This window comes from Perognathus longimembris, chromosome 1, assembly GCF_023159225.1.
Source record: "Perognathus longimembris pacificus isolate PPM17 chromosome 1, ASM2315922v1, whole genome shotgun sequence".
Classification (NCBI taxonomy): Eukaryota; Metazoa; Chordata; class Mammalia; order Rodentia; family Heteromyidae; genus Perognathus; species Perognathus longimembris.
The window spans coordinates 77842808-77910301 of record NC_063161.1 but is presented as its reverse complement, the minus strand read 5'-3'; the positions used below and the strand labels follow the sequence as shown (position 1 = coordinate 77910301).

At 59.5% G+C, this 67494-nt stretch overlaps 2 protein-coding genes across 4 annotated transcripts; one reads left to right on the top strand and one right to left on the bottom strand.

Moving 5' to 3' along the window:
• The first annotated feature begins 27671 nt into the window (after nt 1-27671).
• Nucleotides 27672-57888, top strand: Lfng (LFNG O-fucosylpeptide 3-beta-N-acetylglucosaminyltransferase). Of its 2 annotated transcripts, XR_007208502.1 has the most exons (9): nt 27672-28103; nt 32154-32202; nt 32564-32663; nt 32767-32920; nt 33634-33719; nt 33870-34035; nt 35158-35243; nt 35399-35870; nt 57860-57888. XR_007208502.1 is itself a non-coding variant. In XM_048330250.1 (8 exons), the coding sequence occupies exons 1-8, from the start codon at nt 27672-27674 to the stop codon at nt 35463-35465; spliced, it is 1140 nt and encodes a 379-aa protein (XP_048186207.1). In that variant the 3' UTR covers nt 35466-36452. The 2 variants fall into 2 exon arrangements, 1 of the variants encoding a protein (XP_048186207.1); XM_048330250.1 differs by lacking the exon at nt 57860-57888 and having other exon boundaries at nt 35399-36452.
• Nucleotides 42087-65592, bottom strand: Ttyh3 (tweety family member 3). Of its 2 annotated transcripts, XM_048330248.1 has the most exons (15): nt 65310-65592; nt 55173-55342; nt 54804-54915; nt 54479-54699; nt 54128-54223; nt 52595-52667; nt 52312-52387; nt 51812-51867; nt 51076-51168; nt 49258-49350; nt 48933-49069; nt 46111-46284; nt 45696-45771; nt 44953-45053; nt 42087-43594 (listed from the first exon to the last, which is right to left on the bottom strand). In XM_048330248.1, the coding sequence occupies exons 1-14, from the start codon at nt 65430-65432 to the stop codon at nt 44973-44975; spliced, it is 1581 nt and encodes a 526-aa protein (XP_048186205.1). In that variant the 5' UTR covers nt 65433-65592; the 3' UTR covers nt 42087-43594; nt 44953-44972. The 2 variants fall into 2 exon arrangements, with proteins under 2 accessions (XP_048186205.1, XP_048186206.1); XM_048330249.1 differs by lacking the exon at nt 44953-45053 and having other exon boundaries at nt 42089-43594.
• Nucleotides 65593-67494: the final 1902 nt, after the last annotated feature.

Sequence of the window (67494 nt, the reverse complement as noted above, 5' to 3'; positions counted from 1 at the left end):
CCTGAAGGAGGAGCAGGAAGCTGGGGACGTACGGTGGTCAGGATGAAGTCACGTGGTCATTCCCACAATGCAGTGCGGAGCCTGGCACTTCCCCTTCTGTGCCCCATTGGGAGCACCTGGGGTCCCCCGGTCCCTTCACCAAGCCCCTCCCCAGGACCTGCCCTGCTGGCCTTGGCTGGCCCCACCACTGAGGCCTCCCGCTGGCACTGAGCCAGTCACCGCTCGGGATGGACAGCCCTGTGGGTGGCTGGCTGGGGACACAGAGCTCCCTCCAAGGTGGCAGCATCTGCACTCAAGCCTGCTCCCAGCCCGCTGGCCCAGGGCTCTAGCTACCATTTCATGGGTGGACAGGCAGTGGCCATTGTGGGAAGTATGTGTATTTCTCTGGTCGGCCTTGAGGGTCAGTCAGTCAGAAGAACGGGCCCAGAAGCTCAGGGCTGGCTGTGGTGTGTGAGGAGGGGTCGTTCGTAATGGGGTACAGTCCTGAGTACACGCAGTGGCCGGGTGGCTGCCCTGGGTCAGCTCCTTGGCCTTGACCCCATCTAGCTGCGAGTGAACTTGGGATGCCACCATCTTGGAGGAGGCTCGCCACACACACAGGGGTGTCCAGGGCTGAGGGCAGCGCCGTGGCCAGTGGGAAGGCTGGCGGGGCAGGCCGGGGTGGGGCAGGCAGCACGGCCCTCCGCCTGCCATCTGGCCTGCCGGGCCTTGATGATCTTTCCAGATGGAAGACAGACTCAGAGGACACAGCCTGTCCAGAGCTATAAACAGATGCAGCCAGGGCCGGATTTGGGGAAGGAAGAGCGAGGAACTCCATCAGACGACAAGGAGGCTGGCCAAGCCCCAAGGACCAGACCAGAGCCAGGCAGGGCCACATGGGACACAGGTCACCAGCCACGGGTTCACGCTCTCCGCAGGCCTCTGCACCTGAAGCTAACCTCCCTGTGCTATGGGGCTGTGGCACCTCGGGGTGGAGAGCGGGGAGATGGGGGGTGAGGGGTAAGGGCAGCCACACTCGGGCCACCACCTGTTCTGCATTGGCATTTATAAAGCACCAACTGCATGCATTCACAGGTGGATGCTGCAATGAAGGGGTGAGCAAGACAGGCAGTCCCTCTGAGAGAGAGAGAGAGAGAGAGAGAGAGAGAGAGAGAGAGAGAGAGAGAGAGAGAGAGAGAGAATGTTCTAGAGAGTGATCAGGCTCAGAAGGAAGTGAAGGAGAGACCTTGCATGGTCCTGTTAGATGGCCCTGCTGGACAGCTACTGACCACCCACATACAGCCAAGAAGCACCTACAAAGTTCCGGTGGACATGTGAGCAAAACCTACCTTGGATTCTGAAGACTCAGAACAATGCCATGGAAAATATTAGCCTGGATGTGGTAGTGCATGTCTGTAATCCCAGCTACTCATTCAGAAGGTAGACAAAAGGCGAAGCATAGTATGCACACCTGTAATCCCAGATATATGGGAGGCAGAGGCAGGACAGTCAAGGTCCAGGCTAGATTTCACAAAAACACAAATGCAAAAGAAGGAGCAGGCAGAGTGGCTCAAGTGGTAGAGGGTTTGTCTAGCAAGCACAATACCTCAATTAACAGTGTGAGAAAAGATAATTAGCCAGGCGCCAGTGGCTCACACCTGTCATCCTAGCTACTCAGGAGGCTGAGATCTGAGGATCACAGTTCAAAGCCAGCCCGGGCAGGACAGTCCATGAGACTCTTATCTCCAGTGAACCATCAGAAAACCGGCAGTGGTGCTGTGGCTCAAGTGGTAGAGCACTAGCCTTGAGCACAAAGAGACTCAGGGGCAGTGCCCAGGCCCAGAGTTCAAGCCCTATGACCACCACCACCAAAAAAAAGAAAGAAAGAAAGAAAGAAAGAAAGAAAGAAAGAAAGAAAGAAAGAAAGAAAGAAAGAAAGAAAGAAAATTGGATGTTAGTGGTTCATGCCTGTAATCCTAATTACTCAGGAAGCTGAGACCCAAGGATTGTGGTCCAAAGCCAGCCCCAGGAAGAAAAGTCTGAGGCTCTTATCTCTAATTAACCATCCCAAATCTGGAATTGGAGGTATGAGCCAAGTATGCCAGCCTTGAACCAAAAGCTAAACAAGAGAGAGCGCAAGGCCCCAAGTTCAAGCTCAGGTACATAAACACAAATAAATAAAAGCCTGACACGGGTGGCTCATGCCAGGTGAGCTACTGAGTAGTTGGCTACTCAAGAGGCTGAGATGTGAGGATTGTGCTTCAAAGCCAGCCAGCAGAAATGTCTCAGAGACTTATCTCCAAAAAGCGGCAAGTAGAGCTGTGGGCCAGGTAGGCGGGAGGGGGTTCAGGAACAGCACCCAGCCCTGACAGAGTTCGAGCCCCAGGACTGGCACTGAAAATAAATACATATGCGACATAAAAATGTCAATGCCTCAGTAAGCCCTGCGGTGGAGGCTGCGGCTGGGTGTCAGTGGGCGGGGATGGTGCCCGGCGCCCCAGGGCTCAGCACGATGACCTCATGCTTTGTTCTACTAGACTCAATGTCCCATGGAACTGGTGAGAGGTTGGGGAGCGCCTCGAGCGGCTCAGGCCTGGGGCTGGACCCTGGAGGACACCCCCCTGCTGCCTACCCAAAGGCACGAATGCAGCACCCCAGCTTGGGCTGGCAGGGGCAGAGCAGGGGGAGCCAGCCTCCCGGGAGTGGTCAGAGGTGGGCTGGGGTGCCTCATCCCCCCACAGGCACTGAGACGCTGTACCGTCCCCACCCCATGCCCCGGCAGGCAGCCCCGGCCACCCCAGGCCAGCCCGTTCAGCCTCCCTTGCTCTCCATCTCACCATGGCTGTGGGGAAAGGCCCCCGGGGAGCCTCCAGCTCCCAAAATAACCTCCGGCCAGTTCCAGGACATCTGTGGGGGGTGGGGAGGTCGCAGCCCAGAGCCCAAAGGAGGAGCGCGGGGCTGGACGTGAGGACAGTGGGCTGGACAGACAGAATCGAGCAGAGAAAGCAATGGTTAGGGAAAACATGAGATGACAGTTCCGGGCCCGACTGGGCATAAAGTTGGCAAGAGCCCATCTCAACACCAAAGTCAGGTGTGGTAGTTCCTGCCTGTCACCCCAGCTACACAAGAAAACTAAAAAGAATTGTGATCCAGGCCAGCTCAGGCAAAAACACAAGGCCTTACTGGGAAAAATAAACAAATAACTGAAAGGAAAAGCACTGGAGGCGTTGGTTCAAGCAGCAGAATGCCAGCCTAGCAGGGGTAAGGCCGGGAGTTCAATACCCAGTACTTCCAAAAAGGATAAGAACAGGGGGCTGGGGATATAGCCTAGTGGCAAGAGTGCCTGCCTCGGATACACGAGGCCCTAGGTTCGATTCCCCAGCACCACATATACAGAAAACGGCCAGAAGGGGCGCTGTGGCTCAAGTGGCAGAGTGCTAGCCTTGAGCGGGAAGAAGCCAGGGACAGTGCTCAGGCCCTGAGTCCAAGGCCCAGGACTGGCCAAAAAAAAAAAAAAGAACAGGTGATGGACCAAGACAGGTAGAGACACCTAGAGACACCGAGTTGGGAAAAGGGGCAGAGACAGAAAAGAGAAGGAGAGGCCCCATGCTGGCAACCCAGTCCCCAACTTTCCCCAGCAGGGAAACTGAGGTTGTAACTGTAACAGGTGGATGGCCCTTCGTGCTAGGCCACCACTTACCCAGGCTGTGGAGGACTTTGCTAGAACGTTCCACTGGCTGCCTGGGGTCCCCAGGGCATTGGGAAATGTCCTCAGAGCCGTTGGGAGCAGCGTGTGGGCTGATAGCGCTGAAGTCAGGGCACAGTGGGAAAACTGAGGCACAGAACAAGATCTGACAACTGGCCATCCTGGCAGCAGGGCTCCAGCTCAAGAAGCCCGGGAATCTGGGAACCGGTAAATGATCTTCTGAGACCAAAGGAGGCCTTGAAAAATGTCTGCTCCCATCCTCGCTCAGAGCCATGCGACCTGGTCCTTCAGTCATTCATCATTTATTCAATACGCCATGATGCCATGCACTGGACATCACAGTGGATGCCGGCAATTTAGGTGAAACAGAAGCAGGATGCTAGTAGCTCCTACCTGCAATCCTATATACTTAGGAAGTGGAGACCAGAGGAGGGAGCTTCAAGGACAGTCTGAAATAACCAGCAAAAAGCTGGGCTGCAGGTGTGGTTCAAGTAGTAGAGCATCAGCCGAGTGAACAAGCTGAGCAAGCGTTTGGGAGCATGAATTCAAACCCTAGTATTGGGAATGGGGAGCTGGTGGCTCACACCTGATATCTTCACTCCACAGAAGACTGAGATCTGAGAATCATGGTTAGAAGCCAACTTGGGCAGGAAAATCCACGGGACTCTAATCCTCAAAGAATCAGCAAAAAGTTTGGAGTGGACGCAAGGCTCAAGTGGTAGAGTGCCAGCCTTGAGCACAAAAGCTCATAGAGAGTGTCCAGGCCATAAGTTCAAGCCCTAGGACTGGCATTACAAAAACAAACACAACAGTATCAGTTCACCACACAAGAAGAGGGAGGAGGAGGAGGTGGGGAAGCGGAAGAAGAGGGGAAGATGGGGGAGGAGGAAAAGGGGAGAGGAGGAGGAAGAAAATGAGAAACCATGAAGTCCAAGTTCAAAAAGAGAAAGTAAGTGGCTCAGGTGCTGGTGGCTCACGCCTGTCATCCTAGCTACTCAGAAGACTGAGAACTGAGGTTGGAGGTTGAAAATCGGCCTGGGCAGGAAAACCCACGACCCGCTCCCCTTTGGCCCCCCAGGCTCTGGGTGGGCCCCAGACAGCAGCTCAGGGCTGGCGTCCAGTGTGGCCACTTCCCCTGAGGGCCGGGCCCCCCACTCCCCAGCCGCTGTCCCCGCGTCCCTGGGCCAGGACCCGGCCACAGAGTCCTTCACAAACATTTCCTTTGCAAAATAACCCTTCAAAATATGTTTTTTTGGAAACAGCTCTGTCCTGATCTGAACGGGAAGACGTTAATTATGCTCCCTCCCCAGGGGGGCAGGGAGGAAGCTCGGGGGTCAGACACAGGAGCCAGCGGCCAGGTCAGAGCCAGAGGACCCAGCCCACACCCCACCCTGCTTCCTTGCTGCAGCCTCCCTGCCCCGGCCTCCCCACCCTGGCCTCCCTGCCTGTAGCAACCTCTGTCCTCACTGTTCACTCAGCAGAGCACAGAGCCCTGGGCTGCGGGGAGGGTCATGGTGTGGTGAAAGGACACAGGTGAGGAGCAGAGGAGAGTCCATGGCCAATGGCCACTCGAGTAGAGGTGTGACCCCAGGCCACAGTGTCCCCAGTGCAGGGGGGTGGCAGGGCCCCTGATGGCCACCATTCCCATCCACCTATCCACCTGTTCATCCATCCATCCACTCATCCACTCATCCACCCCCCAACCCCTCCATCCTCCCATTCACCCACCCACCCCTCCATCCTCCCATCCACCCATCTGTCCTCCCATTCATCCGCCCACCCCTCCACACTCTCATCCACCCATCCACCTGTCCACCCATCTACCCCCCAAACCCTCCATCCTCCCATCCACCCATCTACCTGCTCATCTATCCTTCCCTCCATCCATCCACCTGCCCATCCACCTCTCCACGCTCTTGTCCATCTATCCACCTGTCCATATATCCATCCAACCATCCTTCCGTCCATTTATCCAATCCACATATCCACTCACCTGTCCATCCACCCACCCATCCATCAATTTCTCTGTTGCTTCATCCATCCAGTTCCATCTCTATCCTGCCCATTCACTCACATGTCTGTCTGTCCTCATGGGACAGGATGCTAAGCTGGGGGACAGGGCAGGCCCTGGCCCCTCCCCTCCCATGCTTTCCTCTTCCTGGAGCCCTGGCCACACACCCCCGGGATGAACAACTTCCTCCTCAGCCCCCACCCTGCTGGGGAGGGGGCAGTTGGAGGCTGAGGCCAGGCAGCCGTGCTCTGTAAGTGGTATGGGTCCCCGGAGTCACAGGTGTTTAGTGAGTGGACCCTGGCTGTCATTATCAGCGTGGGTGCCCCACAGGGGACAAGGGGGCAGCACCCTGAGGATGTGTGAGGTGGCTGAGGGGTCATGGCTTCCATGCTGTCTGTGCCTCCCATGAGCTGGGAGGCGCAAGGCCAGGAAAGGCCCCCAGAGAGTGTGTGCATCTCAGGCTCCAATGGCCTGGACTGGGCCTAGGATGATTTGATGGGGGCACATGCTCCCAGCAGGAGGTGCTGGATGCTGAGTTACCTCCATAGGATGGGCCTTAGCCCTGTCACCCACCACTAGGAAAGAAAAGAGGCTCTGGGCACTCTGGCCCCCACACAGAGGGCCGGGCAGAACCCGTCCCCCCTCCCACCTCCTCTGCCCCAGAGCTCTGACCCCCCACCCCCCTTACAATTTGTCTCTCTGCCCCTTGCTCTCCATTTGCCACAGCTGTGTGTCAGCAGTCTGCTCCTCACTGTCCTGCCCCCCTCTATGACCCTCTCTGCCCTGTGCGGGGACAGCAGGGGCTTCTGCCTCCCTCCCCCCAAGGCCTGTGGTCACTACAAGTGACCCTAGAGCCACAGCCCATGCCTGCCTGGTCTCCCCTTCTGGGAAGGGCTGCCACGATAGAAAGAGGGAGAGGATGGTGTGGGGAGCACTGAGGCCACACAGGCTCGCCCCAGGCCCTGGCCCTGCAGGGGTGGCAGGGGCAGGTGTGCTGGCCTGGTGGGTCACACATGAGGAGGCCAAAGTGGGGATGAGTAGGGAGGGAGCGGCATGGTGAAATCCCGTTCCAGGGGGCCTGATGGACAAAGTACCCCGCGGACATCCGCCTCCAAGGCCTTCCTGCACGCCTGGCCACACACGGAGCACTGCGGACCCGGGCTCCAGGCAGGGGGACCTGAGCAGCCAGGCCCCCACTCCGGCTTCTTCACTGTCTCCTGGCTCTGCCTGTTTTCACTGCTTTAAGATCGGATCTCTCTGCTTAACCCGGGCTGACGTGAAACTTCCAGTCCCCGAGAGCTCCGCCATGCCCTGCTCTCCCAGCCCTGCCTGTGATCCAGACTCTCACTGCTAGCCACCCAGGGGAGATGCCAGCTCTCACCACCCCAACAGGGCCGACCTGGGGGAGGCTCGGGGCCTGCCCAGCACGCCTACAGCTCTGGACCAGGTGGGAAGCAGCAAGGCCTCGCTGTCCCAGTCCTGAGCCTGGGAGGCTGGAGGGGACACAGAGCGCTCAGCACTCAGGGCCCAGGGTCACGGAGCACTCAGCACGCAGGGTACTGTCCAGGCAGGGGAGGGCGGGATGGGAATTGGGGTTGTAGGCCCTCTCCTTTGACCCCAGGGGCACCCTCTCACCCCTTCACCGAGCAGGTACGTATTTGGTGTAAGTACTGGCAGATGGCTCTGGAGGGCGACCAGGTGGCTGGGGAGGCCCCCTGTCCAGCCTTCCTACCCCAGGCTCTGCTCTGCACCCCTCTAACCCTGACCTCTAGTCTAGTGTGGCCCCAATCCCAATGCTCTGTAGGGCAGGAAGGGAAACTGAGGCCTGGAGGCCCCACCAGGCACACAGGTCAGGCCTTGTCTGTTGCCCTGGTGAGGGCTGAGTTCCAGGTTCCCGCCCCCAGGGAGGGCGGGATTGGGGAGGGAGGGAGAGGGCAGAATGGGGCAGGAGGCTGCCCATTAACCGCAGACCCGCCCCAGCCCCAGCTCCCCAAGCGCTTCCCAGGCGGAAAATTCAATTAGTCTCAAGCAACTGTTTTGCTGAAGAGCCAGAGAAAGGGGAGAAAGGGGGCCGCCCGGCACTGGGGGCCCGCTGCGTGTTCTGGGGGGAGTGGGAAGGGAGGGGGCCTTGGGGGAGGGGCAGTGTGCGATCTTCCCGGTCCCTGCCTGGTGATCTTGCACACACACCACACACACACACACACACACACACACACACACACACACGGCCCTCAGAACCCTCCATATGCCCACCCCCTACACTGACCATAGCTGCCAGCCTGCCACTGGACCTGCGGGCTACGGCAGGACCTCTCCTCTCACCAGGGCATGGTGCCCTCCCTGGGCTTCCTCAGACTTGACATCCTCCCCTGATTTCTACACAGGCCTCTGGTCCGCCTCAAACACTCATTTGAACCACAGGGCCTTTGCATAGCCCGTCCTCCTATGCATGTCAAGCTTCCCCCAGCAGAATCAAAGCTTCTTTTTACTCACCCATCACCCCTGGGCTTCACAGGACACAGCCAGAAGGCTTCCTGGGGTCAGGTGTGGTCAGGCCTATCCTTGGACCTAGGACACAGTAGGTACTGAACAAATGTTGCCAGAATTGATGAAGTACCCAGGCTGGGATTGGGCCAGTTGTCAGGCCCACACAGGAGTTTAGAAAATGACAAGACTCCTTCAGCAGACAGATCTATCTCTAGTGGAGAACCCCTATGCACCCTGCTATGGCCTGATTTGCTGTGCCCCTCTTCTAGAATCCCTCAGCTTGGCTTCTGCCAGGGGGCATTTTCCCTGTCCTCAGGAGAGGTTCTGCTCTGAGCATCCAGAAAGCAGTGGCAAGTTTGTTAAAGTGACAAATACATGGCCCCGCGGGTGGGGCTGGCACAGGCAGGAAGTGGGAGACACTGAGGAGGAGCGGCCGGCAGGGCCTCCGGGGGAGACAGCAGCTTGGGCAGGGCCAGATGTGAGAAGATGTGGAGGAATGCACGAAGGAGAGACGGAGGCAGATGGCAGGCTGGGGGCCAGGACAGAGGGGGAGGCGGCCTGGGGGAGCTGAGGATGGGGGCACGGGGTGGGGGCTGCAACCTCCTCAAGTTCCCAGCTCCCAGCTTCTGCCAGCTGTGCACCGCTGGGGCCTCGCTGCCCAGGGGAAACTAAACACCCCCGGGGGGGGCGGGGAGGGAGGGGGGAGGGACAGGAATCCGAGGTCCCAGAGCCCACAGCCCCCCAGCCAGCGCCAGGGGCCACTGGCGACCTACGGACACACCTGTGAGGCCGCAGCCCCTCACGCCCTCCCCGCTGCAGTACCCTAGCTTCTACCACGGTACCTCAGCCTCAGTTTCCCTGTGAAGACTCCACCTGCTGCCCATAGAGGGCTGGGACTCACAGCGTCCACTGGGCAAGCACTGGAAGTGTGTGTGTGTGTGTGTGTGTGTGTGTGTGTGTGAGCGTGCGCATGCCCACACGCCTGCGCCAGTCCTCCTGGGGTTTGAACTCAGGGCCTGGGTGCAGTCCCTGAGCTCTTTTTGCTCAAGGCTGCTGCTCTACCACTTGAGCCACAGCACCACTGTTGGCTTTTTGCTGGTTAATTATATATAAGAGTCCCATCAACTTTTCAGCCCATGCTGGCATGGAACCATGATCTTCCTGAGTAGAGAGGATTACAGCACCAGACCTAGGAGCCTTTTTAACATGTTTCTGTTATTGTCTTCCCCACTCCACCCATCCCTCTTTCATTTATTTATTATGATTTTTAATGGGAGGGACTGGGGTTTGAACCCAGGGCTTCGTGATTTCCAGGCAGGTTCCCCAACCCTGTTGCCTTAGTTATTTTTCAGATAGAGTCTTGCTCTTTCTGCTTGGGGATGCTCTCCCACGGTGATCCTCTCACCTAGGCCTCTCCCCCCCCCCCCCGCCCGGCCCCCACATGTGGCTGGGACTACAGGAGTGTAGGGCCATGCTGGAACCCAAAGCCGCTTTTCTCCCATGGAGTCCCTGGGCTCCCCAGAGCACAGCCTCACTTGGAGGCCTCTCTGCAGAGTCTGCCTGTCCCTGGAAAGCTCTCCCCTCTCCAGATGGGAGATGGAGGCCCTGCCCAGCACTGGGAGTGGGGGAGGCAGGGTGCAGAGATGGGGGGGGCGATGGCAGGCAGCTGGCAGTAATCCCTCCTCAACAGGAGCTTAGGCACCTGCTCAACTCCGTCCTCGCGGCCCTGCCAGCCGGAGCATTCCTGTACATCTTGGCTTGGAGTGGGGCCCTGCCTCCCCCTCTGTCTGATCAAGCTAACAGGGCTTCCAGGCGAGCTCTAGTCCCTCTGGCCCCTGCCCGGCGGGTCCCCTATCTCTCCTGGTCACTCTGTGGGGAATAGCCAGCTTGGGTAGCTTGGGAAACTGAGGAAAACCGGAGGCCCCACTGAAAGGGGGCTTGCGAAGGGAGTCCTTGCTGAGGCCGGAGGAGTGGCCAGCTCAGGGGTGGCAGCCGGTCAGGTGCCACACAGAGTCCTGTGGGAAGAGCCAGTGGGGCACAGGGCTGCGATGGGCATCCGCCACAGCCCGAGCCGGGGGTCAGGACCCTGAGTGCCCCGCCCCCCACCGCAGCAGCCCATCTGCTGGAAAGGACATGAGCAGGCAGGAGCCCAGAGACACACAGGGACCCCAGAGCTGGTGTAGGCACGGGGGCGGGGGAAGGGGGTGCAGCCATGTGGGAAGGTTCATTCATTCATTCCCGCCTTGCCCTGCACCTGCCCGGCTGCCCCTCCTGCCCTCCTTTCAGGCTGCTGACAAATGGGTAGCTAGATTTCCATGTCAATTGCAGGCCTAGTAAGCTGGTTAACAAGGCCCCAGCCCCATGGGCCGGTGGGCTCACAGGGAGTTAACACAGACCCTCTTCTCCCCGCCCTGGTTGCTAGGGAGCAGCCCAGGCCTTGGGGCCGAGGCGAATCTATTTTCTCTGGGCCTCTTTTGCTGTCCCACCCCCAGGCTGGTCCTGGTGCCTCTGCCCTGCCCAGCAAGGCGGGGTTTCTCAGCCCGGGTCAGGGGAGGCCGTAAATCCAGCCCTCAGGGCCCCTGGCCCCCAGCCCTTTCTTTGTTCCAGCATTGTCCCCCGTCCCCATCCTCCCCCTGTGGAATTCCAGCAGCAGTGGCAGGAAGGGGCCTTGGGCTTGCTGTGCTGCAGGCCAGCTCCAGATTCAAGGCTGCGGACCCTGCTGGACACTGTCCCCTCAGAGTCTCCAGGCCCAGGTTCCCCCCAGAGCCATAAGCCCTGCTCCTCCCTAGGCTGTCTTCACCAAGATTCTTCTTACTCTTTCTTTCTCTTTCTGTTGTCCAAGGCTTGAGCTCCTGGCTTGTGCACCGTCCCTGAATTTGTTGGGTTCCCCCTCTCCCCCCACAAGCTAGCACTCTACCACTTGAGCCACAGCGCCACTTCTGGCCATTTCCTATATATGTGGTGCTGAGGAATCAAACCCAGGGCTTCATGTAGAGGAGGCAAGCACTATACCACTAGGCCATATTCCCAGCCCCTTAGCTATATTTTGGATGAAGTTTCAAGCGTTTTCCCAGGCCAGCCTGAGGTGCCATTTGCCCCATCGCTGCCTCCTGAGCAGCTGGGATTACAGCCAGAGCCGCCATATTCCTGCCTTTTCCTTTTTTGGGGGGAGGGGACAGGGATTTGCAACCCCTGGGACCCACAATCCTCCCCATCCCCCAGGCCTGCGTGCCAGGACCTCCAGGAGTGAGGATGTGGCTAGCCCAGGACAGGTGGCGGGTGCAGAGGGCTCCACCCCTTGAGCTTAGAGCTTAGAGAGTTCCTCCTTCAGGTACCATCGGCCTCCAGAAGACCCAGACAGGGAGGCCAGGACTCTAGGCCATCTGGAAGGCCAAGCCACTTGCAGTCCCTTCTGGGCTCCCCTACCTCCCTCCCTTTGCTCACGTGCCCCCAGCGGTGGGGAGCTCACCTCCACAGTTCCTCCTACAGGAGGCCCTCTCCACAGCCCTGTGCCCTAGCTCTGCCTCCAGCCTAGGCGGCCAGGAAGTGGGGCTCCCGTGGATTCTCACCAGCCATGGCTTCTGTGGTTGTAGAGTGGACTGGTGCTCTGGCCCATGCCCCGTCTGCTGGCCAGGCTGTGGTGAGGGGCTGCTAGGCAGTGCCAGGACCCTGTGGGCATCTCGTGGAGGCTGAGCAATCAAGGGGAGACAGGGAGATGGAGAGGGGCACCCACAGTGCTCATCCACAGCCACCATTGTGTGTGTGCCGGTCCTGGGCTTGGACTCAGCGTCTGGGCGTTGTCCCTGAGCTTTTGTGTTTAAGGCTGGCGCCCTACCACTTGAGGCACAGCGCCACATTTGGGTTTTTGGTAGTTAACTGGGGGTCAGAGTCTCACAGACTTTCCTGCCAGGGCTGGCTTTGAACCTCGATCCTCAGCTCTCAGCCTCCTGAGTAGCTGGGATTACAGGCGGGAGCCATAGCACCTGGCCACCATTGCTCTTTATAATGCCAGGGCTATTCTGCAGAGCAGTGGGGACCTGAACGCTCCGTTTCCCAGCTGGGAAAACTGAGACTTGGAGGAAAGGGCTTGAGGCAGAGCCTGACTGCTGACTGCCAGGCCTGGGCAGGTGAGAGGTCAGGCCCCAGGCTCGCCGCTTCTCCTTGAGGACCAAGCACAGAGACATTCTGGCCTCGGGGACTCAGAGAGGAAGGGGCAGCGGGTGGTGCAAAGATGGGGTGAGGGTGCCACTGGGCAGGGTGTGGCAGAGGCCAGCCTCAGTTTCCCGAAATGTTCCCTCCAGGCTCTCTGAACCCCAACACGGGAGGAGCTGCGGCTCTGAGAAAGAAGTGGGGAGACGGCCGAGGAGGCCAAGGAGCTTCTCCTGCACTGTGTGGGCGAGAGCAGGATTCCAGAACTCTCCGGGGACACCAGGGAAGATCCAGACTCCAAGTCACCATTGGCTTCACGGCAGAGGCCCGGCCCCCTGCCCCCTCCAGATTCACGGGCTGAGGAATTGTGAGGATTGGGCTCTTCGGCCAAACAGCCGAGCTCTCAGCCCAGAGAGGGCAAGAGAGCTGCCCAGGGCCACACAACGAAGTCTTGTGTCTGTCTGCAGAACAGGCGGAGAGGTGCGTGAGTGAGAGGTCCAGTGGAAGGCCGCACCATTCTTAGCAGCTGCACACAGGGGTCAAAGGCCAGCTCTGTCACTGGGCACAGGGCACAAGCCTGAAATCCCAGCTACAAGACCTGGAGATCAGAGGTTTGAAGCAAGCCAGGGAAAAAATAATTTTATGAGACCTCATCTCAACCATGACTGGGAGCAGGCAATGCGTATCTGGCATCCTGGCTATGGAGGAAACAATGGCTGGGCACTGGTGCCTGCCTGTGGTTCCGAGTGACGCTGGAAGCACAAGCAGGAGGCCCACGGCCGAGACTGGCCCCGGCAGAAAGCAGGCCCCTGGCTCGAGAATAACCAATGCCAAGAGGGCACCGATGGCTCACGCTTGTAATCCTGTGTGCAGTTGGCTGTGACCTAGACGCCTGTGGTTTGAAGCCAGATTCCAATTCCAAATAACCAGCAAAAAGCCAGGTGGAGAGTGTGGCTCAAGTGGTAGAGCACCAGCCATGAGCAAGTGTGCAGACCTACAAACCTACAAACAAGTATGTAGACCCTGAGTTCAAACTCTGCTACAAGAAAGAAGGAAGGAAGGGAGGGAGGGAGGGAGGGAAGGATGGAGGGAGGGAGGGAGGGAACAAGGAACCAATGTAAAAAAAGGGCTGGAGACATGGCTCAAGTAGTAGAGCACCTGCCTAGCAGGCTTTAGGTTCTGAGTTCAAGTCCATACTGCCAAAAAAACAGTCAAACACCCCAGATCTGTGGTCCTCCCCTCCCCACATCCTGCCTCAGGGTGCTTGGGGAACAGACAACTGCCTTGGCCCCCCACGTGGTGGAGCCAGGCAGCCGCTCACGGAAGCCAGCAGAGGCCCGTGGGCACATGGATCTGCTGCTGTGTGGGCGCCCGGCCTGGCCCCATGCCGGCCGGCAAGCCGGAGCAAGTCTGGGTGCTGGGAAGGGGCCCAGCGCTGTGCCCGGAGCAGCCCAAGGTCCCAGCACTGCCTCCCCAGCTCTGCCTCCCCCTTCCCCTGTCCCTCTCCCCATTCACCCAGCAGCTGCAGAGCACCCCGCCCCCTGCCACCGCTGTCCAGCAGGTTCACCCCCTTGAGAGCCTGGGTGTCCTGACGGGGAAGGACAACCGAGTAAAAGCAGAGGAGGCTGGGCTGGGCCCCACAGACACCCCGCGAGGAGCACTGGCTTGCCAAGGGGCCTCCCTGGACAACCAGATATCACGGGGAAGGGGGGGGGGGGCTCTGCTGGGATAGGGCTGGGCGCAGACCCCGGATGCAGCCACACACATGGGCCTGAGGGCTCAGCAGGAAGCTGAAGTCCTCAGGTGTCAGGAACAGGGAGCATGGGCTGTGCTCAGCCTTACGGCCACCTAGGCCCCCTTTGAGGCACACAATCCCACATGACTACTGAAGACAGGAACAGAGAGGCTGTAGGGCTTCCCTGAGGGCACCAGCCCATAGCAGAGTCACAACTGACACCCAGGTAGTGGGGAAGCCAAGAGGCAGGTAAGCCCCAGCTCAATGCTCTTCAGCAAAGCACCTTATCTCTCTCAGCCTCAGTTTTCCTTTGAGGCCTTGAGGTCAAATTCATGGTAGATGGGGTGGCAGTGGGGATAGCTCATGGTCTTTGGGACCCCACAATGAGCCTCACTCCTGCCAGTCACATGGTAGCTGACACCCTGGCCCACCCAGTCCCAGAGGCCAACACTCCCAAGTTAGTCTGGAAAATCTGGCCCCGCTGGACCTGTTGTCTTATATACTCAGGAGGCTGAGATCTGAGGATCACAGTCAAAAGTCCAGGTAGGAAAGTCTGAGGCTTTTATCTCCAATTAATCACTGTAAACCTGGAAGTGGAGCTGTGGTTCAAGTGGTAGAGCACCAGCCTTGAGCAAAAGCCTCAGGTCTAATAGAGAGAGGGGGGAGGAAGGAGGGAAGGGAGGGAGGAAGGAAGGGAGGGAGGGAGGGAGGGAGGGAGGGAGGGAGGGAGGAAGGAAGGAACAAGCTGGGTGTCAGTGGCTCACACCTGTCATCCTAGATACTCAGAAGGCTGAGATCTGAGGATCAAGGTTCAAAGCCAGCCTGCGCAGGAAAGTCCATGAGATTCTTATCTTCACTAAAACGACAAAAAAATAAATAAATTGCAAGTAGAGATGTAGCTCAAGTGGCAGGGCACTAATCTTGAACAAAAAAGCTCAGGGACAGTGCCTGGGCCCAAAATTCAAGCCCCAGGACTAGCAAGAAGGGAGGGGGAGGGGGGACTAGCTGCGGTCTTCAGTCTAGACCACTGGCCTTACTTTAACCCTGGGGCCTCTGACAGACCTGTATCCCCACCTGAGTGGGCTAGGGTCTGCAGACGGCTGCAGACACAGCCACCAGGGGTGGGGAGGGCCTGGGGACATCTCTGTGGACACACAGACTCTGCGTGACGTCCCCCCCTGGAAGGAATGAGGGGGATGGCATTAGGGCTGGGGGTGGGGCACCGTGCTTGCACAGTGTCCTGGAAGGTAGGCCTACAGGGACGAGGAGAGGAACCAGCTGCCCTGGACACCTGAGCCCAAGCTCACTGGCCTGGCCTCCCAGGGTGCAGCCGCCTGGGGGCTGGGAAGCCAGGAGGAGGCCGGTTCCCACCACCTCCCCTCTGAGAGGGGGAGGGAGGGACCAGGTCAGCAGGTGGCAGGCCAGCTGGGGGCCTGAGCCTGACCAAACTCGCATCTGCTGAGGCTGGGGTCATGAAACCTACCTCCTAGCTCTGGTTTCCGGGTGACCAGGGACACTTACCCACTCCTTCAAGGCCCGGGCCAAGGTCGCTCATCACCCCATTTCACAGAGGGGGAAGTCCCCAGGGGACACAGGGAACCAAACCACTGCCAGTGTGGTGGTGGTGAAGGGAGCAGGTGCTGCTGGAGATGGACCCAGCTAGCCTCCAATCCTGGCACCACTGGTACCGCCTGGCTGGACGCCTCTGAGGCTCAGTTGCCATGCTTTGCAAAAGCTCAGCCTGAACCTGGCACCAGGATTGAGGCAGGGGAAGGCACCTTCCGGCCTGCAGGCAATCCCAGGGGTGAGCCCTGTGAGCCTGGTCACACTGGCTGGGAGCCTGTGGCCATCTGCCCATCGCTCATGCTCAGACCTGAGGGCTACCAGGCCATGCCAGCCTTTGGAGGGGGCGGGGGGAGAAGTGCTCAGGCTCAGCACGTACAGAGGCAGCTGCGTCTGGGGCCCCAGAACTATCTGGGGTCATGGGGGAAGGATGTCGGTCTGTCCATCCATTCTTGGGGGATGGGGCCTGTCCAGCCCATTCCTGATGGGCAGGCCTGTCCTGTCCCTGACCCTTGTGACCTGGGGTTCTTGGCTTCTGACTCCCATAAGCCTCCCACATCCCCAGCATTTAAGGGTGCTGTAGGCTGAAGAGTGTCGGAATCCCTCCCACAAAAGATACGTCAGGGGCTGGGAATATGGCCTAGTGGTAGAGTGCTCACCTCGCATACATGAAGCCCTGGGTTCAATTCCTCAGCACCACATATATAGAAAAAGCCGGGCGCTGGGGATATAGCCTAGTGGCAAGAGTGCCTGCCTCGGATACACGAGGCCCTAGGTTCGATTCCCCAGCACCACATATACAGAAGCGGCGCTGTGGCTCAAGTGGCAGAGTGCTGGCCTTGAGCAAGAAGAAGCCAGGGACAGTGCTCAGGCCCTGAGTCCAAGGCCCAGGACTGGCAAAAAAAAAAAAAAAAAAGAAAAAGCCAGAAGTGGTGCTGTGGCTCAAGAGGTAGAGTGCTAACTTTGAGCAAAAGAAGCCAGGGACTCAGGCCCTGAGTTCAAGCTCCAGGACTGGCAAAAAAAAAACAAAACAAAGATATGTCAGGTCCTCACACCTAGAAGGAGAACTTACTTGGAGACAAGATCTTACCAGATGGAATTAGCTACATAACTTTTTTTTGTTTGGTGCTGTTGAGGTCTAAACCAGGATATGTTCTGCCTTGAGACATGTTTCTAGCCCTTTTTGCTTCAGGGCTTTTTTTTGGCCAGTCCTGAGGTTTGAACTCAGGGCCTTGGTGCTGTTTCTGAGCTGCTCTTACTCAAGACTAACACTCTACCACTTTGAGCTCCAGCTCCACTTCCAGTTTTCTGGTAGTTAGAGATAAGAGTCTCATGAACTTTCTTGCCTGGGCTGGCTTCCAACTGAGATACTCAGATCTCAGCCTCCCACTTGTGTGAGTCTGGCCTCCTTTGTGGGCCCCTGTGTGGGCGTGGCTATTCATATAGGTATGGTGTCCGTGGGTGTGACTGGTGGAGTGGGCGTGGTCATGTATGTGGGAGTGGCCTTTAGGGATGTAACTATTTGTGTGGGTGTGGCTAGTGGAGCAGGTGTGGTCATTTATAGGAGTGTATCTGTTGTGTGGGTGTGGCCTCGTTCTGGGATGTGGCCACATAGGTAGTTGGGGTTACTCTTTTGGTATGGTATCTGTGATTGGGGTGGGCGTGGTCATCTGTGTGGGTGGGGCCATCTGAATTGAAGCACCCAAAGGTGACAGCTAGGGATTCTGCACCAGAGCCAATAGTGGGCCTGCAGCTCAAAGCCAGGGAGAAAGAGGGGGAGAAATGAGAAGGGTCTCACCATCACTGGGCACGCAGTCCCTGACCACGCAGTCCCTGACCCACGCTTAACCCTCTGGGGGGGAAACACAGTCCCTTGAAGATACCATCTGAAGTTGTCACCTTGAACTCTGCTGTAGCCCTGTGGCTATCAGAGAAACCGAGGTCCAGGCCAAGCCATTGGCCAAGTCAGGGCTGGATGGGAGGCCATGCTGGGCCTAGGAGGCCATGTCTTTCCCAGGCAGAGGCCCTGGGCAGTAGACAGCGCGTCTGGCTGGGAGGCTGCCATTGGTTCCCAGGCCAGTCACAATGGTCACAGCCCGGGGTCCCGGAGGGGATGGAACCCGATCTCTGGCTATTGAAGACCTGAAAGCCGCGGCCCCTGCCCCAGCCAGCAGACGCCCCTGCCCAGCCGCGCCCGGGACACCCGATCCATCATGGACCCACCTCAAAGGGGGCACTGTCCCCCTAGGGTCCTCTGCCCCCAGGCACAGACAAGGAGAGAAACTGGGTCGCAGGGATAGAGTGACAGCTGTGGCAGGTGGAGACGAGACGGGAGGGAGGGAGGGGCAGGCCCCACTGAAGCGCCCGTCTCTGGGGATGCAAGGGCCAGAAGAGCTATTGGAGGTTGGCAGGGGAGGAGAGGTACAGAGCAGCAGAAACCACAGAGTAGTCAGGCGTAGTGACTCACACCTGTAATCCCGGCTAGTCCCAAATTCAGAGGCCCTCAGTTTGAGGCCAGCCAGGGAAAAATGTCAGCAAGATCCCTTCTCAACCAATAAGCTGGGCATGATGCTGTGTGCCTGTCTTGCTGGCTACTAGGTGGGAGGTATAGGTGGGAAGATTGTAGTCTCAGGCCAACCCTGGGCAAAAAAGCTTGAGACCCTATCTGAAAAGTAAAAGAGCACAAAAAGAGTCAGAGGGGTGGCTCAGCCATAGAGCACGCACCTAGCAAATGCAAGACCCTGAGTTCAAATTCCATATCACCAAAAGAAAAAAGAAAAAGAAAACAAAGGACCCTGTGGCGAGCGCAGGCCGGCTGGTGTGGGGGCTGAGACTGGACACACAGTAGGCTGTGGACACACAGGCTGTGTTACCCCACAGCATGCTGGGGACACACGCAAGGCTGCCCTGCCTCTCCTAGAGATACCATAGACCCTTCTGAAATGTGGGCTGGGGCTCACCCACCCCACCCCTTCTGGAGCAGGGTGGCCAGCGGCCTGCCTCTGGGCCTCACTTAGGCTCCTGGCTTGGCAGAGCTTCCCAAGAAGGTCACAGGTCAGTCATCCATGCCCAGTAGGAGTATTCAGGCATCCATCACTGTTGAGGTACGCTAGGCTAGAGAATAAGCTGCAAGCCTGGAAGACTTCCTGCAAGCAGAGGCAGAGATGGGAGGCTCCTTCCTCGTGGCAGAAGGGAAGTTCTGTGATGGGAAGGAGTGAGGGGCAGTGGCCTGGCTGAGATTAGGGGTTTCAGGTCCAAAGGGGGCTGGGACTGGGAGGATGGCAGGGGCCAAACCATGGTGGCCAGGTGAAGGGGGCAGCTCAGAACCTTCTCTAGAATCTAGGGGTCATCTCTCCTTGTCTGGACAAGCTCCACCCTGCTCCACTCAGGACAATGTTGGCCATGAGGTTGGTATGGAATGGACTCAGAAAGATTCAGGGGATGGCCATGGGGGCATAGGAGGGTAGGGTGGCCCCAGACTTGATGGGGACCCTGGGGTGAAGGTAAGAGGCCTCTGGGTGTGGAGCGCTGGTGGCACATGCACACCTGTAATCCTAGCTACACAGGAGGCTGAGATCTGAGGACTGCAGTTCATTGTCAACCCAAGCAGGAAAGTCTGTGAGACTCCAATGAACCACCAGAAAACCAGAAGTGGTGCTGTGTCTCAAACTGGTAGGACACTAGCCTTGAGCTGAAGAGCTCAGGGACAGCGCCCAGGCCTCCATGGCTGAGGACAACAACAACAAAAAGAGGCTCCTGCTCAGCCTGGCCTTGCTGTCAGATGAAGGAGGCTCCCCCCTCCCCAAAGGACCTGGGGTTTGCCAGGGTCACCTGGCAATACCACTCTGCCCATGCCTGCAGCTTCCTCTGCATCCGAGAGGGCCTGCAGTGGAGGAGGGGGGAACACTCCACCAGGTGGTCAGCAGAGCCACCCACCAGCCCTGGGGAATCCTGGAGGGCCCTCCTCCCTCCCTGAGCTTCAGCTTTGTTTGCAAAAGGCAGCCAGGTGGGCCTGGAGCCCCTCTACCTTTTAGCCCTCGGGGCCCTTGGCATGGAGCACCTGGCAGCTGGCAGAGCGGCCTGGGCCGCGGGTGGGGGTGGAGGTGGGCGGGCCGGGCCGAGTGCAGTTTTGCTGCAGCCGGTTGTCTGTCGGTACTTGTCTTCCTGTTTTGCAGACTACCTCCCCCGCCACCCCAGCAAAGGAAAGCACCCCACCCCACCCCGGCCTGTCCTCCCGCTGCTTCCACTTGGGGGATCTGGGGTGACAGAACCAGGATGGGGGGAAGTTCTGATACCCCTGCCTCATGACTCCCTGGTACAGCCCCCCTGGGCTGCCTGGCTCCTGCCCCAGCCCCCTCTCCACCCTTGCAAGGCCATTACCGGATGCCCCGTGCGATCCTTCCGCTTGGGGCAGCCACAGTGTCCTAGCCCTGCCCTGGGGTGAACTCCTGCATGAAGGCACGAGCAAACTGCTCTGCCAGGCACATGCTGGCCTTGGGCCTTGTGCAGACCTCAGGCCTGGCGGGGAAACCCCACCCCAGAGCGCTGGTGGAGGATGGAGGCTGGGGAGATCCCAGCCACCTCTCTGTGGCCCCCACCGCGGTGTAAAACAACCTTTGCTGTGAGGCCCTCCCCCGTGCTGCTCATTGTGGGCTGGTTAGCATCTCTGGTCTCTACCAAATGCAAGTGACTTAGCATTGCTCTGTCCCTCCCCAATGAGACAACCAAAATATTTCCAGGCATTGCCAGGCCCTGGTGGCTCACGCCTGTAATCCCAGCTACTCAGGAGGCTGAGATCTGAGGACTGTGGTTTGAAGCTAGTTTGGGCAAGAAGCCGATGAGACTCTTATCTGCAATTAACCAGCAAAAAAGCCAAAAATGGAGCTGTGGCTCAAGTAGCAAAACATCAGCCTTGACTGCAAAAGCCAAGCAACAGCATGAGGTCCTTGAGTTCAAGCCCCATTGCTAGAAAATATATATCCAAATGTTCCTAGGACCATAATGGCCCCTGGATGAGACTCACTGGGTTGGGCTCGAGAGACAAGGCACATGCAAAGGAACTGGGGCTACAGAGAGAGAGGAACATGGGGAGGTCCTGCCTCCCACTCATGCTGTTGTCAGTGATACCTCTGTATCCCTCAGTCCCTGCGTGCGCCCCTGCCCTCCCTCTTCAGGTACCCCCAGCCTAAGCTAACGAGGGCGGGGGCAGAGCTCCAAGGAACAAGGAGAAAATAAAGACCTGAGGTGACCCCCACCCCAGTTCTCCCAAGGTAACAAAGCTTGGATGGACAGACAGGCAGACACATTCAGAGCTGACATACACCATGGACCTTCAGCAGCTTGCTTCCCTTCTCTCTCAAACCTTTTGTGACTTGTATTCCCCTGCTGTATCCCAAGGCTCCCGGCTTCCAGTCCAAGCTCATCTCTACAGGCAGCTCCACACTCAGCCTTGCCCTACCAATCCCCCAGGGCTCGCGCTGAAGGGCCTCTGTGCGGGATCTCCATCATGAGCCTGGACCCACCGCCAGACCCCACCAACCTCCGCCTGCCCCAGCGGCCCCCAGAACCCCCTCACCAGACTGACAACACACTCTGGGGACCAAGGCCTGAGGCCCGAGGCCCAGTGGAGTTCCTGGATGCCCAGCAGAGTTGAGCATGCAGACAACACTGGTGTGTGGGAGGGGGTGGCGTGTTGGGTAAAATGGGCAGATCAATGGACAATCAAGGTGGAGGGGGGCGGTGCAGGCCTGAGCACCCAGATGCTATAGTGGTCGCTGATTGTCTCCCCTGCTACATCCCAGCTCCCTCCCCTCAGAGCAACCTTGCTGTGTCTCCCCAACCCTGAAGAGGAAGTGATACTTGCCTTCTCTGAAGAGGAAGAGCTGGGGGTCAGGGAGGTATTCGTCACTCCTCCGTCAACACTTGGTAAGCACTCAGTGAGCATGCTGGCCTTGGTGCAGCTGGAACTCCCCTCCCACTGCTCGTGGGTTCCTGTCTTGTTCATGCGGGCACAGGGTCATGACTGGGGAAGAGGGGCATGCCTGGCAGCCCGACAGGCCCCAGCACAGCCAACCCATCACTGCCATGCCCACCCATGGCAGCCACACACAAGCCAGCTATTCTTGGGGAGACAAAAGCCAGCCAGGGCTGGGCGGCTCTGATGTTTCCCTGATGGGTGTCTGGTCTCTGCAAGACTTCAGGAAGTGGATCCCAGTGGTTGGGCTCTGTGACTGGGGGCTACAAATCAGATTAGTCCCGGCCATCCCACAGCCCAGCTGCCTCGCGGAGCCGCAGGGAGCAGGCAGTAGGGGAAAGGCCTTCTGCTGTGCCCGAGGCCCCAAGGCGAAGAGGCCTTCTCTCTATAGTTGGGTTCGGGGTATCACCTCACTCCACTCACCACCCATCCATCCATTTGCCCATCCACTCACCCACCCATCCATCATGTATCATCCATCCATCATCCATGCACTCATCTATCTGTCTGTCCTTTTGTCTACCCATCCATCATCTATCCATTCAATTAGCTGTTCATCCACCCATCTATCTATCCATCCATAATCCATCCACCATCTGCCCATCCACCGATCCACCCATCATCCATCCATCCACACATCCACCCATCCTCTCATTCATCTGTCCAGCCAGTGTTCACTTCACAAATACAAGGACCAGACCTTGGCCAAGCCAGTCCCTAGTAGGCATGGCCACTCTGGCTATGCCAGGCCCAGGGTTCAGGCCCAAGAGTCAGGCCAGCAGCAGTAAAGACATTACTTTTTTTTGGTTGGTCATGGGGCTTGAGCTCTGCCCCTGAGCTCTTTTACTCAAGGCTACTGTACTACCACTTGGAGCCACAGCACCACTTCCGGTTTTCTGGTGGTTAATTGAAAATAAGAGTCTCACGGACTTTCCTGCCCAGGCAGGCTTCTAACTGTGATCCTCAGGACTCAGCCTCCTGAGTAGCTAGGATGACACAAAACCATCACTTTACATATGCAGAGCACCATCCCCAAGCCAGCGTGGAGGGCAGAGCGACAGGTAGCAGCCACGTCCCAAATGCACAGTTAAGTGAAATCCTGAGCCCACAGTGAGCTGGGAACTGGCCCAAGACCACCCAGCACGCGGGCAGTGGTGAGGGGGTGCTGAGCAGAGTGTTTAGGAGGCAGGGCTAAGGGGACGAGCACTTCACTCACAGCTGGGGCTGCTGGTTCTCTGGCAGTGCCCACCTCAGCCAATGGGAATCAGCTACAGCCCTGTGTCCCCCCCTCCCTGAAGCCTATCCTGCCTGACAGCTGTACTGAGCTTCTGACCAGCCACATCCCCTCTGCCCTTACCCATCCATCCACATATGCATCCATTTATCCATCCATCCTTCTGTCCATCCATCTACCCATCCACTTATCCATCCACCCACCCATTTGCCTATTCTTCCATCCTCTCATCCATCCTCTCATCCACCCATCTACCTGCCCATCCCTTCCCTGTCTTCCTGCCCAGTGTTCGCTGAGCACTGAGCACAATGCCAGGCCCCGCCTAGGAGCTTCTGGGCTGGGCTACACTGGGCCTGTCAGCCATTCTTCTTCCATTTGGCTCTGCATATGTGAGGTGAGGAAGGAGTCCCACGTCCAAGCCCACTTTCCTGCCACTGTGTGAGGTGACTGCAGGGATGCTCTGGGCTCTGCTGCCGGCGGGAGGAGGCTGGGTCCTGGGACACTGAGCAGCTCACTGACCCAGAACAGCAACCAGCTGGCAATGGGCCACCTCGGATGGCTTCCTGCCCAGTTAATGGGTCACACATTATGTCTCCATAGATCTTCCAGGACCCCACAGGAAAGCTAGTGCTGGGGCCCAAAGACACCAGAGAGGAGAAGTGGACAGATGGGCCCTGGAGTCCCAGTGGGTCCAAGGATCCTAGGGTCCTGGTGGGGCAAGGGCAGGACCAGGCCATGTCTTCAGGACCTGGTGGGTCTGACTCCAACAGGAGTCCGCAGGCAGGGGTGGGGGGGCAGGGAAGAAAGGACCTCAACTCAATTTGATTACAATAGTGCCCCCCCTCCCAGAAGGGACAGGAACCTTCTGGACTGCCACAGGCCAGCATGGCCTTCTCTGATGACACCAGGGACCAATTCTCCAACCCATTTCAACAGACAGGTCTCCTCGAGTCTGGCACCCAGACGCCTGGAGTCCCAAGTCCCTGAAGAGGCTGTGCCCAGAGGAGCACACATCCTGGGCCCCAAGGCAAGAATGCCACTCTGCTGCAGTGCCAATGAACACCTTTTTAAAAATGGATAGTAGCCAGACACCAGTGGCACATGCCACAGGCTGAGATTCAAGATTGTGGTTCCAAGCCAGTCTGGGCAGAATCATCTGTGAAACTTCATCTCAATAAAAATAGCAAAACTCCGGGCTAGGAGCACAGCTCAAGCAGTAAAGCACCAGAAAACTGAATAAACCAGCTGAATGAGTATGAAGCCCTTAGTTCAAATTTCAAGTACTGAAAAAAAAAAAAAAGGTGGTAGTGTCATTAGTTGGAAAAACTGAGGCTCAGGGCATTAAGGCCACAGGTCAAAAGCAGAGAGGTGGCCCCTTAAGGGTTGGGAAAGTAATGGTCATGTGGCCTTCCCAGGGCTGGGTCAAAGGACAGCCAGCCTCCTTCCCAGTCCCCCTTTGAGGCTCAAAGGGGCTTTCTGGGTAACCTGGTCAGCCCTCTTCAGTCTGCCCACTCCCCGTTTCCTGTACCTCCACTCCTTAATTGGAGTCCCTGGAGGGAGATTTGGGGGTGTAGGGAAAGGGGAGTGCCTAGGCTGGAGCTGGGCGGGGAGGATGTAGGGGCAGCTGGCCAGCCACCCCCCCCACCTCTAGTTTTCAGACCTTAAGGAGTCACCACAAAATTCCATTCTCCTGACAGCAAAGAAATTGAATCATTCTCGCCAAAGCCGGCAGCCCCCACAAGAATGCTACAAGACTTTGCCCTGTGGTTCTCATACAAGTGACTGGAGCCATGTCCCCCACAAACCCCGCAGGCCTGGCTACAGGGAGCCCCAGGAAGCTCCGGGCTAGCTCCATGCATGAGCCACAGCACAGTGGCTCCTGGAACAACACTCTTGTCCCTGTCCAAGACTTCCTTCCTCCCTCCCTCCCTCCCTTCCTCCCTCCCTCCCTCCCTCCCTCCCTCCCTCCCTCCCTCCCTCCCTCCCTCCCTCCCTCCCTCCCTCCCTCCCTCCCTCCCTCCCTTCCTTCCTTCCTTCCTTCCTTCCTTCCTTCCTTCCTTCCTTCTTCCCTCCCTCCCTCCTTCCCTCCCTCCCTCCCTTCCTTTTCTTTCTGTCCTTCCTTCTTAGTGTGTGTGTGGGGGGGTTGTCGAGGGACTTAAATTAGGGTCTAGGCTCTGTCACTGAGCTCTTTTGCTCAAGGCTAGTGCTCTACCATTATGAGCCATAGTCCATTTCCAGCTTTTTTTTTTTTTGTGGTTAATTGGAGGCAAGAGTCTCATATACTTTCTTGCCTTGGCTGGCTTTGGCCTCAGGATCCTTAGATCTCAGCCTCCTGAGTAGGTGGGATTACAGGTGTGAGCCACCGGATCTCATCCAGCATCAGTTCTCTCTCTCTCTCTCTCTCTCTCTCTCTCTCTCTCTCTCTCTCTCTCTCTCTCTCTCTCTCTCTCTCTCTCTCTCTCTCCTCCAGGGGCTTGAACTCAGGGCATGAGCACTGTCTCTGAGCTTCTTTTGCTCAAGGCTAGCACTCTACCACTTGACCCACAGCACCACTTCCTGATTTTTCTGTTTATGTGGTACTGAGGAATTGAACCCAGAGCTTCATGCATGCTAGACAAGCACTCTACCACAAACCCACATTCCCAGCCTCAGTTTGCTAAATGGCCCTATGTGGCTAAGCCATAGTAGCTAGGGGGAGGGAGAGTATGAAAGCCTGTGCTGGGGGGCTTAAAGGAGCCCCACTCCCTGGCATGGGAGATTCCCAGGACTTGGTCAGGTGAGCATGGGAGGTGTGCCACCCTCCCTCTGGCTCTCTTGATGTAATGAATAAGCGGAGCAGGTAAGCCAGCCAGGGACTCAGGCCAGGGTACAGGCTGCCAAGTGGCCCAGGGGAGAGGGGGGAGATGAGTGGGAGAGAAGGTGAGGTGACAAGGAGAGACAAAGGTTTTCAGTGGCAATAAGGGCAGAGACCACCCCCAGGCTGCAGCTGGGTTGAGTGGACTACTTATGGACAACAGGTAGGTAGGTCCCTTTCCTTCTACCTCCCCCCCTCCCTCCCTCCCCCCCGCCAGCCCTATAGCCATGGGAAGCTGGGACTGATGGGGGAGGAGTTTACAGCAGGAGGTGACGCCTGGGAGACTTGTCACTTGGGCAGTCAGCACCATCTGCTCTGGCATCTGCCTACCCGAGGTGGAGTCTGCTAATTACCTGGGGCACGCAGGAAGAGGCCTGGGAACCGCCATCCCCATCCCTCCCCATCAGAGGGGCTGGGGAGGACCCCAGAGCAAATGGGCCGCAGCGCTGTCCCCAGGGACAGAGAGACCAGGCAGACATCTATTCAATAAGTTTCTTTCTTTGTGTGTGTGTGTGTGTGTGTGTGTGTGTGTGTGTGTGTGTGTGTGTGTCCTGGGGCTCATGGCTTAAGCACTGTTCCTGAGCATTTTTGCTCAAGGATAGCACTCTACAGCTCTGAGTTTGGCTTTTTAATTGGAGATAAGAGTTTAATGGACTTTTCCTGCTCAGGCTGGACTCACACCATGATGTTAGATCTCAGCCTCTTGAGTAGCTAGCTAGGATTACAGATGTTAGCCACCACCTGGGGAATCAGCAAGTCCTCCTAGAGCTCTATGGACCTTCCTAGAATTCAAGCCCCAGCGCTGGCCGCGTCCCCAGGTCGCTGTCCGGCAGCTGACTACAAATGCCACTCCCTGCAGGCGGAGCAGCTAAGTGCTAAGGAAAGTTTAGCTCGTGGTGGTCGCGGCAGGCGCTGAACTCCTGGAGATGGGAATGGGGGTGGGGACACCTTGATGCAGCTCGTCGGAGAGCCGGCCCCAACTGCAGTCTGGAGGAAGCGTCCGGCGGAGGCTCCTCCTGCTCCCACTCCGGGGACCCTCGGCAGCTTCCGGGCCCGGAGCCCCTCTCGCTGGCTTCCAGCGCGCATTCCTGCGCCCCCGCTCGTGCAGGGGGCGGCCCGGGCCCGTGGGAAGGGCCGGGGGCCGGGGGCCGCGTGCCAGGGAGGCGGAGCGGGGAGGACACACAGCTGGGTCACATCTGTCTCGAGCGCGGAAGGACCAAATGGGACAGAAGGCGGCCTTTCATCCCGAAAGGAAAGGAGAGGCCCTTAACTTTCTTCTGGTTGTGTGGCTCCTGACGGTTTCGGGGACCAAGCCGCACCCTTGTGTAGGGGGAGTAGGGTACACGTGCTTTCTCGCTGGACACTCGGGGCCCCACCTCGGCACAGGTGGCGACCCAGATTCCGGCTTGACGTTCCTAACGGTGGATCGCAGGTGCCGCCTCCGTGGGCCGGGTCAGGGCCGCCCCAAGGGGTAGGAAGCCGGCCGAAGAGAGGAAGTGCGAGCCTGTGGGGTGTCGGAACCGGGGCCCTAGTCCTAGCACTCGGGTCACCAGGCCAGGACGCTCCCCTCCGCGTTATCAGCTTGGGCCCCCCCCCACACACTTTCAGCGCATCCGGTGCAACCAGGCCCGAGCCCTCACCCCCCGGAGGCCCGCGGGGGGACCGGCGGGGCGGGGCGCGCACGTGTACAAAGGGGGCGGGAGCCGAGGACCCCCGGTGGGCCGTTCCCAGCCCCCCGCCGCGGTCCCCACGTGGGCGCTGCCCGGCTGGGAAGCGAGTCCGGAGGCCACGCCCACAGGGGGCCCGCCCTCGACGCGGAGCCAGTCAGCGTCTGGGGGCGTGGCCGGCGGGGAGGTTTAAGAGCGCGGGGCGCGGGTAGCGCGCAGCGCAGCTGGACGGTGCCGCGGGGACCGGGGTTCTCGGGCGCGCGGACCCTCAGGGCAGGGCAGGGCAGGCGCAGCGCGCGGCCGCGGGCCACCATGCTCAAGCGCTGCGGCCGGCGTCTGCTGCTGGCGCTGGTGGGCGCGCTGCTCGCCTGCCTCCTGGTGCTCACCGCCGACCCGCCGCCGCCCCCGGTGCCCGCCGAGCGTGGCCGGCGCGCGCTGCGCAGTCTGGCCGGCCCCCCGGGAGCGGCCCCAGTGCCGGGTCTGGGGGAAGCGGGGGCGACGCCCGGAGCCCTGGCACGCGAGGTGCACAGCCTGTCCGAGTACTTCAGCCTGCTGACCCGTGCGCGCAGGGACGTGGGTCCACAGCCCGGGCGTGCGCCCCGGCCCGCCGACGAACTCCCGCGGCCCCCGGCCGAGCCGCTGACGCCCCGGGACGTCTTCATCGCCGTCAAGACCACCCGAAAGTTTCACCGTGCGCGCCTCGATCTGCTGCTGGAGACCTGGATCTCGCGCCACAAGGAGATGGTGAGCCCGCGTTCCCGGGCGGGGCGGGGCGGGGCGGGTGATGGCCGGGCTGCGTCCCTATCCAGCTATGGAACTGGCTGGGGGGGTGGGCGGGCAGTGACGCCCATTCCTCGCCTTCAGCCCGGGTGCCTCCTGCGGCCACTTTTTCATATACCTGTGGAAGTGGGGGGGGGGAGGGGACGCCAGGCACCGTATCCACTTCACCGGCCAGGAGCCAGTGGTGCATGCTTGTACTTTTAGCCACTCAGGAGGCTGAGATCTGAGGATCGCAGTTCGAAGCCAGCCTGGACAGGAAAGTCCCTGAGCCTCTCATCTCCAATGAACTTCCAGAAAGCCGGAAGTAGAGCTGTGGTTCAAGGAGTAGAGGGGCTAGCCTTGAGCAAGAAAGAAAAGAAAAGCCCAGGGACAGTGCCTAAGCCCTGAGTTCAAGCCATAGAATTGGCAAGAATGCTGGATGGTCAGCATCCATCCTTCAGCTGATGTTACTCCTGCAAATGTTGGAGCAAAGTAGGGTGTTACTTCTCCCCAAGCCTCTTCAGGTAGGGCTTCAAACAGATCCTGGCTTATCTACCTTGGGCTCTTTGAGGGTGAAGGGAGGCCAGGAGCAGTAGACCCCTGAGTTGACCCCTTGAGTATTCCTGTTTGTGTGGGGTCAAGTCACTGCTGGGTCCGGTGTGGGGGAGGGAAGGGGGGGCCAGTAAACACACAGCATGCACTAGGTTTCTGGGCCTGTGAGGAGAGGGTCTCCCCATTGTACAGTCCCTTTGGCCTAGAGCCTTGTGCCTAGTCTCTTTCCACATTGAGAACCAACATCCCCCCCAATCAGTCACACACCACTTTTAATTTTCCCTTGAGGCTACAGGAGGACGGTTGGGGCGGGAAGAAGGCAGAGTGTGAGCCCGCCAGGGGGAGTAGGGGAACAGACTCAGAGGCCTGGGGTATTTGGCATGAAGGTGGGGGTCTCAGAGAAGACCCTACTTCTTCTCTGTTCCAGCCCTACAGACCCAGGGCAGTTTTGGTTTAGTTCAGTCCTGTTTGGGGGCAGTCTTGGTGAGCTCCTGACAAGGCCACAGGGTGGGCAGGGTCCTATCTGGTCTCAGCTGGGGAGGGGTCCTGGGAACCCCACTGGCAGCCTCCTGGGAATGAAGCATCCTTTTCCCAGGGGCTCAGCGTGCCGGCAGGAGGGGCAGTGGGGGCCACGGGTTTTGTTTGGTGGCCGGGCCGTTAGGACGGCTCTCACGCCGGCCCCTTGGGCAAGGTAACAAAGCGCCTTTCTCCAGCCCAGAAAGGCGTCGGGCCTCTTGTGTGCAGCTATGCGCTCCATGGGAACCGCTGCTGGCGCGCTGGCCACTCAGGTTGCCTGGTGATGAGGGGGGCCTCTGCCTCCCCCCCATGGCCCTGACTGACAGCCCTTGTAGGGCACCATCCCTGAGCCAGGAGCACCCCGCCTCCAGCATTTGGTCTCCTGCTGTGTGACCTTGGGCAGCCTCCAGCCCCTCTCTGGGCTGCCTCCAGCTCCGACCACCCCTCGTCTAGGAAACTGGGGGCTTTCTCTAGCAGAGGGAATGAGGTCAAGGGAGTTGGGAACAAGTCTCCGCGGGGCTGGGCAAAGTGGGGCCAGACCTAGAGCCTTCCTGATCCTGCGTCTTCCTGAGATTGTTGCAAAACCTGCAGACTTGGGGAGTCTGGGAGGCGTTGGGGTTTGCCACTCTACTCAGCCGTATGTACCTGACAGGGGCTAGGTGAGCCCCCATCTCAGCTAATGCACACAGCAAGTGCCCCCCCCCCCGTGGCATGTTGTGGGCTGGCGGGGTCTTTGGAAGTCACAGGAAAGGCTGCCCCCCTTCCCCCAATCTGCAGGGTCAGGCAGAGAGACTGTGTAAGCCAAGAGAGCATTGCCTGATGGGAGGGAAAGTTCTGGAGAAGGTACCCTTTCAGCCAGGCCTGGAGGGGTATGGAGCACCCAGGTAGCATCAGCGCGGGGTCAAGGGGCAGCTTCAGGAAAAGCGGGGTGCAGAGGGCCCTTGCCCCCCCACTCCTCCCCCCACCTTCCCAGAGCGCACCAGGCTGAAGGCTGCCACCGACAGGGCCACAATGGATGGGGCAGAACTTGGCATCCTGTGTTTCTTTGAATTGCAGTTCCAGGAACAATACTGCTTCCTGTGGGTGCCCCCCCACCGCCTGCCCCCGGCCAGCCCTGCAGCCCTCGCTGCCCTGATCTTCCTCCTTCAGGGAAGTTGGGGGAGGTGCCAACGGGGGTGGGTCCCTGATCTGGGGTCTGGCCAGCGGCTGGTGCTTACAGCTCTGACCCACGAAGGTCCCCAGCTTGAGTGGTGCACACGGCCCAGGCCTGTCCCAAGAGGAAGGGACACACACAGCCTGTGCCTGGTGCCTGGCTCTGCACAGCCCAGCTCGGTTGCACATGTTTTACAGAGGAAACTGAGTCTGGTGCATGCCCTGCACCCTATTCCCCAGGCTGCCCTGTGTGGGGGACACGGGTACCCTCCAGCCCTGCTCCTCCAGAGTTAGTCTGGAGGCCTCCCTGCTCCCCAGCTGAACAAAGGTGACTTTAATCTGTGTAGCCTTGGGCTGGGGTTTTTGGGCGGCGGAGCGCGGGAGAACAGGCTTGAGCTCACTGAGAAAGCATTTTCCTTTAATCCCGCGCCACAGCGGAGCGTCTGCACGGGCCGGCCCTCTCCACCTCCCACGGCATTCCTGGCCTAAGATGCTGGGGTGCGGGCAGGGGGCTGGGTGCGAGTCTGTACGTGTGGGCCGCCATGGGTGTCTGTTAGGCTCTTGAAGGAGGGGTGCAAGTCTGGCTCACACCTGCACCTCCTCTGGGCCTTGCCAGAGAGGGGCATCCGATCCTCCGGTCCTGCAAGGAGTCTGGGCTGCCCAGTGGGGTCCTCTCCCCCCCCCCACTCCACCCCCCTGCCTCCATCCCCAGTTGCTGAAGCCACCGTTGGACCTGTTTGTGCATGGAAGGAAGTAGGGGCCTGGTTGGTGTGGGGGCCCCTGCTGTCTTTCCTCTGAGCATCCCCCTTCCGCCCCAGGCTTGCACTTTGAGGGTGCGGCAGGCGGCACGCGCTGGGCGGGCCAGCCCAGGAAGAAATAGGAACATTCCTGCCCGTGTGCGGACCGGCCCAGGCGGGCGCCGGCAGCTCCTGGCCCCGCCCCGGCGGCCCCCTTCTCTACCGCAGAGCCATCCTGGCCCGAGATGGCCCCGTGCCGGCACTGGTGGAGCCTGACAATGTCTTTGGGCAAGGCTTTCCGTGAGCGGGAGGGGTGCCCCATGGGGGCTGGGGACAGGAGCCATTTCCTGCCACCCCTCCACTGACCAGCACAATTGAAGAACCTGCCTGGGCCGCTCGCGCCTAGTGTGTGTGTGTGGGGTGTAGGATTGCGCCTGGCCGGTGGCCACGCCCCTGCCGGGGACCTCATGTCCAGCCCAGCCCAGTTAACCAGGCCAGCTGTATGGTAATAACTGCCCGGCCACTCCTGCTTAACTCGGCCGAGTTAAGGCTGCCCTGGCCCAGGACAAAGCTGGCGGACAATGCCTGGTGATTCATCCTCCCTCTGGGCCCTTTGTCTGCCCGGGCTTGGCAGCCGCCCAGCGGAGGCCTTTGTCCCCGATCTGAGCGTTGGAGGCTCTGCTTCCCAAAGCCGACCTCGTCCGCCCCTCCCGCTGCCTCTGAAGCGGCAGGCCGCAAGCTGAGTCAATAAGGGTGTGTGCCGGCCAGGTTCACGGGCCAGGAAAGTCAGTTACCTGGCGGGCAGGTGGGGCAGCCCACCTGGCTCGTGCCTCGCTGCTGCCCAGGTGACCTTGGCCCAGCTGCCAAGATGGTGGAGCGGGGGCCCCAGCCCAGCTGCCACTCACACCTGGCTCACTCTCTGCCTGTGGGGAGACTGGGGTGCAGAGAAGAGAGAGGAGAGAGGAGGCGTACTGAGCCATAGGTGTAGAAACTTTAGAGTGCCCAGTTGTGACCCCTCACCCTGCGCCCGGCCCAGGGACACAGAGCACAGGGCTCACGGTCTTGTTTCTCATTGTAGACCTTCATTTTCACGGATGGGGACGATGAAGAGCTGGCCAGGCATACGGGTGAGCCCCGGACTGGGGGTGGGGGTGGGGGTAGGGCTGGGCTTGATCCAGAGCAAACTCCACCCCTGCAGGGGCTCTGAGGGCCGTTTCCTCCACGCCCCGCCCCGCCCCACCACTCGGGGGCTCCCCATTCTCATGTAGATAAGTCCTTTTCAGTCCCTCGGGCCCTTTGAGCCCAGCAAGAGGCAACAGGTGGCGGGTACTGGGAAAAAGCTGGCTGAATGGGGAGGGGCAAGCCGTCAGGGGCGGGGGCAGCGCTGGGGGGAGGGTCCACCAGCCGGGAGCTCAGCACTGGGGTGGGGGAAGCCCCTGTGGATCCCACCAGGACCCCAGGCTCTACGGTGCCCTCTCCTGCCCCCAGGCAATGTGGTCAACACCAACTGCTCAGCTGCGCACAGCCGCCAGGCACTGTCCTGCAAGATGGCTGTGGAGTATGACCGCTTCATCCAGTCCGGGAGGAAGTGAGTTGGTCCCTAGATTTCCCCACTGTCCCCTCCCCCCACCCCCAAAGCCTCCTGTGTCTCCTCCTCCTTCCCCTGACCTGTCCATGCTGGCTGCCTGCAGGTGGTTCTGCCACGTGGATGATGACAACTACGTGAACCTGCGGGCGCTGTTGCGGCTGCTGGCGGGCTTCCCGCACACCCAGGACGTGTACATCGGCAAGCCCAGCCTGGACCGGCCCATCCAGGCCACCGAGCGCGTCAGCGAGAACAAGATGGTGAGTATTGCCCCATTGCCCACCTACAACTGTCACAGGCCCCTGCCCACTAGAAAGGGGCAGGTGTTAGGAAAATGGGCAGAAAAGGAATAGACCAGACTCCATTGTCAACCGCCGAAGACTGTTTATTGCCAGCAAGGACCACAGACCTTTGCACGGACATGGAGGCTGGGTTTATATGGGTCTTGTTTTATTTTATTTTATTTTTTGCCAGTCCTGGGGCTTGGACTCAGTGTCTGAGCACTGTCCCTGGCTTCTTTTTGCTCAAGGCTAGCACTCTGCCGCTTGAGCCACAGTGCTACTTCTGGCTTTTTCTATATATGTGGTGCTGAGGAATTGAATCTAGGGCTTCGAGCATGCTAAGCAAGCACTGTACTGCTAAGCCCCTGTATAGGTCTTAACAAGAAAGCAGAAAGTAAAAAATAGGCTATGGTCTCCTGGGGGCCAAGGGTGGTGTCCGTGGCCAGGCCCAGAGTGGAATGCTCCACCTGGGGTGAGGGGCTTTCAGCTGAGCCACGGTTGGCAGGTCCTGCCTGCAGACAAGCACCGGAGCTTGCACCTGGTGTTGTGCGTGACCAGGGGGAATTCGGCAGGAGTCAATCCTTCATATTCCATCTTTAGATATACAAAAGATCGGGCTGGGAGGGGAGCAACGTGGAGTTATGGAGACCCCATTGCCTGGGGTCTCACCACACTTCCCTCCCTCCCCCCAGCGTCCCGTTCACTTCTGGTTCGCCACCGGTGGGGCTGGCTTCTGCATCAGCCGAGGTCTGGCTTTGAAGATGAGCCCCTGGGCCAGGTGAGTGCCCACACAGGTAGGGCTGCCCAGCCGGGGAGGAGGGGTGGCTTCCGGGAGAGGGCTCAGGGCAGGTGGTTGGGGGCAGCAGGCAGGAGAGCCTTCATCCCCACAGAGCTGCGTGGGCCTCACGCTTTCCCCTCCCTCCCACAGTGGCGGCCACTTCCTGAGCACCGCGGAGCGGATCAGGCTTCCAGACGACTGTACCATTGGCTACATCGTGGAGGCCCTGCTGGGCGTGCCCCTCATCCGCAGCGGCCTCTTCCACTCCCACCTGGAGAACCTCCAGCAGGTGCCCACCTCGGAGCTCCACGAGCAGGTACTCCAGGAAAAGGACGAGGACAGGCAGGAGGGGGAAGGAGGGCCTGGAGTCTTCCTGTTAGTTTTTTTTCCCTCTCTCTCATACCTCTAATCCTAAAATCTGAGGACTACGTTTCAAAGCCAGCCTGGGCAGATAAAAACCACAAGATTCTTATCTTTGATTAACCAACAAAAAGCTGGAAGTGAAAGTGTGGCTCAAGTGATTAAGCACAGCCTTGAGTAGAAACTGGAGGCTCCCAGTTCAAATCTCAAGCCTAGCACAATTTTATTTATTTATTTAGACAGTCCTAGGGCTTGAACTTGGGGCCTGGGCACTGTCCCTGAGCTTTTGTGCTCAAAACTGGCACTTTACCTCTTGAGCCACAGTTCTAGTTAAAAAGTCCTATGGCCTTTCCTGTCTGGGCTGGCTTCAAACCACAGTCCTCAGATCTCAACCTCCTGAGTAGCTACAGTTACAATGTGAGCCACTAGTGTCCCGATCTACAAAAGCGTTTTGGGGTACTGACGCTTGAACCCCAGGCCTCACTTGCTAGGCAAGTGATCTACCACTTGAGCCACACACACCACCACTCTTTTTTTTTTTTTTTGCTTTATTTTTTCAGATAAGGTCTTCATGCTTTTTCCCATGGCTAGCCTTGGACTAGGTCCTTTCTTTACTCCCCAGTAGCTGGGATTACAGGAGTGCACTACCATGTGCAGCTAAACTTTTTTTTTTTTTTTTTTTTTTTTTGGCCAGTCCTGGGCCTTGGACTCAGGGCCTGAGCACTGTCCCTGGCTTCTTCCTGCTCAAGGCTAGCACTCTGCCACTTGAGCCACAGCGCCGCTTCTGGCCGTTTTCTGTATATGTGGTGCTGGGGAATCGAACCTAGGGCCTCGTGTATCTGAGGCAGGCACTCTTGCCACTAGGCTATATCCCCAGCCCTCAGCTAAACTTTTAAATAGGGAGTTCAGGGAGAGCCCCAGTGTTGGCTGCCACTGGACACTGAGGTGACCACTCCCCCAGCTTTCCCTCTGGACTTGGTTCCCAGGATCTGAGGGGAGGGCAAGGCCAGGCTTTGGAATCACCCGTACCCTGGAGACACAGGAGACCCCCTCCAGCATCACTGCCCCTCCTTCCTAGGTGACGCTAAGCTATGGCATGTTTGAAAACAAGCGGAACGCTGTCCACGTGAAAGGACCGTTCTCTGTGGAGGCTGACCCATCCAGGTGAGACCACAGGCAGGGAGAGCTTGCAGAGGGCCTGTGTGCCCCAGGACCACGTCCCCCGCCCCCCGCCCCACCCCCCGCCTATACTGCTGGGCCTGTCTGTGGGTGCCTGGCACTCACCCCACACAGACCAGCCCTCCGCTCTGTGCCCGCAGGTTCCGCTCCGTCCACTGCCACCTGTACCCGGACACACCCTGGTGTCCACGCAGCGCTGTCTTCTAGCAGCCGCGGCTGAGGCCCCATCCCTGGGCACCCCTGGTATCCATAGGGCCCAGGGACCCATGTTGTGCACCCTGGCCTTGGCATTCAAGTCTCCCCGGGGCCGGGCCCATGTGAGCCCACCCACAGCTGACTGCTGGGCAGTCCTGCTGGGTAAGGAGGGAGAGGTGGGAGTGCCCTTATCTGCCTATCCGCACTGGGCCGGCTCAGGGCGCCCCCCCCCCCCCCGGCTGGGCGTGGGCTCTCTCTCTTGGCACCCTGGGTGCAGCCAGGAGCCGAGCATCCTGTGCGCCTGCCTGGTCCAGACCCCAGAGCTGTCAGTGACAGCTCTGCCCAGTTCCAGGCCCCAAGTCTCTGGGTGACCAGGTGGCTGGCCAGCAGTGCTCCCCTCCCAGCCTCCCTGTGTGTGTGGGAGGGGGTCTCCCCCACCCCAGGTCCTGCCTTTGTCTCCCCCACAGTGCTGGGGGAGTCAGAGCTGAGAATCGTACCTCCTCTCCAAAGCAGAGGAGAGTCGCCCATAGTGGGCGTGGCTGTAAATATTGTGACAGTATTTTTTTACTGTGCTGTTTTATTTTTTTTGAAAGGGGGAGGGCAGAAGGATGGGGGTGGTGGGATGTTTGTGTGTGTGTTTGTTTTCAGGGGTGGGAGGGGGGAGGGTCTAATTTTCTCTTTTTTCTGTGGATCAGAAAAAGCAGAAGCCCAATTTGGGCAGATCTTCATTTGTAAAGGTGACCCAGGAATGTCAGACACTGTATTTATGCCTTCCAGTATCTGGAATCCCCCCTCCTGAGCGCCCCCCCCCCCACCTTGCTCTCCTCCCAGACAGCCTAGGGGCCCAGCGTGGCTCACCTGGGCTCACCTGTTGTGTTGCATGTTTTCTTTGCAAAGATGTGGCCAGAAAAGCAACTGAAGGGGGAAAAGCTCTCAGGGAATGGAAGCGTGGTTGCTATGGTGACATCTTCGCTGTGAATAAAGGCGTTCTTTGCAGAATCTGGGGTCCTGGTCTTAGCTGGAAGCTGCCCCCCCCCCTCAGTGCTCAGAGGGGCTCTGGGGCATCCGGATGAAGGGCTGTTTGGCTGGTTTGCTGTATGGGGGTGGGTGCAGGGGTGGGGTAGAAAACCCTCCCTGGAATAAGTCAGCTGCTTTGGAGTAAAACTTGGGGTCAGAGTAGCTGCTAGCTGGGAGCCGGGGCTCAGCCAGGCCAGGCCCCTCTGCTGAGCTTCCAGGAGGACCGTCAGGGCTGGTCAGCCAGTGCTGGCCTGGGCACAGGCGCTGGGTGTTCAGACCTCCCCTCAGCAGGTCTCCATCTTCATAGGAGCCCTGGAGTGTTCCATTCTGCACACAGGGAAACTGAGGCTCAGGCAGTCTGGCGGCTGGGCCGGTAAACAGCCTGGCAGGTTCCTTTCCCTAATGCAGCCCTGACTTAGCCATATCCTCGCATCTTCGTGGGTTTGGGGACCCAGGAGGGCACGGGTGGCAGCTGCTCTGACTCCACCCAGCAGGTCAGGAGCTGGGGGCTCAGTCTTTTCTGGTTTCCAAAAGAGGGAAGCGCTGGGGGGGATGGGGGATCCCCACCCCTCCCCCTTCCTTCCTTCTAACTTCCTCTTCCCTCCACCCTGCTGCCTCCGTGGGTGCCTGCTGTGGCTGGTCCCCACCCCACGGGGGGCCCTAGGCCTGGCTCCACTACTTCTCTGCCTTCCGCTGCTCCAAGCCTGCTGAGCACCTGTGTCCTGACTCAGTCTCCCCCTCCTGGCCAGCCTGGCCCCATGGTGTGGGCAGTGACCAGGGCAGGAGGGGGAGAGAGGACCCTCAGCACCACAGTGCTGACCACCTCCCCCCAGGGCCTGCGGTGTGTGGGGCTGGTGGAGATGACCACCACCACATGATGGGGTGACTCAGGCCCGGCCTCTGAATGAGGAAGCTGACACTTGGGGGTGTGAGGGGGTGGGGATGGGGTGCAGACAGCAGCTCTGGGCCAGCTTCCTGTCTGGGTGAGTCAGGCCTCCTGCCCTCTGCCCCCACCCAGTGACTGGCTTCGGCCTCCCCCTGGAGCTGGCACACTCTGGGTGAGTTGTGGCAGGGCCCGCGGCCAGGTCAGCCCCATGGACATGCAGCGTGGCCCCAGCTTGAGCAGGGGGAGCCCCAGCCTCCCGCTCTGAGAAGCAGGGGTACAGGTAATGCAGGCATGTGGAGGGGCCTGGGAGGCCTTCCCGGGAAGGGGCTAGGGGGAGCTGTTTCAGAAGGGAAGGCTCTGGGAGGAAGTGAGCCAGGCTGCGGGGAGGGAGGCAGCTGCACCCCACTCACTGCCGGCACTTTGTCACCCACCTCCAGCGGCCCCCCCCCCCCCCCAGCCACCAGTCTCAGTCCACCTCCAGGTCCCTCCCCCTCCCCAGCCACCAGCCTCAGTCCCTTGGGCTTTGAAAAGTCAAACCACAGCCTAAAGGTGGCAAAATGCAGCCTCCAGCCTCCAGCTTCCGCCCTCACTGGCTGTGGCAGCCAGAGCAGGCTGAGCAAGCAGGTTTGGGGGAGGCTTGAAGGGAACTTCCCTGCCTAGTGTAGGGTGTGGGGTCATGGGGCTGACTTCCTGGAAGAGGCACCCCTGGCTGTGGCAGGGGGGTGGGGGGGGGGGAGTGAGAGGAAAAGAGCTCAGTGCCACACAGGCAAAGGCTGGGGGTAAGGACAACAGCTGAGACTGTGGCCCCCTTAACTCCTCATCCCCAGCTGGCAAATGTGGCTGTCCCTAAATGCCCACACAACGGGAGCCGGGCTCTTCTGCAGTCCTGGGGTCCCAGGGGCCAAGACCAGCCATCTTTTTGCCTGTCAGAAGTGGGCCAGGCCTGCGGGCCCCGAACCATCTGTGCTTCTGCCCTCCCAGCCTTGATGGCTGCCTGAATCCAGAGCTGCACACACAAGATATTTGTGGAGCTGGGAGCCAGGGGCTCATAGGAGGCTGAGATCTGAGGATCACAGTTCAAGGCCAGCCTGGGAAGGAAAAAACGTCTCCCTGGGCAGGAGGACTCTTATCTCCAATTAGCCACCATAAAACTAGAAATGTGGCTGTGGCTCAAGTGGTAGAGCACTAGCCTTGGGCACAAAAGCCCAGGAACTGTATCCAGGCCCTGAGTTCAAGCCCTAGGATGGGCACATACAGAAAAAACACTTGAGAGGGCTGGGAATATGGCCTAGTGTAGAGTGCTTGCCTCATACATGAAGCCCTGAGTTCGATTCCCCAGCACCACATATATAGAAAACGCCAGAAGTGGCACTGTGGCTCAAGTGGTAGAGTGCTAGCCTTGAGCAAAAAGAAGCCAGGGACAGTGCTCAGGCCCTGAGTTCAAGCCCCAGGACTGGCGAAAAATTAAAAAGACACTTGCGTACCCCTTGGAGGGACTCCATGACCAGTGGACCACTTCCAACTTGGCCTTTTGAAATTGCCCATGTGTTGCCGTGGAGTTTGGGGGTGTTGCTCTCCTAGGTTACCCTCCCCCATTTAGGTCTGGGCCCCCACCCATGCCACCCGCCAAAGTCTTTGGGCACCACCTGGTGGTATGAACTGGCAGCTTCCCCCGGTGGGAGTGCCTTTCCTGGATCAGGGGCTGGGGAGGAAAAGGGACTGCAGCCTGTGCTCCCAGCACCCCCGTGGACATGCTAACATCCATTTCACGTAACACAGGGTAATGGGGAGCATCAGGCCGAAGCAGCGTTAGGCGTTAGGGTGTCCGTGTCTTTTTCCTGACACCTCTGTCCACCCCCCAGCTCTGGGTCATGGGATCCGAGGGCCACAACCCTCCTTCCCAGTCATTGGGGGGCTTGGAAAGCAGGTTAGTGGTCGGGTTGGCTGCAGGTCTCTTCTCTGAGGGTGCAGTGCCCCCTGCTGGGCACTTCGCTTCTGAACCCGCTCTCACTGCTGCTCTCAGCGCCTACCTATGGCTCCCTCCTCCGGGGCCCCATGGTGCGGCCTGCAGCTCCTGGTTGCCCCCACTGGCACTGCCTCCCATTCTTGCAGATCTCCCACACTTGGCCCCCATCTCAATGGTCACTGCCTAGGCCTTGCCCGCACCACAGCTGCAGCCCCCCAAACTCCTTGCCTCCAGTGTCCCCATCCATAGCTCCTCCCACCATCCCGGCATCCAGGCTTCAATCACAGCTTCAGCTCCCACGCCACTCCCTACTTTGCATATAGCTGGGAAGAGCAGTTGTGCCCCCCTCCCCCAGCCTGGTCTTACTTGAAGGTCCCAGACCCTGGACTTCAGGGGCTCTCAGGAGACACACCCCCCCCATCCCCCTCCTGCAGCCTGGTCTCTGCTCTCGAACGACCTTGCCTCAGATCTCCTGCAGCAGGCACAGAGCCATCAGGCAGTCCAGGCCCACAGCTGCCAGCCCCTCTCACTTTGCCCATTCTCTCCTGCATCCACTTTCCTCTGCTAGCCAGCCCCAGTGGCTCACAAGATCTTATTTCTCATCCAGCATGTGCACACACACATTCCACACATGTGCATGTGCATTCACATGCACACACACAGTTGGATCTGGTATACCCAAAACAGTCCCCTTAAGTAAGCCCCAGGAGGGTCACAGCCTAGCTCAAGTTCCATGGCTGCACCCCAGCACCTGCAAGCGTGTCTGCTTAGCTGCTGCCAGGGGGCCAGCCCTGGTTAGGAGCCAGGTACAGAAAGGGCAGGAAGTGCCTGGGGCTTTTCCTTGTGGTGGTGGCTCTCACTGCAGGCCTGGCTGCTGGGCACCTGTGGCTCACACCTCATTCTAGTCCTGAGGATTGTGGTTCAAGGCCAGCCTGGGCAGGAAAGTACATGAGACTCCAATTAACTACAGAAAAGCCAGAAGTGGGACTGTGGCTCAAGTCGTAGAGCACCCAGGCTCTGAATTCAAGCCTCAGGACATGGTGGCCTGGAGCCTTAAGGTTACCCCAGCTCAGCGCCCTCTGTCTGCCTCCCTAGGTCCCTTCTCTGGAGCAGCTCAGCTGGAGAGCAGTGGGGCAGGAGAGGGGCTCTGCTCCAGGACCTCCTCAGGTGCCAACTTGTGCCCGCCTGCATCCCACTGTGCACCGTCTGGGACACAGCTGGGCAAAGGAGGCTCCCCCAACTCCTGACCATCTCCCCAGGAGTTGGAGATCATTACAGGGCTATAGGGAAGGCAGCGCTGGGCACCCCTCATGTTCTGCACCTGCTTCTCAGAGGAAACCCAAACTATAGCCCCAGGGTGGTGGTGGGGTCCAGCAGGGTCCGTCTTGGCTTCCAGGGGGACCAGGGCTCCACTCAACTCAGCACATGGCAGGAGGGGGCTGGCAGCCCCGTCTTGTAGACCCCAGCCATAAACCTACCAACCACATGGATGCCCCCCAACCCTCAGATGGGGGCCACATGGCAGGCTACGCCCTCCAGCCCACTCACCCACCCTGATGGCCCCTGCCTGCGGCACACCAAACACTGCCAGGGTCCCCATGCCCCAGAAAATGATACTGTTTTTCAAAATTCCTTTATTTTAAAACATGAAACCCAAGCTGAGTAGAAACCACAGAAATTACATGGACAAGAATTTTTTTTTTTTTTTTTTTTTTTTTTTTTTTTTTAGTATTTGCCAAGAAAAATAAAGTCCCCCCAAGAAATAAAAATCACCCCCAACCCAGTTTTAAAAAACAAAAACACAGCGACAGGACACAGCCCAGGGCCTGTGGAGGCTGGAGGGGCAGCCGGCTGGCTGAGCTCTGGCATTAGTTCACACGTAGTTAAGATGCAGGGCTGAGGGGAGGCGGGGAGGCCGGTCTGAACGAATCGTATGTATGTATGTAACACATAAACGGGCATGGCACACAACCATTATGGTTAAACACAAAATGCCCACAGAGGGCCCTGGTCACCTGGTCCTCCTGGCTGGGCTGGGCAGGTTTGGGGAGGGAGTTGCATAGTGAGGTGGGTGGAAGTCACCAGGAAAAGGAGGTTCAAGGCTGACCCCCAACCAGACCCTCCACTTCCTAAACCTTGCCCTGCCTAAACCTGGGGAAGTGGATGCCTGCAGAGGGCCCAGCACCTGCCCAAGCACGCTTGGCCTCCGTCCCCAGCCGTCAATGTCCCACTATGTCTATAGTGTCTGCGTGGGGGGGGGGGGAGGGAGGGGGGGAAGGGGCATGGAACCACCACGGGTGGCTGGCCCCAGCCTGCTGCCCGTAGGAAGGTGTGGGGAGGCCACTAGGATGGAAGTCAAGCGGTCCCCAAAGCTCAGAAGGAAAAGGAAACCAGGGCAAAGCTGCTCCCCTCCGTGGGTGGTAGAGTATGAACCCCTTCACTTGGCCCTTTCCCAAATCGAGCCTCGGTGAGGAGGCTCGCAGCCGGGCATGTGTGCACACAATGGGCAGGATGTCGGGCAGCACCGGCCTCTCGTGCTATACACATTCAAGCGTGGGCAGCGTGTGCTTCCGTGCTGCCGAGATGGGCACCCAGGTGGGTGCAGCCTTGGCCAGGAATGCGCCCTGGTCCTGGAGTGCGGCCAGGGGCAAGGAGCCCTCCGCCAAGGCTCAGTGCTGCACCTGGTTGATGCCCAGGCCAACGTTCCCACCCACCCCGTTTTGGTCCGACACTGGGGTGACGCCCAGGCCCAACCCCCACCCACCACCCCCCATTTTGGTCTGGGGTGACACCCCCACCCACCCCGTTTTGGTCCGACACTGGCAGAAAAGCGCGCTTGGAAGGCAGAGCAGGGAGGGGTGCACCCAGGGAGGGGTGAGGCCCGTCCTGGGGCCATCTGTAAACTGCCCCCTGCCGCGGTCCCTGCGGCCCAGTGGGCGCACACCGGGCCCCCGTCTTGCCATCCTGGCTGGCCGGGGCTGTGCCCAGGTGCTGACTTGGGGCTCACAGCTGCCAGGGCAGGAAGCACAGCAAACATCGTACACTGACGCCAAAAGCACCTTAGGGGAGCCTGTCCCCACTTCACAGGAAGGGCGGCCAAGGCCGGGACTCCAGGTCCAGGTTCTTGGGGCTACAGTGCTCCCGGGGCTGCGTCTGCCCAGGGAGGGAGGGGTCCCCAGGCCCTCCGGATAGACTGTAGGCCTGCAGTGCCTCCCAACAGCACCCCTTGTAGAAATGGCCACTTCCGCCCAGGCTCCCAGCCATGGGGCTGGACACAGGATCAAACTCACAGGCCGATGGAGGCTGGGAGTGAGGTTAGTGGTTAGTCCCCAGACAGGCTTCAAGGGCTGGGGGCGCTTTCACAGACTGTTTGGATCCCATCCCCAGGCTGTGCTCCAGAGACTCGGCACCTGTCCTGGGGGGAGATGGGGGGGGGGGGCAGCGTCCTGCTCAGCCCTCGCCCGCCAGCACTAGAGATGATAAACGTGGTTAGTGCAAAAAATGAACCCAACGAAGCTGCCAAATGTCGAGGAGGGAAGAGGGGTTTGGCACCAAGAGGGCAACCAGCACTGGGAGGCCAGCGAGGGAACCGTGCAGGGCAAGGGCACCTGCTGTCCAGGCAGTGCTGGGCCGGAGGCAGGGGCCTGAGGCCCAGGAGCTGGAGGGAGAAGCAGAGCCAGGGCTGGGCACGGCTGGACCAGGTCAGGCAGGCGCTGGACGCTGCAGAAAGACACGGGCACAGGGACAGAGATGAGCAGGAAGGTACGGGCCTGTCCCTTGATTGCCAGCGATGCCAGGCACAGGTCTCCTATGAATGAAGACGTGACCCCAGAGACACAGGGTCAGCCCAGGTGTGCACGCCGTTGGGGGAGACAGGAACTGTGGGAGGGTGGAGCAGGCAGGAGAGGCCAGGGCTGGGCTGCAGAGTCTGAAGAGCCATCTGTAGAAGGCGCACACGGGCACAGAAGCACCTGGCACAGAGCGGGGCTCAGAGAGTGCAAGAGGGTGGAAGGACACAGCGGGAAGGCCAGGCAGGGGTGGGTGTGGTGGCAGCTCTATCTTGTGGCCCAGGCAGAGGTGGGGGTCCAGAGCGCCCCTGTGGGGAGAGGGGAGCAGGGGCGGGACTCCGGCGGCCTCAGCGGAAGTGGCGCTGGCTCGGGAGGGGCAGGCGGGTGGCACGAGGCGGGCGGCGGGCGTCTAGTGCGCGCTGCTGCTGGAATCGGGGCGAGGCTGGCTCGTGGCGAGGTATTTGGCTCTCATGCTGGACGTGTACTGAGGAGAGAGGAGTGGGTCAGTGAGACCCTGGGCACCGTGCGCCATGGCTGACCTTCAGGAGGGTGACGGCCGCAGCACAGTGCCTGGCGCCTGTCAGCAGAGCCCTAGGGAAGGGGGTCCGGGAGGAGCTGGCCGGCCCTCAGCCTGCACCAAGGACATCCAGCAGGGAGAAGTCGTCTCAGCTCCCAGGCCCCGCCACGACCAGCAAAATGTCTAGTCAGAGCTCGGCCAGCCCCACAGGGCACTCACTCCACCATGTGCCTGGGACCCAAACACCCTCCCAGGCTGCCCACCAGCCGGGCAGCCCCAGCCTCTGCCAGACACTGGCCCGGCTGGAGTGACTGCTGCCCACAGGAGCAGGGCCCCACCCAGGGGCGGGGCTAGGGAGATGGCACCCTGCACACTGCGGCTACCCTGACCAAGCAGGTGTGTGAAGGGTTTCAGTGGTGTGCACATGTGTGTATGCATGTACACATATGCCTGACTGTGAGTGCACGTGCAATGCATGCAGGTGAACGCCTGTAAGTACATGTATATGCATGTGTGTGCATACATGTGTGCAAGTGAATGCGTGTGTGTGTGTGCACTGGAGGACACACAAGTGGATAAAGTGTGCGTTAAAGCTGGGCACTGGGTGAAGATCCCACACACCCAGGCCGGGTCCTGGGTCACCAGTGGTCAGGACGCCCTGTTTATCTCAGGTGGGTTCCCACCACCCCCAGACTCCAGGCTGCTCCCACAGTCCCCTGAGCAGAGTTCCGACACGGCCCAGGTCCCTGGGAGCCTTCTGGGGCACTAGAAGGGTGCAAGCAGCCCATGAGCCATGGAGCAGGAGGGAGCAGGAAGAGGGCGGCCCAAGGAGTCATGTCATTCCATGGACATGCAGCAGTGACAGGGGACAGGTGGGGGACAGGACAGCTGGTGGGATGGGACGGTGGGAGGAGTGTGCACGCTCATCTGCGCAAGTGTGTGCACAGGCCTGCCTGCAGGGCTGCACCTGGAGGCTGGGCAGGCAGGAACTGCCCCCTGGGCTCAGATCCATGCTTAACCCCGGGGAGCCCCTGGGCTGTGGTGGACGCGTCCCTCACGGGCGGTGGGTGGGTGGGTGGGTGGGGAGTCAGGCTGGGCAGGGGGAGGGAGGAGGCAGGGAAACCTGGCACGGGCTCCTGGCTGCGCTGAGACCCTGGGCTCGGGCCCACACCCGAGGTCTCCGGCTGTGCTGGACTGCCCGGCGCTGGCCCTGGCAGGGTGGGGCCTGAGGTTAGCCATGGTGGGGGCGGTGGTGAGCAGAGGGTGCGAGGCATGGAGGCGCAGGCGGTGGCCGTGCGGGGCGGGGGAGCCGGGTGTGTAAGTACCTGTCACTCTGAGGGCACAGCTACCACAGCGTTCGGGCACTGTCCATGGGTTTAAATTGCCAGCCTGTGTGGCTGCCAGAGTCCAAGGCAGCCAGATAGCGCTAGGAGGGCCCGGGGTGGGAGGGGTGCAGGAGAGAGAGAGAGAGAGGAGGCGTCCTCAACGCTAGGGCGCGGCGGCCTCAGGAGACAATGGGACAGAGGGGCCGAGGGAAGGCAGCCGGGAGGGCGCTGACAGGAGCCTGCAGCCTGGCACGGCCCTTGTGCAGGTCCTGGGCATGGCAGGCGGTGGCCACTGTACTGTAGGCAGCTGTGCTTCGGAAGCAAGATGGCCTGCAGCCCCCAGCCCGTCCTCGCAGCCCACGTTCCAGGAAGCCACCGGAACTCAGGCTCTGCCGGCTCCTCTTTGGCACCAAGTCCACCCTGTCCCCTCGTGTCCGTGTCACGCTCAAGGCCCAGGCTGGAAGAGCCAGGGCTGAGGCACCCAGGCAAAGGAAGGAAAGGAAGCCAGGCCCGCCCTGGGCAGCCCAGCATGAAGGCAGGAAAGCGGGGAGCCCCTGTGGTGCGGTTGAGGGGCACGGATGCTCTGCACTCTGACCCCTGGCTCCTCAAGGCTGGAGAGAACCAGGGTCCACCTAGCTGCATCTACTTCAGAGGCCCTGGCTGGACAGACCCCTGTGGTCACAGCGACCCCCAGAGCACCAGCAGATCCCCGGAGGGCCCCCCCGCCCCTGCCCTGGACTTACTGAGGGCGGTGGGGACTCGCGCCCAATGAGGGGGGTGTTCTCACAGCGGGGATTCTGGAAATTGGCATTCTGGCTCCTGAGGCGTGGGGGGAGAGAGTGACTGTGAGTGACCACTGACCAGTGGCCCAGCTCAGAGAGGCCCCTATGCCCACCCGGCTCCCAGATCGGCCTGGCACCTGCTGCAGCTCTGCAGGCCGCCATGGCTGCTCTCACTAGAGTCCATGAGCCCAGCAGTCACACAGGCTGAACAGCCTCCAGCGCCCACCCAAAGCCCACCTTCACCCTGGCTGCCTGCCCGCTGGCAGGGCAGCACATAGCCTCCCGCGGGAGCCAGGCCCTGCCTGAGCCCCCCTCTGTCCTGCTGCCTGGCCGTGCCCACCGGCCCCTGGGCTCGCGAGGGCCCGCAGGTACTCACATGTACTCGGTGACTGGGGCATTGCTGACCGTGTGGGCCGCGGCTGGGATGCTGGCCTCGCTGCCGTAGCTGCTCCCACAGCTGTACAGGCTGGGCATGTGGACGCGGTACAGGCTGTCCTGCGCCTGCCGCTGCCCCGGGGCGGCCTCCTCCTCCCCGTCCTCCTCAGGGCCCCTGGGAGAAGCACACGGTGCCCTCTCAGTGCCCAGGGTGGAGCTGGCCTGGCCCTCGGGTGGTGGTGGTGTGGGCACAGTCTCCAGTCCTAGCTGTTCACACTGCGGAGCCCCAGCCCGGAAGCCGTAGCCTCTGAGAGGGAGGCCCATCCCACCATCTACATGGGGCACGGACTGCCCGTGGACAGCGGGCTGCGAACACCTCAGCTTCCCAAGCACAGAGGCTATGGTGCCGCCCTCTGGCTCTGTGGCCAGGCCCTGACATGCAGCGTCCTCCTGCCCTGCTAGGACACAGGGCTGGGCCAGAGGCAGGACACACCTCCAGGGTGGCACAGTGCCCTGGCGGTGCCCTCACATGTGGCAGCTCACCTGGCCCTGAGTCCTTTTACAGCCCCGTTTAGGGTCAGGGACACCAAAGCCAGGTGGCTAAGTGACTTACCCAGCCACACCACAAGCAAGGCAGAGCCAGGAGCTGAGTCCAGCCACAGGCCTCCTTCCTCCTCACCGCCACCACCACCCTCACCTCACCACTCCTGCCACGTCACCATTGTCACACAACACCACCGCCACCACCGCCACCCTCATTACCATCACCACCACCACCACCACCCTCACCGTCACCACTCCTGCTATGTCACACCACACCACTGCCACCACCACCACCACTACTACTACCACTGTTACCACACCACCCCCAGCTTCACCCCGGTCACCACCAGCTCTGTTGCAAGCATCCCCGAGACCTGATCCAGGCCTCATGCTTGGTCCTAGCCAGAGCAGGGAGGCAGGAGGGACATACAAAGGGATTCAAACAGGGAAGGAAGAAGGCAAGCTATCCCTTTAGGCAGATGATATGTTTCTGAACTTAACAACCCAACCCTGCAGATGCCACAAAGCCTTCTAGATCTGATAAACGCTTTCCATTACAGAGGAGAAAATAAAACCAATACTCAGAAATCAGTAGCTTGAGCCAGGCTCCAGTGGCTCACTCCTGTCACCCTAGCTACTCAGGAGGCTGAGATCCGAGGATCGCAGTTGGAAGCCAGCCCAGACAGCAAAGTCTGTGAGACTCTTATTTCCAATTAACCCCCCAAAAGCCAGAAGTGGAGCTGTGGCTCAAGTGGTAGAGTACTAGCGTTGAGCACAAAAACTCAAGCCCTGAGTTCAAGCCCCAGGACCAACACACACAAAAAAGAAAAAAAAATAGAAAAGAGGAACAATGTCAAGCACTGGTGGCTCACCCCTGTAATCCTAGCTACTTAGGTAGCTGAGATCTGAGGATCGTTCAAAGCTAGCCTGGGCAGGAAAGTCCATGAGACTCTTATCTCCAACTAACTACAAGAAAGGGAGGGAGGAAGGAAGGGAGGGAGGAGAAGGAGCCAAAAAGAAAAATTCCATTTATAATTAAACCTCAAAAACACTAAAACACCTAGGTATTAACTTAGGCAAGGATGTGAAAGCACTCTACAGTGAAAACTGTAAAATCTTAAAGAGACTCAAGAAAACACTAGAAAATAGGAGGACTTCCATGCTCCTGGAAGGGCAGAACAAACACCATGAAAATGGCCATACTTCCAAAAGTAATCTACACAGTCAACGGAACACCAAAGTCCCAATGTAATTTCTTACAAAAATAGAAAAATCAGGGCTGGGAATATGGCAAGAATGTTTGCCTCGTATACATGAAGCCCTGGGTTCGATTCCTTAGCACCACATATATACAAAAAAGCCAGAAGTGGTACTGTGGCTCAAGTGGCAGAGTGCTAGCCTTGAGCAAAAAGAAGCCAGGGACAGTGCTCAGGCCCTGAGTTCAAGGCCCAGGACTGGCAAAGAAGAGAAAAGAAAGAAAAAACCTAGATCCAGGTGCTGGTGGCTCACACCTGTTATCCTAGCTACTCAGGAGGCTGAGATCTGAGGATCCAGTTTGAATCCAGCCTGGGAAAGAAAAGTCCATGAGACTCTAATCTCTAATTAACCACTAGAAAACCAAAAGTAGAGCTGGGATTCAAAGTGGGAGAGTGCTAGCCTTGAGCAAAAGCGCTCAGGGACAGTGCCCAGGCTGTGAGTTCAAGCCCTATGACTGACAAAAAAATGAAAAACCAATCCAAAAATTCTCATGGAAGCATAAAAGGACCCCAAATAGCACACAATCCTGCGCAGAAGGATTGATGCCTAGGTTTTGGTACTCGCCAACTCAGTTGTATTATAAGCTGTGGTGACAACATGGCACGAGGGGTGGGATTAGCGCGGGGCTGCCTTTTGCCACACGTGAGGCTACTGGTGGGAGACTAGATGGGAAGGGAGGCAGGAAAAAAGAAGATGGCTATAGTGGGGACTTCAGAAAATTAGTCTGGCATCCCCACACTCCAACTTCAACGTTGGTCATCTGGCTGCCACCAGGCCATGGCCGCCAGATGGCCCCCTGCAGAAGATGTGCCCACAGCATCCTCCCAGCCCCAGCTGTGCATGCCTGCACCGGGGCAGGCACGGCGCTTGGCTGGGAGCTGTTCTAGAGTGTTCCTTCTCACCTGGGACCACCAGCCCGAGGTGCTAGAGACTCGGACAGTGGCCAGGTAAGGCTGCGTCTGTCTGTCTCCCGTAGGGACTGTTTGTCCCTAGGCCGCCCGCTGCAGGACACGTGGGGCTCACCTCTTCTGCTGCCAGGTGTGTGGGACGCTGCAGACGATGGAGCTGAACATGAGAGCCGTGACGAAGGAGAAGAGGGCCAAGTAGATGAGGCCCTCCACACCGTCGTAGCAGAAGCCCATCAGCGCCTGCACGTAGTCCTGGCCAGCATGGACGAGGCACCACACCAGAGACGGGAGGAAAGTTAGAGACAGGCAGTGAGGCCGACCTGCAAGGCCCAATGCCAGGCCACAGTGGCCTGCTGACCCTGCCATGAGGTCAGCCCCCCGCCCCCCCCCCCTAGCAGCTCCCCGCCTCCCCCCCCCCCCCCCCCGGTAATGGCCCTTACCAGGTGCAGGCTGCGGCAATCCACCAGGGCTGTGAGGTGCTGGAGGTTCACCTCTGTGCCATTCAGCACCTCCTGGACTCGAAGCAGGTGGTCCTGGAGGGCAGCACCATGTGAGGTCAGTGCCCTACTGGGCTCGAGCTACACCCCCTGCTGGAGCCTCCACGCTCCCCCCTAACCCAGAATCTGCTGCTGAGCCCACCCTGACCCCAGTCTCAGCAGAGGACCTGAGGACACTGGGCCTTCAGAATTGGCAACCTGTTGGGTACAGTGGTATACACCTGTAATCCCTGTTACTCTGAAGGCAGAGGCAGGAAGAAGGGTGGAAGTCTGAGGACAGCCTGGGCAAAACCCTATGTCAGAGACAAACTAAAAGAAAAACAACAAAACAAAAACAAAAGGACAAAGAGTGTGGCTCAAAGGCCCCAACTCTCGACCCCAGTGACACTTAGAAAAAAAACAAAAAAGATATGGCAGCCTTTGGGGACACAGAGAGGAGGGAGATCTCACCCACAGTGTATTGAGATGCTACTGTGTGTACATGTGTGTGTGTGTGTAGCCCGTGTGTGCACAGAGACAACCGTGGAGAAATGGCTCAACCTCTCCGGGCTGACAGAGGTCCTGCTGGGTGAGTGATGGATGCAGTGCTGCCGGCAGCAACACAGCTCCTAAGCACCACTGCAAGCCTCCAGTGGCTTTAGGAAGATGGAGCTTCCCAAAACTGGCTAAGAGTGTGGTCCCTGAAATCCATGTGCAGACATGCCCCCTCCCAGATCACAGTTTGGTGGTTGATGGGATGTGAGTGGGGTCCATATAAGGAAAGAGGGGTGGACTGAGAACACGGGAAGATGGTGCTTGTGGGCCCAGGAGAAGAGCCTTAGGAGGACCCAGGCCTGCTCATGCCCACAGGACCCCAGCCGTCCTCTGAGGCGCTGTGGCAGCTGCCTAGCAGATGGATGTGCCCACTGTCCCACAAGGCAAAACATGATATCAAAGAAAATAACCTGCTGGCTTGCTTTTTTGTTTTTGTATTGGCAGCACTGAGGTTTGAACTCAGGGCCTCACGCTTGCTAGGCAGGAGGTCTACCACCTGACACAACTCTCAGCCACTTTTTTGCATTAGTTATTTTTCAAGTTAGGATCTCTTCCAACCTGGGGAGGGGGAAGCCAGGACTGGGAGCCTTGCTTGCTTCAATGACCAAAACTGTTGCCTGGGCTAGCCTGGAACTTGATCTTCCAGATCTCTGCTTCCCAAGTAGCTGGTGTTACAGGCATGTATCACTACACCTAGTCTGGTTTGCTCTTTCAAGTTTGTCAAGTGTCACAGAGAAAGTGCTGCTGCTCCCCCTGGGGCTGAAGAGCCCATGAGATGTGCTCTCTGCTATCCCCAGAACTAGGCAGTGCCTGCAGGTAGAGGTAGGGACCCCAAGGAGATTTGGGGTTTAATGTTCAACCTGGGGTCTAGGCCTATTAGATGCCATATGCTACCCCAAGAGCTGGTCTTACTCTACCTTTGCTTTTATTTTCTATGCAAAGAATTCATAAGATTTTCAATATAACCAGTAAAATCATCTTTAAGGGCCTACCAGAAATCCCTAGGGAAAAGGATGGGAGGAAAAGGTGGAGGAACAATCAGGGCCCCACCCCACAGTCCATCACCCAATCAGGATGCCTGCTCTACTGGCCCTCACCCAATCAGGGCCCCAGCCAACAGCCCTCATCCAATCAGATTGCCTGCTCTGCAGCCCCTCACCCAATTGCAGGTTGCCCCACCCTGCAACCCCTCACCCAATCAAGGCGACCTGCCCCACAGCCCCTCACCTTGGTGGCTGGGTTTTCCCGAGGAACACTCCTCAGCAGCTCGGCAACAATGTCCTGCATCTCCACCAACGCCTTGTGGCTACCAGACAGCTTCTGCTCCACAGAAAGGCTTGGCTTTGAGGGGCTGGGCCACCATGTCACCGGTCCCACACCCTACTACACACAGGCAGCCTCAAGGACACCCTTGCTCCCCTAGCAATCTCCACATGGGATACTTCCCTGATAGTGCCCGAGAGCGAACAGGGCATCCTCGACACAGGTAACTTCTGAGTCAAGCTCTGGCTGGCCTCCAGTTCCCAAATCCCCCCCAAGTTCTGGTATTACAGGTATGTACCACCAAGCCTAGATAGGTAAGTCTTGACGACCCAGAGGGCCATGCAATCCCAGTAGCATGTAGGCTGAGGGCAAAGGGTATGACAGTCAGGGATGCCAACCCCTTCCAATAGGCACCTGGCCAGACAGCACTGCTCAGAGGCTTCCTGGGACTCCTCCCGCCCGTGCCCCATTGGGAAGGAGCCATGCCACTACAGAGACCTGTAGTGACCTGAGTCACTAGGGTGGCAAGTCCAGGGCAGTGAGTGGCACACTATCCACACAGCTGCCCCCAGCACAGTGCTGGCTGTAGTAGGTTGGCTCAGAGGCAGAACAGGGCCTGCCCCACCTCCCCATGGACAAGTGCTCTGGCCTCTCTCTGTGCGTCCCTTGCACCCAGGCCCCAGACTGGCCTGCTTCTTACCTGCTGGAAGGGGTTGGTGGCGCGGGGCGAGCAAGCCAGGTAGTACTGCAGGATGTCTGCAGAGACAGGAAGAGTGGGATGAGGGGTGGCCAGTGTCTATGTGTCTGCATGCAAGTAGAGGTCTGCATGCATGCATGGTACCCGTGCCAGCACGTGTGCATGCGTGTGCACATGTGCATGTGCACATGCGTGAGGAGGATTAGTATCCTAGGGGACATATGTGTACCACCACAACCGCACTCAGAAAAAGCCTTTAGAAGGCTGTTGCAGGCACATGAGCCGGGGCTCATGTGTCCTTTCCCCATCTAAAGGCTTCCTCCACAGGGCAAAGCCCAGATCCCCAGGACCAGGTCCTGCTGCCTTTCCACCCTTTCCCGTCCCAACTGGTCTACCTGCTGCCTCACAAGCACGGCCTGTGTCTCTGCCTCAGGCCTTTGCATGAGAGGCAGTCTCAACAACTCCCATTAGGTAGGCAGGGGAGCTGGTGCCTGGCCACTCACCCCTACTCAGCACAGTGTACTCGTCCACCACCTTGGTCACGTAAGTGTCCGGGCTCACGCAGAAGTCACTGGAGCCCTGTGGTACATATAGGTAGGAAGGGGGTGACCAAGCTGGGCCTCAGAGGGAAGCTGTGCCCACCCTGAGCTACAAGCTGACCTGGGGTGGGGGGGTATAAGCTGACCCCGGGGTCTGTGAATAATGGATGGGCAGGCCCCTGAGGAGTGTAGTTCCCCTACCCCAGCACCAGGGCAGACAGGAACTGCTGGTTCCCCAGCCACTCACCACAGACACAGCCAGCTCCAAGCCCAGTGCACCCCAGCTGATGACCAGGGCCAGGACCCCCAGCAAGCAGACCCTTGAGGCAAAGGAGAACAGTCAGCATCCCCCAAGCTGGGGGAAGGAGATATACTACACACTGGGCTGTGGGAGAGAGTGGCAGGCCCTTAAATACAGCTGGGGGTCTGGCCCACAGGGGTTATGGCTTTTCCAGAGGCCTGCTCTTTACAAATGCCTAAGGCTCAGTGCTTGGGCAGATGCCCCTCTAGGCTGGGGCAGGTACAGCCAGTGCACTGTTGAGGCTGCAGGGTAGGCCTGGACTTGGCTGAAGACCAGGTGATTCTGAGGGCTTCATCCCTTGTCCTCCAGCTTTCCCTGGGGTCTTCTCTTCACTAGACTCCATCTCTGCCTTCATCTTGCTCTGAGGCCAAAGTAGAGTGAACCTCAGGGGCTCAATGACTTGGGCCTGACCAGGCCCTCCAATCCTGCTGGACCTCACTCAGAGTCCCAAGATTTGTGTGATAAGTTCTTCACCTCTACGTCCTTCTAGCTCCCTTCAGCCCAGTTGACGAGACCTTCTGAGCCCCTCTGCCCCTCAATCCCTCTGCAAGTCTACAAATTAACCACTTAGCATCTTCCCAAGGTCTCCACTTTGTAACTCTTAGGTGCAACATGCAAACTGCAGACAGCCAAAAAACAAAACAAAACAAAACAAAAGAACCAACAGGCTGGGAATATGGCCTAGTGGTAAAGTGTTCACCTCGTATACACGAAGCCCTGGGTTCGATTCCTCAGCACCACATATATAGAAAATGGCCAGAAGAGGCACTGTGGCTCAAGTGGCAGAGTGCTAGCCTTGAGCAAAAAGAAGCCAGGGACAGTGCTCAGGCCCTGAGTTCAAGCTCCAGGACTGGCAAAAAAAAAACAAAACAAACTGCAGACAGCTGTGCTGCCTGTTCTGCCATGCCTGCTTTTTCTCCAGGGTGCTGTCACCTGACCCTCTGCACAGCTGACCATTCACCCCTCACTCAGCGCTGCACGGCAGGGCCTGGGGTGTTCTTTGGACCAGAGCCTGGCAAGAGCTGGGAGGTGGTTATGCAGGTGTTCAGGGAGGGACTGCTGCAGCACCTAACTACTATGGGCAAGCTGTCACTTCTGCCATCTTGCAGTGGAGGAGACAGAGAGTCTCCACAGCTTACTGTGCCACGTGTCCCATCCCAGCGGTGCAGGGAGCAGCAGAGCAGGGACGGAGGGGTGGGAGGAGTCCCCCAGCACCTGAGGCCCCGGGAAGGCAATAGGCTCTCAGACTCTCCTGGGAAGGAACCCAACAGGCAGCTGAGCCCAACCTAGGGCAAATGGCCATTGAGGCAGGCCACACCATGGTTGTCTTATAGTAGCTCCCTCCACAAGCATTTCCACCTTAGGTAATGTGGGGTCACACTATAGACCTCATAGCTGATGGGGGAGACTGTGTTACAGTGCCTCACCCTGCCTCTCTGCCTCAAGGCCCACAGGTACCCACCCTGCCCCTAGACTCACCCGACCAGGATGCCCTTGGAGCTTCGGATGAGGCCCACCAGCACCAGGAGGCAGATGATCACATCAAGCAGCAGCAGGCCCAGGTAGCCCAGCCACCTGCCGGCACACAGGGTGTGGGCAGGTACAGAGGGGAACTGGATGGCAAGGTCAGGCTGGGAGGCCAGGAAGGGCACTCACAGAAAACTGGGACTCGGGGCCTGGCATCCACTGTCAGCGACCTCCAGCCGTTCTGCCCACCACCCATAAGGTCTCAGGTACTAACTAGGTGCTGAGACCAAAATGGCCAGGATGAGGATACCTTATGACCCAGGCGCAGCGAGCCATCCAGGGAGGATGGGCACCCCGGCGCACCTGTACCAGTCGTAGAGATCCACCTGCTCCGCCAGAGCCTCCAGCGACACGCCCGGGTTCCTCCAAAAGGGAATGGCGGCCGTGTAGCCCAGCAGCGTCTCCAGCAAGCCCTGCAGCCGCTGCACGGCCTTCAGGGGCTCGGGCCGCCCAGCCAGCTGCCGCGCCAGGCTCTGCAGGCTGGGCTCCGCCGTGCGGTTCAGGGCCGCCGCCGTGTCCCACACCTGCCGGGGACCAGCCGCAGCTGAGGCCGGGCAGCGGCCGGAGCTGAGGCCAGGGGCAGGGAAACCGCAGCCACCCCGCAAACCCCAGCCCTGCAGCCACTCACGCGGTCCTCCACCCCCGCCACAGTGCGGTTGGCGTGTCGGAGCGAGTAGGTGGCCCGGTGGACGCCGTCGCTGGTCTCGCCATTGCCGTAAAATCCCACTGCAATGCCGGCGCTGGAGAAGAGCGGTGAGCCGGGGGCGGAGCCCCGCCCCTTCCACTCAGTCCCCACCCACCCACATGCCCCGCCCCAGCTCCCTGCTTCCTCCCTCCGGCCCCGCCCCTCCGGCCCCCGCCCACCCGCATGCCCCGCCCCGGCTCCCCCTTCCTCCCTCCGGCCCCGCCCCTCCAGCCCCCACCCACGGGCCCCGCCCCGGCTCCCACTACCTCCCTTTGCCCACCCCCCACCCCCACACACACCCGGCAAGCTCACCTGCAGACCAGTGTGGCGATGATGACACACCAGGCGGTGCAGCAGCAGTCTGCGTCCAGGTGCTCGTCGCTCTTGCGCCTCCGGCAGCACAGCCAGAAGGAATAGAAGAGCAGGAAGAGGAGGTCCAGGGCGAGGCAGGCCAGGGCCACGGCCCCCAGCAGCAGCAGCGCCTGCAGGGGTAGGACAGAAGCACGCTAGAGGGTGGAGGCCTCAGCACTGCTGGACAGGGGAAGCGAATTCTGTGCCCGCCCACCCAAGGGAGCTGGCACAGCCTCACATTAGAGCCTGGGGCCTGGGAGGTGAAGGTCTCGTGGCCACCCTGGACTTGCACCTTCAACTGTACTGTGTATCAGGAATGGACTCCACATTCCCTGTGGGCAGGCCAGCGCACAAGCTCCAGGCCTCCATCAAGGCCTCCATGCATGATGCAAGGACATGGAGGGAGGGGTGCCCCTAGCAGGGACCTGTCACCTCCCAGGGCAGGATCCTATGGTCAGTGCCACACTAGGTCCCAAGTACACACCCTGGGTGGCATATAGCCACAGAGCAGGGCCCCTTGTCCTGTCACCAGCCTGTAGCTGCAGTGAGGCTGTGCCTCACCGATCCTCTCTGTCCTGGGAGGGACAAGGGGAACCAGAACCGCTGGCCCCAGGCAAGCTTCCTGTACTCGCAGCAGGTGCAGGCAGTGTGGAGGTCTTAGGGACTGCTAGGCAGTGAGAGCTTAGCGCTGCCTGGCTGATTAGTCTAAGTGGCCAGCACAACAAGCCATCACCAGCCCACAAACATCTGGGGGCTCCCATGGAGGGCTAGGCCCCACACCAATGCAGGACTGAGGGTCGGGCACTGCCTGGAACACTCAGCTACACTTGATGAGATGGGGCAGGATCCCCCCACACACACACCAGTCACCCACCAGGGAGTCCTGGGGACACCAGGCCAGGTGCAGGCGGCATTCCCACTTGGTACCCTGGCCCTGTGAAGAGCTGCTTGGTGCTATGTTCCCTAAGGACACAACAGATTTCCCCTCCCCAGTCCCTCCCCTCTGGCACCCACAGGAAGAGGATGCAATGCACACACAGAGCAACATTTCCGGAGCCCCACCGTGGAGGAGGGAGGGTGTCAGTCCATTTCCCCTGGACATGGCGCTTTTCAGTCTGCCTGGCTACCTGCTTCACCAGCAAATAAGCTGCTGAGAAGGCAGAGAAAGGTCCAGGCCCCCAATCCCTGCATTCAAAGGCAGCCCTTCACTGACCATGTGGCCGGAAGTGTGGCCTCAGCATACTTCCTGTGGTGTGGGGGAGGATAGCTGGCTGTCCCCAAAGCCTGGCCATGGGGACTTATTGGGGTAGAATGCCCCCTACTGGGACCCATGGGGACAAGAGGTCCTGGAGTAGCCCTGCTGGCCAGCAGTGGCCCATCTCCCAGGAGATGGTTGCCAGGTAGCAGAAGGCAACTAGTTCCACCTGTGGAAGTGGCCTGTTCACCTTCCGCCTGCCTTGAAGGAGTGGTAGCTGACCAAAACCTGCATATCCAGCCGATGTGAGCCAGGAACAGAACCTTCACAGCCCAGAGCCACACTGCTGCCCTGGGGGCTGAGCTGTCTGCACAGGGGAAGGCCCAAGGGAAGACCTGGACCCCACCAGGAGACTGAAGTTACAGCTGGCTGAACCTCTCCCCTCTCCCCTCAGCTGCCCAGCAACGAGCAGTCTGGGTGCTGTGGGGGACTGGCAGGCTGAGGAGGAGAGGAGAGAGCAGAGTCACCTCCTGAGCCCAGGGCTCCCTGCGGCCCTAGATGCTTGGTCCCCAGGGGTCGTCATGGCAGAGAAGCACATGGGGAGGTGGAGCGGGACCTGGTTGTGGCAGGAGACCCTGGAGGAATCAGGTACTGTCTTCAGTCACCCAGTCACCAGGGCCTGGACAGTCCCTGTACCCCAGTGCCAGGCCCCGCACAGTGGTCATCAATAAGCATTAGTTTTCCGACTGCAATGTCTCCTGGGCTTCCATCTGCCCTCACTTGCTCATGGCTGGGCTTACACCCAGCCCCATCTTGGCCCTGCAGGGACCACATCCCTCTGGTGTGCCTCCCAGGGCCTGGTTGGAGGCAGCTGGGCTTCGGCTCAGGCAGTGGTGGGGCTGGGCTGCCCAGCTGCTCACAGAACACAGCAGTGCTCCCAGTCTGGCTTTTCTCCTCTGTGTGCCGGGACCACACACTCTCATTTGCCAGATGGGGAAACAGACACATCTCAAGGCCAGTGAGATATGTCTCAAGGCCAGTGGGATCTGGGATGAGGGGACCCCCAACAGCACAGGGCTAAGCTTACATACACCTCTAGGAGCCTGGCACATACAGGGATCCAATTAAATTTCACCATAGGTGAACTACAGAACCTGCTGGAAGATAGAGGGGCCACAAACCAGGGCGGTGGTCATCAGCTGGATGTGCTGGTACTGGTCAGCTCCTTTATGGAAGGGTGGAAGGTAGACAGCCTGCCTCCAGGTGGTGGGTGCTGTAACACATGGGGCAGTGCCCCTCTCCAATGGAGTCATGGGTGGACAGCCAAACCAATGGGAGGACAGCGTTGAGTAGTGCCTTGGCACACCCCACAGGATGGGGCAGGCTGGGACCCCGCTCCACAGCTCTGGGGGTTCCCCCATGGTGCTCCTGAAGCTTCCCTGCCCACAGGCAGGTGCGTGTGTGTATGTGTGTGTGTGTGTGTGTGCACCTGTGCAGGCACAGGCATGGGAGCATGGAGCCTCCACGCCCCACAGGCTCCAAGCCCCCGGACACCTGTGCACACCAGCAGCGAGCGACAAGGGACTCCCCACTGAGGAACATGGCAAGGCCAGGGCCAGGTCCAAGAAACCCTAAGCACAGGTGCTGGAGGGGAAGAAGACCACAAGTTCAAAGCCAGCCTGGCCTACGCAGGAAGACCCTGTCCCCAGAAGCAAAAGACAACAGAAAGGGAAGTGCCCTGGGACTCAGAGGGGGTCACCAGTCACTGAAGCCATGCAGGCAGCGACTGGCAAGCTCTGGGCCCACACCAACCTCACTGAAACCATCACTACCCCCAGGATTCTACACACAGAAGGATATAGCCTCACTGTAGATACACTGAAGCCCCTCTACCACATGCCCAACTCCAAGTCTGAGCAGCAGGACTGGGCGGCGGGGTCTCTAGCAGGCCAGCCCCATTCAGCCCCTCTGGTGTTTACACGGAGGGCAGGTCAGCCTAGGTGCTGTGAAGAGCACCACCCTGGGTATGACCATGGCTCAGACTGCAGCCAGGTCCCGGGAGGACACGGTTCTGCAGGGGCCAGGCTGATGGCATCTGTGCCGGCACAGCCACCGCTGTCCACAGACCCATTCAGGACGAGGATGGAAAATGCCTCTTCAGCACTGGGCTCTGATCACATGGAACTTTCCGTCCACGGTACAAGTGACACCCGGGCTCCTTCAGGCAGGATTGCACAGGCTGACCCACCCCTCCCTGAACCTGGGGGCAGCCCGGGCGGGGCCTATGGGTTCCCAAAGGTCTGCGGGCCTAGAACTGGGCCCTGTGTCCCTGACTTGGGACCCCATGCTCCCTGCTGCACCCTGGGTGTTAAAGAGTAGAGGAGGTCTTGGTGGAGGGGTGCAGGCATGGGGAAGAGAATATGGCTCTCTGGGGGCATGGCATGCTCAGTGGCTGGAGCTGTAAGGCCCGGCAGGGATGTGGGGCAGGAGTGGAAGGCTCCACCAAACAGACGGGAAGGGCAAGAGTCAGCTGCCTGGTGCAGCCTGGGCCCACTGAGGCCCAACACTTCTTCTCCATGCTGCTCTACTTCCTGTGCTTCCTGGGCATGGCACCTATAAGCCACTGTTAGCACCTCACCCACAGAAGATCAGGCTCTACACCAGTACAGTCTTGACATGAGGGGGCAGGATCACCGTGGGCGGCCTGTGCCCAAGCTGAAGGTGGAGGAGTTTGTGGTTCTGCCTAGAAAGCCTAGCTATGGGGGGCTGGAAGAACAAGTGCTCCGTGTGCCAGTGGCACAGTAAACTGCCCCACTGGAGGGTGGGTGTGAGCACCACAGGTCATACTACCTGCCACCAGCAGGGGGCGCCACAAGCACACCACGTCACACCTGCATGCCCGCAGCATAGGGGAATCCCCACACCTCCATCTGCAGCTGGTATGAGCCCCCCACAGGCCCTCCTGCCCCCCCGTTGAGGCTCGCAGATCCACGGGGCCCCAGCCAGGTTACTGGGCTGCACTCTAGGAGGGCAGAGCTCAACAGAGCCATGTGCCAGAACCCAGAGCCAGCAGTGCCCAGGCAGTGGCCTGGCAGCACCACAGTGGGTGTGATGACACACACAGGAGGGCTGAGGGGAGGAGCATTGGGCCTCCATCTGCCACGGGCTGTTCCCACAGCAGCCCTGGATCCTCTAGAAGACACAAGCGTGGGTGTCTGCGTGGCCGGCTGCTCAGCAGTGCATCACACTTGTATCCTGGGCCAGCAGAGGAGAGGGGAGCAGAGCAGACCCCAACTGTGAGCCCCTTGGGGCAGCACTGCGGACACATGGCTGGCCTCACCTGCACAAGCTATCACCACGGCCCCGAGTCTGGGCCCTCTGTGAGGGGCTCCCACCATAGCACTGCCACCTCCCCGAGCCAGCTCCAGGCAGAGCCCTGCTGAGGGGCCTGCTGCCCACCATGGCCGAGGGTCTCTGATCACCAGTGGGCGGCAGCACATGAAGCTGTCTGCCCCTTCCACGGAAATCACCAGCCTGCAGAGAGACCTGCCTGCTGGGCCCAGGCTGCCCAGGCTCCCAGCCTGCTGTGGAACCCCAGCCCCCACCCCTAACATACTTGGCAGAGGCTCCAGCCACGCAGGCCAGAAATGAAAAACAGATTTTCCGCGGGCCAGGCTTGTGTTTCACGACTTCCATGACTGTGAGCTCTTGATGGGGCCTGGACAAAGTGCAGCTGCCAGTAGACATGCGGGGACTGGAAAGCAAGGCCCTAACTTTCTGCTTTGGTGTCCAGGCACGGACTGCTCACATTCACACCCTCCTGGAATGGCCACCCCTGGAGCTGGTGCAAGTGCAGGGACCCCAGCCCCCCTGTAACCCACACTGCCCTGCCCCCACAGTTCCCGTGAGAGAGCGGCGGGACACACCTGCCTCCCAGCCCTCACTATGCGTGTTCACATCACGGCACACCCAGCCACCCTGGGGACATGCCCCGGGGCCCCACCCCAGCACTTCTCAAGGGACCCGCCATAGTGGCAAGTAACCCATCCCAGGGCCGGCAGCAGAACACGGGCGTGTGCCTGGCACCCTCCTCAAATGAAGGACCAGCTGGCTGCCTGGCCCAACAAAGCAGGCGGTGCCCCATGCCACATCAGCCCATTCCTTAGGGTCCCAGGCCTCAGGTCCTTGTGGGGGAGGGGGGGTGCCAACTGAGGGCCCAGCAAGAGCAACTGCGCAGGACGGCATGAAGGTGGCCACTGATCCCAGCCTGCGCTTGTGCACCAGCCCATCTGGGAATGGGAGTTGGGCCTTGAGCAGACAGGCCTCAGGCCACGCCTCCCCCGGTGCCCCATGCCCTCCCCTGCCTGTGGACAGAACAAAAGCAGCCCGTGGCTGACTGTCACCAAGCACTGGTTGGGGGTACAAGCTGGGCACTGGGCCCCATCCCAGCACACGGGGCACTGCTGCCCTGAAGATGTAGGAGTGGCTGCCGATAGGGCCTCCAGCAGGGGCAGTGGGTGACACGGCACAGGGCCTGGGGTCCACGCTGGGCCTGCATCCTCGGCTCCTGCAAGCCCTAGGTGACTGCTCGCCATGCCACTGCCCACTCACTGCCAGCGTGGTGTCATGTGCCAGCCCCTCCTCACGGTGGCACTTCCCATACTTCGGACCCCAGGCCCTGCACCAAGGTCTGGGGTCCTCTTCCTGGGCCTTAGCAGAGCTCTGTAGGGGAAAGGTGAGGCCCTGCATTCAAGTCCAGTCCATGGGTAGAAGGTGTAGGCAGGAGCCAGCCAGGGCCACAGCTTCTGCCAGGACAGAGCCAGTGTCCAGCTACGGGGACCACTGTGCAGCTATCCCAGACAGTGCAGAAGAGACAGACAGAAAAAGCCCCCTGGGCAGGGGGCTGTGGCCTGGGATTCAGTCTGAACAAGGGCCCAGGAAACAGAGCATGGGTTGGACAAGATGGGTCCCCAGCCAAGAGTAGGAGGCAGGGAGGATTTCTGCAGGAGGAGCCTAAGAGCTGGGCTGGGAAAGCCAAGCAAGCCCCGAAGTGGGCAGGGGGCACTGCAGATGGCCTGGGCAGGCCCAAGAGCTGGGGAGTTGGGTGTCTGCGGACAGAATGACCCCCTTACCCTCAGACAACTTGGTTTTCACTTGCATGTAGCCTAGGCTAGCTTTGAACTCATTCTCCTGCCTCTTCCTCCTGCATGTTGAGATTACAAGTATATACCGCCCTCCCTGGCCGCTCTCCCAAAGAGTTACCTTCTCCAGGAAGTCTCAGGGCACAGGACTGCGATCAGAGGCCTGAGGACTCCTGGGCCCAGAGATGGCCACTGCCTCCTCTCAGTCTCAAAGGCCAGGCCACCACACAGCTGAAAACTCGGGCCTGGGGACACAGGACTTCTCACTCCAGGGGAGGGCTGAGGGGGGACAGACACCCACGCCACCTCTGGGAGTAGACAGAGGGCTCCAGGGGTCCCAGCCTCACCTACTCCTGCCACTAGGTGGCGCCAACCAACCTAGGCCTTAGCATTCTCCCCTGGACTCAGCACTGGCTGCAATGTGGACAAACTCAAAGCAACTGGCCTTATTAGCTGGGCTTCCCCTGCCACACTGCCAAGCCCCTGCTCTGCACCCCAACCAGTGCATCGTCCATCAGCGCCTGCCCACCTGTGGCTTATTCTAGAAGCTTCCACAAGGCTCTCTGGGGTGCTTGCCACCAGCAACCTCAGAATACTGACCATCATGGGTGGGATACTGGGAGGAGCATCTGTAAGCAAAGCCACACACATCCAAACCTCACCATGCCTACTAAGCAGCTGACAAGCCAGGCACAGTGCCTCATGCCTCTCATTCCAGCCACTTGAGAGGCAGAGATTTGGGAGGATCATGGTTCAAGCATGAGTGAGACCTATCTTAATTTAAAAAAAACAAAAAAAACAGCTGGGGGTGGTGACGTACGCCTGCCATCCCAGCCACTTGGGAGGATCCAAGTCCAGTCTGAGAAATAACTACCCAAAAAACAGCTAAAGCAAAAAAAAAAAAAGGGCTGGGTGGTGTGGGTTCAAACCCCAAGGCCATCAAGAAAAAGAGGAGGAGGCCCCAGCATCAGCAATCAGAAAGCATATAACAGGACTCTGCTTTCAAGGGGTGCCCACCCCACAGATCCGGCTGACTCCAGCCCGAGGGCTCCATTGTGCATCCCCACATAAGCCCAGCCTTGGTAAGCTGAAGACAGGCGATAAGGCTGCTTTTTCAGCCAGAGCTCATTTCCTGAGTAGTGGAAAGGATGACAATGAAGGCCATCCTGACAGTAGGAGGATGTGGCTGTCCTGTCACCTGCCTGCCGCTGATCCTGTAACCCAGGGGCTTTGCTCTTACGAACTGGCTCCAGTCTCTGCCAGCAGACCATTCAGCCAGAGCCCAGAGCCCTCTGTGTGGCCACACAGCATGGGCTCACAGAGCTCCTGAGCAGCACATTCCCCTGTGACATGCAGACAGAGGGCATCTCCCTTTCACTGAGCTCACATTCAGGCTTTTCTGCCTCAGGGCCTTTGCACATGTTCTTCTTACTGACTGAAATTTTCTTCCCACCACTTAAATCTTTTTAAACAACCAAGCACTCAGGACTGGGTAATTACTTACCCAAGGTAAGCATTACCTACTACCTGGAAGGCCCCCTGCAAGCCAGGGCTGGCCGGGTACCTGGGGCAATCAGGAGACGGGCTGACCTCAGCAGACTGCCCAGCTGGAAGTCTCCATGGCCTGCCAGGCAACACCTTCTCCAGGAAGCCTTCCCAGACTGCTGGGCCCCTTTTCCAACCCCATCAAGGGTTTCCCTCTTCAGCTGGCAGTGTCTGGCCTGCCCTAAGCTGCTAAGCCCAGACTGAGACAGATTGAGAGCAGACAGTGTAGACTTGACCCCGTGAGAAGACCCAGGGTTAACAGTGGGTTGTGAGGGCGAATAGGAGATAGGCAAGCAGACAAAGACTCCAGAATGAAACCCTAATCTCCCCTGGTTAAGCCAGGGGTCACTACCTCATAGACCCCCTCCCCCAGTCTCCTGGCCAGCATCATTTCATAGAGAGAGGCAGGGCAGGCCTCATAACCCACCATGGCCCAACCACCCAGGAAGGACCCTTCCGCTCCCACCCCCACCCTCACCCCCAAGCAGTCATTTTGGGATAAGGTCACAAGGCTCAGAGAAATCAAGCACCCGCCTAAGAGCTCTGGTGTGCGGAGGGCAGGGGCAGGAGGCATGTCCACAGACCCACGTCAGGAGCAGAGGCGGCGGGGGAGGGGGGATGGAGACAGGCTGCTTTCCACACTGTGAATTATTCAGTGGCTAATTCTGCTCCTCAGAGAGAAGGCAGGAGAGTGAGTCAGAGCTCTCCCACGGTGGAGACGTGGAGACGAGCGGAGCAGAGCGGGGCAGCAAAGCGGCAGAGCAGGCCCTGTCAGGGCTCAGGGCCCTCTAAGGGACAGCGAGCAGAAGGGTCCTGCCAGCACCCTCAGATTCCCGTGGACCACCTTCCCTCCCTGTCACATGTGGTAGAATCCAGGCCCTGGCTGCTGCCTCACAAGCAGGTGGCCACCCACAGGCCACAGGAAACAGCTATCAGTGTCCCAGGTGGCTCCAGACCACCTGCAATGGGGCCAAATGCTCGGGGCAGCTAACACAGCCACATGGAGAGGCTCCTGCAGCCTCACAAGGACGGGACCCAGGGCCTGGCTTCATGCAGAGGCCTCCCTGCTGTTTCTGAGCCTGCATGCCTGTGCCAATCCCTGGCCCTCTTTCTAATCAGCTTAGGGACTCAATCAGCTGGTGGCCGCAGGTCAGGGGAGCCGGGAGAGGGAGTCTCCGGAGAAGCCAGGTTTCAGGCACCCTCCACTTCCGGTTCGCCTCATCTGGATCAGAGAGCCTGGGGCAGGCCGAGTAGGTGAGGTGACACACGGCTTGGGAACAGTGTGTACCCATGCCACCGTGGGGACCTGCGTGACCAACCAGGAAAACCCTGAACTGCTGGGGGTGGATGGGAGGCCTGGTCACCCCCCCCCCTTCTGTAATCGGGATCCCCTAGCAGGAAGAAAAAGCCCACAGCCTGGTTTCCTGCCCTACACTCAAGCGACAGTGGCGGGGGTGGCCCTAGGGCTTGGCATGACGCCAGCCTGAGACTCCACGGGGAGAGGGGCTAAGAAGAGCCCCCGAGGGCCCCCCTCCCCCGGCTCTGTACTGCTCAGCCCCCACTGGCACCCACTGCAGCCCCTCTTGTCTCCTCTCCCCGAAGCCTGGCCTCCCTTCCCTCCCCTCCCGGCCTGCTGGCGGCCAGGTCTCCCACAGCTGCACACCGCACTGTGTGCACCAGCCACAGGCTGACCGAGGCACAGGGGGTCATTACCAGCCACAGAGGACTGGCATCTGCCCAGACCACTCACCCACCAACCGCCTGGCAGGGATTCCCCAGGCCGGGGCCAAAGGGATGGAGGAGGAATTCCCTCCAGCCGACCCAACACTCGCGGGGTTGGGCAGAGCACTGGCCCCGGGGCCCTGGAGTCCCTGGGTAGAAGGGGAGCAGGGGGGACGGGGGGGGCGGGGGGAGGGACCTGCAAGGGAACAGCACCAGGTGGGCCCCCGAGGATGGAGGACTGGGTCTCCATGCACCCAGATCCGCCAGCCGCACCGGGGGCCTCGGTGACAACAGGAGGGGCTCGGACCCTCGGCGGAGGCCCGGAGGGGGGTAAGGATTCGCGACGGAGGCTGCAGCGGGGGGAGGACCACCCGTTAGGAGCCGGAGGGGGTGAGGAGCCGCGATGGAGGCCGGAGGGCTCCGACCCTCGCGGAGGGGGGACCCTGCGGGGAGGTGGGGAGTCCCGGGACCCCGACCCCGGGGGGCGCGCGTCACCTGCTGGTAGTCGGCGTCTTCGGGCCGGAACTGGCTGCTGGTGGCCTCCCACCGCAGGTCGAAGTGGGGCAGCCGGTGCAGGAGGCTCACCCACCAGGGCGCCGCGTAGCTGACCCCGGCCATGGCGGGCCCGAGGCGCGGCGCGGCGCCGGGTTCCCTCGCTTCCCCTGGCGCGGGGGTTCAGGGACCCGTCGACCCCCGCCTGCACGCCCGCATCGCCCGCGCGTCCCTGGGTCCGGCCCGGCCCGGCTCGGCCCGGCTCGGCCCGGCTCGGCCCAACTCGGCCCGGCTCGGCTCCGCTCGGCTCGGCTCGGCCGCCCGCGCCCGCTGCCTCTTTGTTCGCCGCCGCCGCCGCCGCCGCCGCCACCGCCCCCTCCGCGCCCCCGCCCTCCGGCCCCGCCCCCGCGCGCTCATTGTCCCGGTGCCCCTATGCCCCGCCCCTTACGTCTTCTCCGCCTTCCACCCCTGATCCTGAGTTTCTATTGGCTTATCGCTCGCCGGCCCGGCCCCTCAATGGGTGCCACTCACCCGCTCCTGCGTTTACATTGGTGGTTCTTACCAAGGGCCCACCCCCCCGGCCCCGCCCTCCCCCCGCCTCTGCAACGCCATTGGCCCGCCGTCAGAGTTTCCACCTCCCCCTGGCCTTGCGCTCTCCAGGGGAGCTGGGTCCGGAAGGCCCGGAGGACCACTCAGCCGTTGGGTCCCACTTGATCCCTTCGTGTCATCAGGGCAGGGATCTAGCTCGCTAGCTCCACCATTGCACGCTTGCTGCGAGGGCTGGGTGGGCCTGCAAGGAGCTGTGCGACCCTGCGGCCAGGCTCTTGGGCAGGCATGGCCGGATTTACCGGCCGTGGTGGTCTTGGTGCATCTCCGTCCTCCTCTGGGAACTGGGTTTCTGGAGGTGCAGGGAGGGCAGAGTGCCCTGAGGGCTGGCCCTGATACACATTAGAGGGAGCCGAGCGCTGTAGCTCACGTCTGCAATCCCAGCTACTCAGGAGGCTGGGACCTGAGGAACACGGTTCAAATCCAGCCTAGGCAGGAAACTCCGTGAGACTCTGATCTCCAATGAATCACCCAAAAAGCCAGAAGTGACCTGTGGATCAAGTGGTTGAATGTCAGCCTTGAGTGAAAAAAAGCTCAGAACACCAAGACACTGAGTGCAAGTATGTAAAGCAATCTGAGTATAGATTGAATCTCCTTTGGGGAGGATTGCGTCTTTCATTAGGACCTAAGACTAAAAAAAAAAAAAGTGGCTCTGTGACTTCCACCAGAGACACCTCCTGCCATGATAGGAATCAGCAGCCAGGCCAGGAGGACAAGGCCAAGAGGACGAAAGTCAGGCTCTCCATACCTACAGGCTACAAAGGCACGGAGTCATATTTGTTCCAGGCCTTTCCCCGGTGCACTGAGACCAGCGGGTAAAATGACAGCCTGTCTCCCAGCTCACGCCTGTGGTTCATGCCTGTCAGCCTAGCTACTCAGGAGGCTAAGATCTGAGGATTGAGGTTCAAAGCTAGCCTGGGCAGAAAAGTTGGGGACACACTTCTCTCCAGTTTCCTACCAAAGAGCTCTAATTGGAGGTGTGGCTCAAGTAGTAGAGCACCAGCTGGGAGCAAAAATGTGCCCAGGCCCTGACTTAAGTCCTAGTACTGGCATACACAAACAAAATGAGCTAGGGCTCAATATTTTCAGTGTGTTTGGTTGGTGAAAGCCTGTCCAAAGGCAAGTATGTGAGGGGTCAAGGGGTACTGAATGGGAAGTGGCAAAAGATATCCAGAGAGGAGAAGGTGAAATGGCTCGACATGTCTTCTGGTTCTCAGGGTGAGAAAAGCTAGAGAAGTGGTAGACCTGGCTCCCAGACCCAGAGGGTGAGAGTTGACAGAGAGAAGGCCTGGCCCACTTGGGGATGGGGCAGGAAGGAAGACCCCCCCCCTAGGTGTTTTGGCCAGTGCTCACAGGCTCTTCCTGCCTGCTCAGGCCCACCTGTGGCTGAAGGGTGGCCATCAGCTTCCCTCTGCAGATGAAGCCCATCCACCAGTGCCTCCTTCCATCCCCCCTCCCACTTCCCTTCCAGTGAACCTGGGTTTTGTGAGTGAAAATTAGAGCTGAGAAAGTCTGTTCAATGTGAACCTTGAGAGCTGAGCTGCTGGAAGCATCTGGTAGAAGCATCTGGAACAGAACGAGG

What these genes read in the sequence shown, in the direction of transcription:
- Lfng (XM_048330250.1), top strand. Translation starts at nt 27,672, where the DNA reads ATGCTCAAGCGCTGCGGCCGGCGTCTGCTGCTGGCGCTGGTGGGCGCG. An exon ending in TTCATCCAGTCCGGGAGGAA is followed by an intron (nt 32,664 to 32,766) that starts GTGAGTTGGTCC and finishes GGCTGCCTGCAG; the next exon opens with GTGGTTCTGCCACGTGGATG. An exon ending in CCTCGGAGCTCCACGAGCAG is followed by an intron (nt 34,036 to 35,157) that starts GTACTCCAGGAA and finishes CCTCCTTCCTAG; the next exon opens with GTGACGCTAAGCTATGGCAT.
- Ttyh3 (XM_048330248.1), bottom strand. Translation starts at nt 65,432, where the DNA reads ATGGCCGGGGTCAGCTACGCGGCGCCCTGGTGGGTGAGCCTCCTGCAC. An exon ending in GTACACTGTGCTGAGTAGGG is followed by an intron (nt 51,868 to 52,311) that starts GTGAGTGGCCAG and finishes CTGTCTCTGCAG; the next exon opens with ACATCCTGCAGTACTACCTG. An exon ending in CCACCAACCCCTTCCAGCAG is followed by an intron (nt 51,169 to 51,811) that starts GTAAGAAGCAGG and finishes TCTGTGGAGCAG; the next exon opens with AAGCTGTCTGGTAGCCACAA.